This window comes from Adiantum capillus-veneris, chromosome 14, assembly GCF_014529385.1.
Source record: "Adiantum capillus-veneris isolate H3 chromosome 14, ASM1452938v2, whole genome shotgun sequence".
Classification (NCBI taxonomy): domain Eukaryota; kingdom Viridiplantae; phylum Streptophyta; class Polypodiopsida; order Polypodiales; family Pteridaceae; genus Adiantum; species Adiantum capillus-veneris.
Genome location: NC_140944.1, coordinates 96,868,704 through 96,929,651, shown reverse-complemented (window position 1 = coordinate 96,929,651; position 60,948 = coordinate 96,868,704). Strand labels below are relative to the sequence as shown.

General features: G+C 41.1%; 1 protein-coding gene across 1 annotated transcript; it reads right to left on the bottom strand.

Annotated features, from left to right (window-relative positions):
* Window positions 1-4,937: 4,937 nt before the first annotated feature.
* On the bottom strand, window positions 4,938-11,850 carry LOC147442797 (uncharacterized). Its single transcript, XM_086529436.1, has 3 exons — window positions 11,659-11,850; window positions 6,157-6,323; window positions 4,938-6,070 (listed from the first exon to the last, which is right to left on the bottom strand). Exons 1-3 carry the CDS (start codon window positions 11,848-11,850, stop codon window positions 5,794-5,796), a joined length of 636 nt encoding a protein of 211 aa, XP_086385562.1. The 3' UTR covers window positions 4,938-5,793.
* Between the last annotated feature and the right edge of the window lie 49,098 nt (window positions 11,851-60,948).

Here is a 60,948-nt window from a genome sequence, read left to right as displayed (position 1 = left end):
GCATCTCGCAGATGGGATATAGGGCACTCTTCAAATCATTAGCTAAAAAGTCTCAAAATAAACTACAGAGAGGATCATTGCTGCCTAAGCCATCACATGTAAAGTCTGATCGCCGGCATGTAAACAATGACGTGTTTGAAAAACTTGGGTCACCATTCCATATTGAAGCAATGTTCTTAGGCAAGGACGGAAGCGAGGTACAGCTCAACGAGCACAACAACCTCTTTGTTGATCTTGAAGCATTGCAAAGGTAGGCAGTTCACTTCTTTGACATCAGTCGAGAGGAGTGCGGTGGGGTTCTCAAGTTTTCTTTGAAGCTCAACGAGTGCGAGGTCCTGAAGAACAAGAAGCTGGAGAGAGTCACTATTACCTCATGAATAGAGCTCTGGATCCATCAATAACGAAAGAGGATCCACGATACTTCAGCTTGCAATCCAAAAACAACATTCTAACTCTAGGATCATTTCAGGAATACTTAGTTCACTCTATAGTAACAAAAATATTGATCATTTGGTTGTTGATTTTGTGTTTTTGTTTTTCACTGCAGGTTGATAAGGAAATTTCTGAAATCCTCGATTGGGTTTTTAGTCAAACCCAAATTCCTTCTATCATCAGTGAACAAAGAAACAAAGTCGTTCTTTCAGTGGAAGGATTTGGTGACTATACAATGGAATGGCGCATGGCAGGTGACTTAAAGACTCTTAAGTATATGTACAACATAACACACGGAGCAGCTATGGCAAATCCATGCTTATATTGCATGGCTGATGCACAATCTCTTGAGAGTGTACAATGGAATAGAGCTCCCAACACACATCTTCAAGATAAAACTTTTAGGCTAATGCTTGATATTCCTATGAGTAGAGTTCATGTCTGTACACTTCATGCACTTTGTCAAATAATTGAAAAGGTGGTTCAATTGTACATATGTTTTGCATGGACATTAAAGCCAGAAAGTGAGTCGAAAAGAGTGATCAAAGCATTAGAGGGAGTGCTCTCACACATTGGTTTGCATGGAGACAATGTCAAAATCGAAGAGGACCCTAAGATGTCTCAAAGTCATTACAAGGTACCTAGGAAAGCATTGATAGGCAGCGTGAAGGACAAAAGGTTTCTTGGGTTTAGCCTCAAAGATTCAAATGGGTAAGAAAGGAGAAACCTGTTCAACAAATGGAAACAATTACATAAAGTGGTTAAAGACAATGCTGGTGGTGGGGCAATCCAAAATCATAAGGTGAACGTGTGGAAATCACTAGATAAACTTTTCCACTACATTGAGCAGCATTCTTGGGACCAAAGTAAGCTCACATCATTTCAAGCAGCCTTGCTGGATTGGAAGAAGGCTTACCTTACAGGGTGGGGTGGGCAACATATCACACATTACATAGTGGGTTAGCATTCTACGTATACAAAACAAAATTTTAAATTGTACTCTACTGACCATTTTGTTTTATTTCAATGCAGCACATACTGTTCAGCCGTGGTCCATATTTTTCCAAGACATATGGCTCACTATCAATATGGTCCACACAAGGCATGGAAAAAACCCACTACATGACAAGGACAGGTTATTTTAAGCACACTAGAATTGGGGGAGGAAAGGATAATGCCAATAGCCTATTAGAGTTATACCAATGGACACGATCTTTACAACATATCCGCAAAGAGAAGAAACAGATGGCTTGGGGAAACTCAAATGCGGGGGAGCGCCATGCGAGGTGGTGACAGTCACGAGTCAGGAGCGGGAGAAGATGGACATGAGGGAGAAGATGGACCTGAGCCCGTTGCTTTTATCCTCTTCGATGAACCTCCTTCTTCCTCACTTTATACCTCTATGATGTGCAAGCTCTGTAGACGAGCTCGTTTCTATGTTGATGGAAATATCCCCACGGGCATCAAGCGTCTTCTTTCACTAAAAAACAGCCGCTTATTGTATGGATCTAAGCTCTTCGGGTCTTCAACCCCTGCAGACAAAGCCTGAGTTGTTGTGTAGGACATCAAATAAGAGACTCTGAGTGCTTGGCACCCATACCCAATGCCAAATACGTGTAGAGAAAATTGTTTCTCAATCAGAATTAGTCTTTTTGCGCTTAGTGGGAGGGGGTGCCCACCACACAATCTTGTAATAACTTTGATTGCAAACAGTGGGAACTTTGCATTATCCTCGGAGTATTCCTTGTGGTATATTATGATCTACAAAAAAAGAGTAAAGCATTTATGAGTTGTAAGTGAGATGAGTACAATTTCCAAGTACAATTTTTTCTACAAAACTTTTTGTGGTTGAGACGCACGATGTAGTGAGACAACACCGCATCCTTGCCTTGTACTCCAATGACAAGCCCTTGCCGTGAGACTCCCGCTCTTCCAAGGAAATTATCGTCATACACTAGCACGTGTCACAACAAAAAGATTGATCATGATATTTTATCATTAAGACATCTCCAACACCATGTGGATGCCTTTGAAAATTACCATCTGATTCTCGTCCATTTCCAGCATCAACCTTCCCCACAAGTGAATAGACTGACTATTCATTACCTGAGCTCTTGCCCGAGGCGGTCACTTTTTAGAATGTGTACGCTATCACATGAGTTAACCGGAGAGAATTATTAAACAATAAAAATGTATCAAAATGTATACATACAGAGGGGGGTGGGGTTTTTTTAAATAGGCACGTAGTGTATATATAGTATGTATATTGAGGTATTATTAATAACCTCTTGAACGCACGTGATATAGGAAGCTTTTGATAAGTGACTGCCCCAAGAGCTCTTGGTGCCAGGGGCCTACCCATGTTTTCCAAGCCAAGTTGTTTTGTTGTCGATTGAAACTGCTCATCTGTTGGCAAATTGACCTCTCTGGACTTCGCTTCATTGAATGTATCTTTGATCAGTTGCCACCCTAAAGTAAACTGTGAGTTGTGGACAGCTGTGTCAGCACTCCATCATCATCCACAAATCCCATGTCTGCCTCACAAAAATTCACAATTGCAGCTAGGCAATAGTCCTCCCGTATATTCAGCTCATGCATGATATTTGTTGCTACACATGAGAGCGCGGAGAGCCCTTCAAAATACCAAAACTAGATACTATAGACGATGAGACACACAAATCTGCATACCTGGCAACCATCCTTGCACATAATCAAGCTACACACGAGCAAAGAGAGACAGAGAGGGAGATAGAGCAAGAGAGCACGTGCAGGCGCACCTCCTAGAGCGGAGTGCTACGCCGGCACGACGAGAGAGAAGAGGGAAGAGGAGAGAAGAACAATGCAAGCACTGGGTGCAATCTCCCCCCGTGCAAGAGTGACCATTTCCCTCTTGTGCGTATTTAATTTATAGATTCTTGAATGGTCAAAGTGAGCACAAACTCGCCGGCCGGACATAATTGGCCAAAGCTCACAAAGAGCACTTGAATAATCAAATATACATAAAATATAACATCCTTCTGCATAATCCGTTATCTGTTGATGATCTTGCCACCTGTCAACTACAATAGATAATAAAATATCAATTCGATAACATACCTCTCCATTGGAAAGCAACTGTCCTCAGTTGCGAAGATAAAAATTTGCAAACAATACTTGTCAAAACAGTGATTAGTATGTTGTGTCAAAAAAATCACATAATAAAAGAAAAATTTATCAAACTAAACAACATTAGCTTATGCCTGCTGTCATCCACATACTACCTATTCTAGTGTCCCATACCACTATAATAAGCAGTATATGTCATACCTTGATGAATCAAGATATCAGTTGTCACACTCATCATCAATCTCATAATGTCAAGTCTCATCACATAAACACTGCCATAATAATCACCAGATATCAAATCCCAATCCAATTCCAATTCCACAATATAAGTCCAATCCAATTCAATTTCATTATGTACCCGGGTAACAAAATCATACCAGTTACAGTGGTGGCCAGTCACTGTAGTATGATTTTGTGATCGGTGTTGCCTAAATCGGCGAATCTACACGTGATGTGCTGCCTAAATCGGCGAATCTGCATTTGGATATTGTCTAAAAATAATAAATCTGAAGTTGATCAATGTGCTGCCTAAATCGGAAATCAGCGGATCTGCACCAAGATGAGTATTTACACACTACCTAAATCGGCAAATCTGTGTGTTGGTGACCAATGGACTAGGCTAGACATTAGAAATAAATAAAACAATTTCTACCTGTGTCACACCACATTGGAGTATAGTTGAGTAGCAGAGTACTTACAAACTTTTGTTCACTAACTCAAAACACCGCAACGCATATGAGTAGCTGCATAGCTTAATGCAAAATGCTCTCAATAGAAATTACATGCAGTGCAAGCACAAGCCAGAACTTTAGGGATTCTTAATTTCATATGCTATAAGAAAATGTAAATAAGTAAAAGACCTTTTTGCTTTCAAATTGTCCAATGGTATTATCCCTATTGCAAACTGCTTGACGTTGTGTCCATAAATATATGCACCAACAAAATAAACTTCCAAGCAAGTAGAGAAAGTGAATATTATTGTAGGAGTATGTTAGGGGATGTCATTGCAGTATAGGCAGACGAGATATGTTGCGTAATTGATGAGATCTTAAGAATATGATAGTCGTAGATATACATAGGAATGGATTCATTAAGGAGAATTAAAATACCGTGGAAAAACAACGATAAATTACATACCTAGACGTATTTTGAGAAGTGACTAGTATCCAAATCGGCAAATGCTAAACAATTTCTTGAAAACAAATGTCAACAAATGTCAACAAATGTCAACAATTTCTTGAAAACAAATGTCAACAAAAAAATTCGTCATTTGAGTAATGTTATGCTAGTTGGAACAAACCAAAGTTCAAGTCATATGGATGGGTGTCAGATATCGGTGATGTGGACTGTATATGTGAGTAAGTGTTTAAACCATTGATTGTTGTCGCAAGAAAATTAGAAGCCAGTAAAATTTCACCAGTGTTATTGAAAGTAGTTAAAGTAGCAAAACAACGGCTACATTCCATGACCATCGACAATGCCCAACAACGCGTTGTCGGAGAAAGTATTACAGAGATTACTGAAGAACTTCATCAATGTCCGGCTCTTTAAGTAGTGGGGGGAGAAACAGAGAGAGCGAAATGAAAGGCTATATTACTCATCAAAAGGCCCTATGAGACCTCGCTGATACAATCTTTATGGATCTAATACAATGTCTGGGTACAAATTAAAAGAAAGTTCAATATTTAAAAGACTGATTTTTTTTAAAATGATTTTTTAAATCATCATCAATAGCATCGTGAATCACTAAAAAAAAGAAGAAAAAAAACTAAAACAAAAAAAGTCGAACTGACAGAGTACCGAGGCTGCCCGACAGCGGCCGTTGTCTTCCAAACTAATGCAGTTGTCCGGGTTAATGTCTGCATCTATAGGTAGTGGCACTGGGAGGGGGGGAAAGGAGAGAGGGAGAGTTGGGCACAGTGATGGCCGGCCGCGCTCTTGTAAGCAAAGCAAGAGAGAGTGAGTGAAAGAGTCTAACGGGGTGCCTCAGAGTACAAGAGAGAGAGTTGATGGGCTGCTGCAGCTTACGAGCTGAGAGAGAGAGAGAGAGAGAGCCACTCCTTCATGCCGCATGCTTGCACTTGCATGTAGTGAGGTACCATGCATCGTCTTCAGTCACGTCATGGCCAGCTCCTCTAGTGTCTTCGTAGTCGTACTCTATCTTAAGCCTGCTTCTCCATCCCCGCAACCCTTCCTCTCACTCTTGCCCTGCGACCTTATGTGGGACGATTACACATACAACAAAAGGCTGATCTTCTACAAGCACTCACTCTCTGCACATGTTGACAGCTTGTCGAAGTGGCAGGTCTTCAAATCCAAAAACGACATAGTACCATGAATGCATGCTTCCACCAGCTCGGCACCCTCGTCGTTGCACGTTGCAGCTAGCTGTGCTTTGTCACCATCGTTGATTGCACCAGCTAGACGCTCTGGGTACTCATCATCTCCACTAGAGAGAAATGCAACTGTAGAGAGAGAGCGGTTGTGGTTCGTGTGAGGGAGTTGAGCAAGGTGCAGAGCCGAAGAGCTGTCTCTGTAAGTCGTAGAGGTGAGGCAAACAAATCAAATTGTGATTGCAGCCTTCCTAGCATCATGCATCATCAATGAAAGGAGCATTACATTGTAAAGAGTTGAAGGGGTGCATCCTTCCAAGGCCGCACGCCAGGAAGAGGAATATCAAGGGAAGGAAGCCTTGGCGAGTAGCACAGGAACTGTGGAGGAGAATTAGAAGGGGACGGAGGGTGTTGCTGCTGCTGCAGAACGCAGGGGGGAGAGAGAGAGATTGACTAAACTGACTCTAGCATGTGTGGAGCAGGCGGAGATGAGGGGATTGGGTCGGTGGGTGGTAGGCCATCAGAAACGACATGCAAACAGCAGAGAGCTGCACGTATTGATGGGGTTGGTTGATAAAGACGTGTTGCAGACAAGGCAGATGTGTACCATTGTAAAGCACTGGCTGCATGTGATAGAAGAGGTGTCGTACACACTAGCTGGCCACATGGTTGGTGAGTGAGGGAGTGAGAAGGGGTTCAAGGGTGGTTAACTCACGAGAGGACGATGGACAGAGAACTATGGACGGTTATTGTCAAAAGAGAGAGACGCCAGCAGCTGCATGCGAGTGGGGCGGGTAGTTCGATTGGTCACAGTTGATAGCCATGCAAACTTTCTGGGTGTGTGAGAAAGTGGACGTCTACTAAAGCCGCACATGCAGTGGTGGTTGGAAACGAACGCCACAAGCCGCTGTTGTAATCGCGAATGGTATAAAAAATAAAATTAGGAAAAAAAAAAAACAAGTTCCACAAGATGAGGGTGCCATGCGGCGGTGGGAGAGTTTCCACGATTGGGTTTGGTGAAAAGCGTCATAATTGTTGACCCTCAAGACATCGTCTTTGCATGCAAATTTCTATGGTTGGCTGATGGCCGCTAGCTGTGTCCTCTGTACGATGACGCCATGCATAGAGAAACAATTCCATGCATAGAGAAGCTACAGGCTGGCAAGGGGGAGTGGTCGGTAATGCTCCGTGTTGTGGCCAGTCGCTAGCTAGTACTGTAGTGGATTACACAACTACGGGTGGTTGTTGTACATGAGGTCATGGAGGAAGGCATTCCATTTGAATACAGTGCTTGGATGATGTTGGTTCTAAAAATGATCATTTACGAGCGTCCAATGATCCCATACTAGAAACAAATCACTCTTTCTGTGAGCTGCGTTAGGGATCGGTTAATATGGATATTTTGTAATGCGGTAAAAAGCAACTGAAGGTCTCATGCTTCTTCATTGAAAGTTAAAGGTCCCCTTCTCCTATCTAAGCTTCTTTCCTTTCTCAAGAGATGATCCCTTATTCTATATCGATAATCAACCAATCTCTTATTATAGCTTGCACTTGCTAATTCCCAACATATCTGAAGATCTCTTATAAATGCATATTCATATCACCAATGAGCTTTTTCTATAACTATATGGAGCGAAACTTCTCATTTCCTCATGCATAATTAGCTACATAATTAACTTCATATAATTAATTATAATCAGTAAATACATTTTTATTTACTCATGAAAATTCACAATTCTAAAGAATCAAAACAAACTTGAAATTTCATGAGATTAATAATAATAAGCTTCTATGTATTTTTTTTTCAAACAAGATAAGTTAAGTTCCAGTAAACATGACTTATCTTTACTCCTGCTAAACTCCATAAGCGTGATTATCGTAGACTAGAGAATGTAGCACCTCGCTCTGATACCACTGCTACACACGAGAGCGCGGAGAGCCCTGCAAAATACCAAAACTAGATACTATAGACGATGAGACACACAAATCTGCATACCTGGCAACCATCCTTGCACATAATCAAGCTACACACGAACAGAGAGAGACAAAGAGGGAGATAGAGCGAGAGAGCACGTGCAGGCGCACCTCCTAGAGCGGAGTGCTACGCCGGCACGGCGAGAGAGAAGAGGGAAGAGGAGAGAAGAACAATGCAAGCACTGGGTGCAATCTCCCCCCATGCAAGAGTGACCATTTCCCTATTGCACGTATTTAATTTATAGATTCTTGAATGGTCAAAGTGAGTACAAACTGGCCAGTCAGACATAATTGGCCAAAGCTCACAAAGAGCACTTGAATAATCAAATATACATAAAATATAACATCCTTCTGCATAATCCATTATCTGTTGATGCTCTTGCCACCTGTCAGTTGCAATAGATAATAAAATAAAAATTCGATAACATTTGTGAGCAGAACGTAGTGGGTGTCGCCCACCATAGCAAATCTGGGAGCGCAATTCAGAGGCAAAGTCACTTCCTTATTTGGGATTTCTTGCACCTAATGATGCATCCGCAAGAGAATCAAGAGTTAAGCCCGCATCTAATGTTTCCTTTAATACCTCTACCTGCTCTTCTTCTAGGCAAACTGCACCTCCACATCCTCTACCTCTTCCTCCTGCACCAATGTACAACTATCAAAAGTTGTTGAGACTGGGAAGTCTCTGACTCACCATCAGTTTGCAAGTACAAGTAACAGACAAACCCGTGGTAGAATTTCACTAAGGGACACTTTTGATAGTACTTCATACACCTGTCTTGTACAACCAATGCATTGGAGGAACACTTTTCTAGACAGCGATTTAGTCTCCTTGAAGCACTCCTGTCAGGGTCAAGGTTGATTGGGTGCACATATCTCATGCCATCAATTGTCATGGAATTGTCACAAATGACTATCTCATACTGTTGCAAATGGGTTTGTAGGTACTCAAATAAGAAATCTATAATCCTCTGTATAGAAAACTCCGCATTAAACATTCCTGATAGTTCTGGTGCATGGTGATGAGCCTGGGTGTTGTATAAGAACGTGAATAGTTTTTCTTCACATGTATCCTCGCCCACATCATATGTCTCCAGGACCACGATCCCCATGAGTGAAAGAAAAATCAAGCCAAAACTAGTATTCAAAATTGGTCTGTATTTGGGGTTATAACCAAGCGAATATTGAGCCTTGAGCATCCCTCAAGGTCTCTATTCGCTTGGTTTTGTCCCGTGCGCTAATGTCAAAATAGGTGACGTCACTTGAGTTAGAACCAGACGAAATAGGGGCCCCAAGAATTTCCAAAGGGCCCTATTCGCTTGGTTCTGACCCAAGTTGAATTTACGTTGTACCCACAACGTCTATCTCCAGGACTATGATCCCCATGATTGAAAGAAAAAGCAAGCCAAAACTACTATTCAAAACTGGTTATTTGGTGTCATAACGAAGCGAATATTGAGCCTCAAGTATCCCTCAAGGTCTCTATTCGCTTGGTTATGTCCCGTGTGTTAATGTCATAATAGGTGATGTCACTTGAGTCAGAACCAGGCAAATAGGGGCCCCAAGAATTTTCGAAGGGCCCTATTTGCTTGTTTCTGACCCAAGTTGAATTTCCACTGTACCCACGTCCTTTCAAAACAAGTGGATTAGAATAACGCATTTAATGTTATCTGTAATAGATATATAGGCCTACTCACTCACTGTGCCCAAACATAGCATTGAATAACAACTCAGGCACGGTCACATAAGGAGTAATTTATTCCAACCATGCGGTGTGAGACTTCTAATTTTACCCTAACGACCACTCTTGGCCCTTGGAGTGTTGTTTCCATTGTGCTCTAACCCCGTAATGCAGTGGCTTCGGTGCGCACACAGTTAACATCACATAGGAAGGTGAGAGAGAGAGAGAGAGAGAGAGAGAGAGAGAGAGATAACCTATCTCTACAATATCCAATGGCACTGAGCTGTATGGTGATGTCGTAGGTTGCTGAGAGCAAGAACCAGAAGATGGCCAGGAGGAAGAGGAACAAATGGCAAAGGCAAGGGTGATGGCGATGCGGCAGCAAAGGACTCAAACTAGTGGAGGTCGCTCAACGCAAGATCATGAGAGGTGGCCAAGGGAAAGAGCGCAGAAAAGGTGAAGGCAAGGGAAATCATTTGTTCTACTTGGAGATGGAGATAGCGACTACAAGGGTGATCGAGGTCTCACTCTAAATGGTCACTCAAAAAAGGCACGTGGGTTGTGCTCACAAGGACAACAAGTAGTAAATGGGCTTAGATTCCCATGCAGTACGATCTACCAACCACAATCTTGGGTGTAAACATGCGCATAAGTGAAGTTGTCACCCTCGTCGAGGTAAGCATTCTAAGTTTAGAGGCAGTACCCCCGCCAAACATTCAAACTATACTTTCACCCAAGATGAGCGCTCTTCTGCCTCTTTTCAGATCCTCTACTGCCCATCATTTTAACTCTGCCCCTGTCGACGCTACGCGGTAAGAAAACCATCTCTTTTGTGCTCCCAACCCTTTTTGCGCATCTCCTCTTACTCTCTAGAGCTCCTCCTTTTTGCGCATCCTCCTCTTACTCCTGTTCTACAGTGCTTTAGTGACACAGAACTCTACACATAGTGAAGAGGTATGCTACTACAATTTTTTCACTTGTATTTTTTTTGGTCAGTAACAAGAAAATAAGGAAGGGTAAACCCTGTTTGTTGCACTTTTTTGCTTCGTATTGACCATCGTCTTTATTAATGATGTTTGCTATTACACTTTTCTGAGGTCAGTACCAAGAGAATAAGGAAAGGAAAACTCTATTCGATGCACCTCTTTGCTTGGTACTGACCTCAAAAAATATAAATGATGTTTGCTATTACACTTTTTGGGGCCAGTACCAAGCGAATAAGGGAAGGTAAACCCTATTTGTTGCACCTATTTGCTTGGTACTGACCATCGTCCTTAATAATAATGTTTTCTATTACACTTTTGGAGTTCAGTACCAAATGAATAAGAAAAGGAAAACTTTGTTCGATGCACATGTTCGCTTGGTATTGACCTCAGAAAATATAAATGATGTTTGCTATTACACTTTTCTGAGGTCGATACCAAGGGAATAAGGGAAGGTAAACCCTATTTGTTTCACCTGTTCGCTTGGTACTGACCTCAAAAAGTATTAATGATGTTCTCTATTACACTTTTCTGAGGTCAATACCAAGCGAATAAGGGAAGGTAAACTCTATTTGATGCACCTGTTTTCTTGGTACTGACCTCAGAAAATATAAATGATGTTTGCTATTACACTTTTTTGAGGTCAGTACCAAGTGAATAAGGGAAGGTGATCCTGTTTGTTGCACCTGTTTGCTTGGCATTAACCTCAGAATGTATTCATGATGTTTGCTATTACACTTTTCTGAGGTGAGTACCAAGCAAATAAGGGAAGGTAAACCCTGTTTATTGCACCTGTTTGCTTGGTACTCACCTCAGAAAATATAAATGATGTTTGCTATTACACTTTTTTGAGGTCAGTACCAAGCGAATAAGGGAAGGTAAACTCTGTTTGTTGCACCTGTTTTCTTGGTACTGACCTTTTTTGAGGTTATTACCAAGCGAGTAGACGCAATACAATCTTATTTGGTGCACTTCTTCGCTCTGTGCTGACCCTAGAAATCTTAAGTCCCTTGTGCAACAAATGATATGTCTTTTTTCTTTATGCTATTTGTAGAGATGGCTCGTGCAAAGAAAATGCCTAGAAGGGCAACAGGTGACTCTTTGAATGCTCAAGCAAGAAGACGCCGATATGAGGTGCACAAAGGTGTACTGCAAGAGCTGCGAAGGATCGAACGTGCAACTGGCCATTCCGCATCTTCCTTTCCAGTAAGTAGTGTGAGAGATTTGCGAGCAGTGGAGAGTCGGCATGCGATGGGCCAGCAATGCACTTCTCTGCCTGCAAGAAATTGCAGAAGACTACCTCGTTGAATTCTTCAGTATTGGATATATCCTTGCTGCCCATGCACACCTTGTTACTATCATGCCACGTGATTTTGACACTCTTCAAAGGCTGTGCTTACGCTACGATTGGATGCTTCAGTTAGTACCTATCCGGGATAGTAGAACCATGGATATTCTTAACACCCCCCTTCTCCATCCTCGCACATGATAGATAGAGCTTTCTAGGGCTCGATTAAATAGCAAAAGGATACGATCACAGGTCGAGAGGAATGACACAGATGGGCAGGCTGAGCGAGCCGATGAGGGACACGAATAGGCCTGGATGGACCCTGAGGCTATCATTGAAGAAACAAAGACATTTATGGAGGAACCAGTTATGAAGGAAAATGAGCAAGGCATGGAGGATCCGGAGCCTGTGCTGCCTTAAGGGAGGATCATGTGCCTGTAAGGAAGGAGACCATGCCTGTTGAGGAGGACCTTATGTCTGTTAGAGAGGAGCCTATGCCATTAAGGAGGAGAATGAGGTAGCCACAAATAAGGCTCAAGAAAGTCAAGGAAAAGGCTCTGCTTCACAAGGGACATCCAATGACGAGCCTTTATCAGAGGAGTCGATTATTTTAGAGCAAATCAACGAAGAGAATGAAGAGGAGTTGTAAGTTCTGATCAGGTCAGCGCCTCTGCATGCACAGATACTGCTGCCTGGAAGGTTAGAGGAGGCTTGCTTATTGAACCTTGATCAACAAGACTTCCTGTGCATGTGCAGTTTCTCCAACTCCAATGCAACGGATGCTATCATCAACACTGCTTTGTGGTACTTCACAAGCTCTTTATAAGTCAGGCTTGGTTCATTAAATGGCTCACTTTCTCTAAGACATGGGTCAATACCAAGCGAGTCACTGGCTTATGGAATTGGATAGTGATACCACTCGCTCAGTATTGACCCATGTCTTCGTGGCAGTCGTGAATGTTGTTGTGTTACGTCTCAAGTTTTTCTTTATAAGTCACGCTTGGTTCATCAGATGGCTCACTACCTCTAAGACATGGGTCAATACCAAGCGAGTCAATGGCTTATGGAATTCGATAGTTTCCCCAATCACTCGGTATTGACTCATGGGTTTGTGGCAGTGACAACCCGCTGAAATATCTTAAGTCTAATCTTTGTCATTGATTCATGTTAGACATGCTATCTTGCTTCTGCTTGCTAAGGTTCAAAACAAAATATACGTAATAGATCCGCTGATCTTGCCCGTGCTGCAGAACAACAGAGTTTCTTTTTTGGCTCTGATGGGATAGTTTAGTAGAGTCAATTTTGATCTAGCGTGTTCTCTGGTCATTGCATACAATCAATCGTGAGTTTCTTCTTGCCTTGTAAAAACCATGTTGGATTTAGGATCTTTCTCCTCATCTTTGATGGTTTTGGTGTAGTGATCATTGGAGTCTGTTGATATTTGACATTGAAGATAAAATTGTCTACTATGCAAACTCCAGGCAAAGCAGGTTGTTTTATGGTCGTGTAAAAACATAAGGCACATCTGGGTACATTTGGAAGTAGTGTCTCTTTGTAATGTGTTAGTGACTCAAGTGGTTATGTATGTAGTACCGCGAAAAAACTTGTATGCTGTGTAAAGCATGTTTTGTTATAACATGATCTAGGGAATACTATCCGGCAATCGTGCCCATGCAGGTTGATGACTATAGCTATGGCTGGCGAACTTGTTTGAATGCCTTGTTTCTCCTCAGTCAAATTTTGGATGTACCAAACGTAAGTAATCGTGATGTTTTATTGTTTGTTTGTTGCAATGTTTGTATTAAAAGAAGTAACATCTTTGCTTACTTTCCTATTATCACGCTTCTACAGGAACTTCAATTACATAACTACACCCCCAACGATCTGCGACATTTTCCTGTAATGGACATCCAACATATTATAATCTCGATAAACAGACATACAAGAGAGGAAGGGGCGAGAGTTGAGGAGTTCGAACAGGCTCGCATTGACGAAATGATGCAGCACTACAATCAGACTCAAGAAGAGGTTTGAAATATGCAAGAAGCAATAAATAAATATTATGTGGATGCCACAAAAGTAGAGGAATGGGCTACATGTCATCGGCAAGAGTAAGAACAGAGGGAGGCTTCATAGGTGCAAGATGCATGGGAATCCATGGAAGAGACCCATGATTTTGAACGACACAAAAGGATGCCCGAGACCAGCATCCCCCGAGGCAGAAGTAGCAGCAACTGAGAAAGAGGACAGGGGAGCAGTGCTAGCAACCGGGGGAGAGGGCATGGGACCTATTAGAGCAAACGGAGGAGAGGACAGGGGACCGGTGGCACAAACCGGGGGAGAGGATAGGGGAGCAGTAGTAGCAGGGAAAGGGAGCAATAACTTGTATACATCTTGATAGAAACAACACAATTTGTAAAGTTTAAAGACAATAAAAAGTGTACAATTTTAAAACATTGTTTGAGTGGCACAAAATGTCTCTGTATTAGTCATTTTGAAGAGTACATCACGGTTTGCATGGCATCAAAGCTCATTGCACGCACAAGGTATGTGACCTAGCCTCCGATGGAAGCAATTAAGTGAAGCGTATTTGAGAGTGAATCCTTGCACAATGTTGTTTTCTCCTTGCATCTTGGAATCTAAGAAGAAGAAAGAGTTAGATTATATGTCTTAATGTATTAAAGACAATCAAAATTCATCCATTTACTAAGCACCTTGCATACAATCCCGGCAAAAGTGGAAGTTCTTCACATGTAAGACCTACCCTAACCTGTGCAAGAGTTGTACTTGACATTGTCTCCATCAGAGTAAGTAGGTTGTCTTGAAAGTAGAGCTCCATTGATAAAGGTTTGCTCTCGAGGCTAGACTCTGTATCTTGGTCGTGTGGAATAAGCTACCCACTAAGAAGATGATATCTAAAATAGTAAAACAATATCGTGCCTCTCTGCTCCCATGACAAGAAAATCAGCAAAGGGATGCCAATTAGGTGTATTTGAATCCTACATGATTAATCAACAGTTATAAGGGCTTGCTAACAAGCCAATTTTAAGCTAAAAGTGTACCAGATGCGGCTCTAAGGGCCAAAAGATGTCTTGGTAATGCTAAACAGTGTGTATTCTTGAAGTGTTCATAGCTAGGATTTTATTAATCACAGCTGAATTAATTAAAGTGCTCTACATGCCTGTCTTTACAGCTCGTAAATCGGAGCTACGGATAAGAAGTTATTACAGTTTAAATAAGCTAAGTTAGTAGCAGAACCGTGCCAAATTGGGCAGCTGCTGCAGCTTGGAAATGAAATGAGTACATGGGCCTGAAGTGCTCACTTCGTGGAGAGTGTCGGTCTTCTGAGATCATTGATTGGAGTCACGGTTTCCAAGTTATTGGCCGTTATAGATTCATTGGGGGCCGGTTCTGTGCCAGTCAAGTCGACTCAACCGGAGTGCCATCTAGGAGGTTTTGGCTGTCGCTCGGGTTTTGAAGTGCAACAAAGTAAGTGCTCGAGGAGAATCTTGTCCAAAATATTATCTCCTATAGTGCATTGATAGCAGCTACATGTACGTCAAATGTGGTGTATGTCTCATTCAGTACAAAATGTGCTTGAAGAGCTTCGTGTTTCGAATGTGATCTCATGGAAAGCATTGATTGCGGGATTTACCCCAAGGGGAGAGAATCCTTGATGAGATTGTTGGCAAAGACTGCGCGAAAGAGATGTTGTGCTTGGCATTGCATGGCCGGCGTGTATGCTCAAATGTGATGCCCTTACTATGGCCGCCCACTAAGCCAAAGACCGCCCACCCAATAAAGAAGTTCAATGGCTGCTTGTTCAATAAAATTGGAAGCTTTAGTGTGTAAGCAAGAAAAGGAAAGCAAGGAGATGGCGTGCAACAGCGAGGACGAATGTAGGGAGGTAAAAGAAATGCTCGCGCTTCCTAGTACAATGCTCGAATGAGCTCGTCCAAGAGACGAGAGTTTCTCAACACGGCGGCGTGATGCTACTCGGCGCAAATTTGCCTCATTTGGCGCCAGTCAAAAGTCGCCACTGCTAGGTCATAGGGTGGCTACCCATTAGCGACATCGCTAATGGGCTGGCCAATTTTAGAAGGTGCATGCAACCTATAAAAATAAGGAGATGGGTCTCTTTTGGGGAACTCTCTCATTTTCTTGGAATTGTCTTCCCTTCTCATTGAGCTCTCAGGCTCTAGGAGCAAGCCAATGCTCTTAATCCCTCAAGCCAAGCATAAGCTCCGATTTCATTAAGCTCATTACCCAAGCTAGCCTAATCTGGATCACCTTAAGATCGCCTAAGCCAAGCCAGGCTAAGCTCGATTCATTAAGCTCATTACCCTAGCCTAAGATGAATCATCTTAAGCTTTCTTAAGCCAAGCCAAGCCTAATCCCGGATTGTCACAGCTTTAAGCCAATTTTCCTAAGCTCTCTACGCCTAATCTCATAAGCCAAGCATAAGCTCGGATCTCTAATCTCTCTTTAAGCCAAGATTTCCTAAAATTTCTTAAGCTCTCAAGAAAAGCCTAAGCTTGAATCTCTCAATCCAAGCCTTATCCTAATCTCATTAGCCTAGCTTAAACTCGGATTACCATAAACTCCAAGCTAGGCTTTCATACGAGTCCTACGCCAAAACCCCAATCTCATTAATCCAAAATTAGCCTTGATAACCATAATCTTAAGCTCTCTAAACCATAAACTCCAAGCCCGTTCAAACCCGGAATTAAGCCGGTAACCTTAAACTGAATCGGACCACCCAAGGCCATTGGAAGTCGAAGTTCTTAAACCATAGCAGGAAGAGGCAGTCCAAGGCAGTTCATTATCTGTTGTCTTGATTAGCACCTGGATTAAGATAGGTTAAACTTTGTAAGGCGCATAACCATTTCCATTAACATTTGATTAAGCAGGGATATTGTTGTTTATTTGGTTTAAGCTAAACTGTCTGTTTTAAGCTCTGTTCTCGTTAATTGTGTCTGCTGCAACTCTTTTCCTCACACCTCTCACAGCCAGAGGCCCGGTGCCTTTCCAGCTCACCTTTCGAATACAAGTACCCTGACATTCTTGGTGAACCCGATGCAAAACGAGCCGAGGTGGGAGGTCAAGATGGAAATTCCAGAAGAGTGGAAGCAGTTTATTGAAGATGTCAACTTCAATAGATTTGACAACAAATCTAGCAATTTGGAGATGGCACTTCATGCCGTACATGAACACTATGGAATTTTTCAAGGACATGATCCAGATGGACTCCTTGCATGTTATAAATCACAGATGAAGAGCCGAGGAATTCCAGAATATCGGATGATTTCGACCTTTGAGGAAGTGGTAGCCTCTGAGTTTAAAGATAAGGTCCGAGAACTGGCAGAAACATACCTGACACAGTGGGACTATAAATTGCAGATGGATTTGTTCATCATGAAAGCTCAAGGATTATCGAGTTAACAATGAAGAGATTAATGAACAAAGCCAGATTGTTTTCTATAAAGAAGAAGGGGATCAGATGCAGTTCCTTAATTATGATCAATTTTGGGACCATATTTCTGCAAGAAGTAAGGCCAAGGAAAATACAGCTTCGGGAGTAGCAGATTCAACTTCAAAGGACCATATTTTGAGTAACCTAGTGAAGGTACATAATGAAAATAATTCTGAAACACAAATATATGATTTTTTTTCGAAGATTGCTCGCATGGAAGTTACCTCGAATAATGGTTCTATTGAAGAGCTAGATTGTACAACAAATTTTTGTCAAGCTATTGACCTTGGCATGAAATGCTCTCAACAAGTCTATCAAGAAGATGAGCCACTACAGTCTTCTAATGGATCTATCGACACTATAGCTGAGCAGGGCAACAAATTTACTACAGATGATTGCATAAACAAATCTATTATATATACAACAGCTGATGAAGTGCCGAGATTGTAAACCGAACACAGGATGAACCTGATAATGTCAATGAACCTATGGTTGCTCCTAGCAATATGCTTGCTGATTTTATTATCACAGAAGAAGAATCCATAATTGAAGGTTTTTTGGCCCAATCCGAAGGAGAAGGTTATAGCAGTATTACAAGAGAGCTTTGTGATGCATGTACCCCTACAGAGGGGGTGCCCAATGGACCTTTTCAAAGTTATAATGGCTTGCTAAGTAGCAGGGATGCAGATGAGGAAGCAAAGGATGATATTGAAGATTGCCTAGATCATGCTGATTGTGAACATGATATTGATATGGATTGTACATCTATGCTTATATACAGGCTGCAAGAGGAGCCAACTTCTATAGTTTTGATGAATGTTGAAACTTCCAAGGGTGATTTTCCCAAGGATATTATTCATGAAGATCTTCAGGATAAAGCTATTTTCCATTATCATACTCAAAAACCAGGTAAAAATCTCTCCGATGATACAAGTCCAAAAAGTCCTAAGGTTTTTCGTAATGGCTATGAAGCTAGAAGGGGTGATGATGCTAAATCATCCTTGATACTGCATAAAGTGCAGAGGGTTTTCCATTTTCTTGGACAATGTACCAAATGTGACTAGATTTGGATACTATTCCTAGTAATTCTTATGTCAGTGATGACCTGGCTACCAGTAAAAGGGAGTCAGAATTCTATATTTTTTGCCGGTAACGACCTTAAGTTCCCAAAAGGTTATGAGATGTGGGTGTTGCACTATGATTCAGGTGAAGCTTTAGTATATTGCGGAGCCCATCAATGCTATGCGGGTGATTCGACAGACCTTCAAAAGCAGGGTTCACTATGGATGGGTATATATTGTGGGTTTTTTCTGCTAGATCAAGGAATAGCATATTTGGATCAGAAATGCTTGAAGTTGATTGATACAGGATATGTATGCTCATGTGGATATTATGCTGCGCCACGGAAATTTCTTCTTATCCCATTTGATCCTGGGAGCTATTGAAGAGCAACTTGTAGATTCAAAGATATCATTTATTTTCCTGTAGAAGCAGGTTACTTGGTGGTAGATTTGTTTTTGGATGTATGCTAAGACATAAGTGTTTTTGGTTATATGATCAATAATCTTACATAGCTAGCTTCCAGTTGATATCTTTGGACAATTGTTATAGTATCTTCACATCTTTTGAGATGGTTATGCTACAAGAACTTGAAGTAAAGGACTTGATGACCATTCCGTGTGCAGATAGAGTAAGGCATACTTGAACTTGGCAAGGTTCCCTAAAGTGAGCTGATGGTCAAGCTGTGTGCATAATAGCTGAAGCACTTGAGTTTCGCAGGGTTCACTAAACAGATTTTTCATAATTGAATGCTTTGGAGATACGACCACTACAGTTCAAAGATTTGTGATGGGACAGCTACCAGATAATTGAGCTAGACTATTGATGCTATGATTTAAACCTTCTTTTGTTTTACATGTATTTACCAACTACGTGAGATTGATGAAAAGTAGCTTAAGGTGTTTATAGCAGATGCAGCTTGAAGACCAGTTGGCACAGACCGGAGGCACAAACCGGTGGCTGTGCAGGTGCAGAGGGGGTGGATGTCGTGCCACTCAGCCCCTATGACAAGAAAATGAGCAAAGGGATTCCAATCGGGTGTATTTGAATCCTACATGATTAATTAGCAGTTATAAGGGCTTGCTAACAAGCCAATTTTAAGCTAAAAGTGTGCCAGATGCGGCTCTAAGGGCCAAAAGATGTCTTGGTAATGCTAAACAGTGAGTATGCTTGAAGTTTTCATAGGTGGGATTTTGTTAATCAAAGTCGAAGTAGTCAAAGTGCTCTACATGACTGTCTATACGGCTCATAAATAGGAGCTACAGATAAGAAGTTATGACAGTTTAAATAAGCTAAGCTAGTAGCAGATCCGTGCCGAATTGGGCAGCTGCTTCTGCAGTTGAGGGGACGGAAATGAAGTGAGTACATGGGCTTGAAGTGCTCACTTCGTGACTTCGTGGAGAGCGTCAATCTTTTCAGATCATTGATTGGAGTCACGGTTGCCAAGTTATTGGCCATTATAGATTCACCGAGGGCCGGTTCTGTGCAAGTCAAGTCGACTCGACCGGAGTGCCATCTAGGAGATTTTGGCTCTCGCTCGGTTTTGGAGTGCAAAAAAGTAAGTGCTCAAGGAGAATCTTGTCAAAAATATTATCTCCTGCAGTGCATTGATCATAGCAGCCTCATGTACGTCAAATGTGGTGTACGTCTCATTAAGTACAAAAAGTGCTTGAAGAGCTTTGAGTTCGGGATGTGATCTCATTGAAAGCATTGATTACGGGACTTACCCCAAGGGGAGAGAATCCCTGATGAGATTGCTGGCAAGGAGTGCTCAAAAGAGATGTCGTGCTTGGCATTGCATGGCCAGCATGTATGCTCAAATGTGATGCCCTTACTATGGCCGCCCACTAAGCCAAAGGCCGCCCGTTCAATAAAATTGGAAGCTTTACTGTTGAAGCAAGAAAAGGAAAGCAAGGAGATGGCATTGGCAACAGCGAGGACAAACACAAACGCAGGCAGGTGAAAGAAATGCTCGTGCTTCCCAGTACAATGCTCGAATGAGCTTTCCCAAGAGACGAGAGTTTCTCAACATGACGGCGCAATGCTATTCGGTGCAAATTCCACCTCATTTGGTGCCAGTTAAAAGTCGCCACTTCCACATCATAGGGTGGCTACCCATTAGTGACATCGCTAATGGGTTGGCCAATTGTAGAAGGTGCATGCAACCTATAAAAAGAAGGAGACGGCTCTCTTTTGGGGGACTCTCTCATGTTTTTGGAATTGTCTTCCCTTCTCATTGAGCTCTCAGGCTCTAGGAGCAAGCCAAATCTCTTAATCCCTCAAGCCAAGCATAAGCTCGGATTTCCTTAAGCTCATTACCCAAGCCTAAGTTGGATCACCTTAAGATCGCCTAAGCCAAGCCAAGCTAAGCTCGATTTCATTGAGCTCATTACCCAAGCCTAAGCCGGATCATCTTAAGCTTTCTTAAGCCAAGCCAAGCCTAAGCCAGGATTATCACAACTTTAAACCGATTTTCCTAATCTCTCTACGCCTAATCGAGTCACAAGCCAAGCATAAGCTCGGATCTCTAATCTCTCTTTAAGCTAAGCTTTCCTAATATTTCTTAAGCTCTCAAGCAAAGCCTAAGCTTGAATCTCTTAATCCAAGACTAATCCTAATCTCATTAGCCAAGCTTAAGCTTGGATTAGCATAAACTCTAAGCTAAGCTTTTATACGAGACCTAAGCCAAAGCCCCAATCTCATTAAGAAAAAATTAGCCTTGATAACCATAATCTTAAGCTCTCTAAGCCATAATATCCAAGCCCGTTCAAACCCGGAATTAAGCCGGTAACCTTAAACCGAATCGGACCACCCAAGGCCATTGGAAGTCAAAGTTCCTAAACCATAGCAGGGAGAGGCAGAAGGCAGTCCAATGCAGTTCATTAGTTATTGTCTTGATTAGAACATGGATTAAGACAGGTTAAACTTTGTAAGGAGCATAAATGTTTCCATTAACATTTGATTAAGCAGGGATACTGTTGTTTATTTGATTTAAGTTAAACTGTCTGTTTTAAGCTCTGTTCCCGTTAATTGTGTCTGATGCAACTCTTTTCCTTGCACCTCTCACAGCCAGGGTCCCGGTGCCTTCCTAGCTCACCTTTGAAATACAAATCCCCCGATAACGACACTATGAAATTTTGAGAGCTTTTAATGAACTTGGAAATTATGGAATTCTTTTGCAAAATACAGACTTTGCCCTGTGACTGTTTACTATCTTAATTAGCATCTAAAAAGTCCAAACAGCTCTTAGACTTGCAAATGATCATTGCTGAGGTAGTTCTTATTATCTCATCAAAGAAGAAACCTACAAACACTTCAAGAGGCATAAATAGTGTGAGACAAACTATTTTTGTGGCAATTGAATACTTGAGGGACTTTTGTATATCCTAAAACAACCTATTCCTAAAGCTTTCACTAGTTTGTGAAGCTGGCAGAGACCAATCCTTGCTGTCAAAGGATGGAAGTGACAAAGGAGCTACACAACCCCAACCAAAGGAAGTTCTCGGTTCCAAATATGACATATCATAAAAGAACATTCCATTATCTTTGCAAGTTCCTTGTGTTGTCTTCCTCTATACATTTGCTCACCAATAAATGCATGGAAAGCATAAAAAATCCCAACTCTGCTCTCAACTGGTTGCCAATCCATCCCATTCGATGGTTAAATATCTGAAACATACCAAAGATGATATCCACCACTTAACCTTTGAATATAATCATGCACTAAGTGAGGTGCTCAAAATAACTTACAGTTGGGTCGATGCCGTGTAAAACCTGGAGGAGATGTTTGCAACCTTAAGTATGCATCATACTGGAAAGCATGTTGTATGAGGACCTCTTTCACCCGCTTGCCTTGTGCACACACTTTAAACTCTTTAACTTGTCCCTTGAAAGCCTCCACAAAATCATTGTGTTGCCTCCTCTTCCTACTCCTAGTTTGCAGTAGAACCCAACTTCCGATAGTTATTCAAGATGGTATCCATGCATGATCATTTGTAGTATAACTATTAAAAAAGCTAACAGAGTCAATGGTAGTGCTAGGCCTTCAAGAATTAGTCATGGTGTGCTCTAGAATACACAAAAAGGCTAGCGTAAATATGAAAAAGGGAAGAAGTTTTCAGGACAATGGTAGGACCGGGTAGCAGGCCAAGAGCCAGAAACTGAATGGCTCAGTACGGCTAGGAGCCGAGATCCAAGCATGAGTTAAGGGGACCTACTTGAAAGGGCCAAGGGCTATAAGTACGGAGGTTGGGAGGAGAACCACATGCCAATATACCCTTTCTCCTTTCATTGGTATTAAAGCTCAAGCAGGAGGAGCCGAGGGCCACGCATGCATTAAGGGGACCTACTTGCAAGGGCCAAGGGCTATAAGTAGGGAGGTTGGGAGGACAACCACATGCCAGTCTACCCTTTGTCCTTTCACTGGTATGAAAGCTCAGGGAGGAGGAGCCATGGAGGATGGGGGAAGGAGATCGATTGTGAGAAGATGGATTGCATGATCTGTCTTTTGTCTCTTGTTCCTCTCTCTCTCTCTCTCTCTCTCTCTCTCTCTCTCTCTCTATGGAGGGCGTGGATCTCACGTTTGGGGGGCTTTTTGCATGTCTGAATGTGGAGGAGCAAGGATGATGCATGGCCGTGGGCAATGTCCCCTGCAAAGCCGAAAGGAGAAGGCTGAGGGAACGCCTGCTTGCTAGGAGGAGGGAAGATCGAGGCCGACCGCGTGCAGGACCGCTTATACATGGTGGTGGCGAGGCCGACCTGCACCAAAATTGCCATATCCTCTGCTCAATACACGCACGCTGCGAGACGAGGGAGATTTCTCCACACATGGGCAAACACCCTCGCGGTCTGCAGACCCGCATCGACCATCGTTGCTTGCTTCCTTGCGCTGCAGACCCGCCATCGCGTTTCTCTTGTTTTTTTAACAAAAAAAGTGGGTTCCCTAATTTTGGGCAACCCCCCAATTAAGGGCTTGGGCCCGCGGCTTCAGTCGACAAAGTTTAGCAGTTTGACACGGTTGCAAGCATGAATAGGTTCAAAGAACCCAACCATGCACAGCAGCACCAGCCAAGTCGGAGTCGGGATTAAGCAGAAGTCGCATTATGCATGCACATCATGCGAGGGGCTATGTGCCCATGGCCGAAGTAAAAACTCCAAGGTGATCAACGTAGAAGCATGGCCACGATTCAGATCGGGCAAGTCCTTTGACAAGGAAGTAGGACATCTCTTCACACACAAAAGAGGTTTCACTATGACGACAAGGCTGCAAATCGGCAATGATACAACATGGCAGTTCCCAGGCCCTTTCAAAAAGGGAGTCTAAAAATTTGCAGACTTTACAGCATGGTATTTCGAATTTTTTCATAGCTTGTGGCCAGGTAGCAAAGATGCTCATCATGGCTGACTCAAAGCAGAAACCTTCAAAATGTTGATGTTGAGGATTATTTAGCCTATTAGAGAGGCTTTAGCGTGCATCCAAAAACATTCAAGGTACGTCTAAGTTTTTAGTTTATTTGGAAAATGTTTCAAAATATTTCGCATGGATTTATCTTGGAATGGAGATGAGAAAACTTTAGGCACTCCAAGCACAAGCAAGGCTTATGACATTTATCTTCAGGAATCAGCATTAAAATTTTGTTGCATATACTATTGGAAAGAGGTCAATGATTAGTTGCAAACCCATATCAAGCATGGCTTGAATACACAAAAACCTCGTCAACACACGCTTGTTGCAAGTTAAATGGAGTGATGTCAGGCGAAGGGCCAGGCAAGACTAATCCGACCTCATGAAGATCAGCATGGCTTGTACCTCGACTTGATCAATGGTACAAAATTATTCGGCATGGCCGACGCTTTGCAGGAAGACAACACTCTTTTTCCCATGACTAAGACAACCGACAGCCGCACACATGATCGGCATGGCCGACTAATTGTCACTGTTTCTTAAAATCGGCGGCAAGATACAGGATTACTTAATGAGATCTACAAGTAGACAAGGTCTATTGTTTGTAAATGATCGACAAGGTCGACTTTCTTTGCATATGAGCTTTCAGGTGCTCCATAAGTACTTATGTGAAGCAAGGCTTCAATTTACGCATCTTGCATTGAGAATTCCCACATTTGACATATGCTATGAGCATACAAACTTGGGAAGGATATGGCGATATGCTTGCAGGTTATTTCATTACATGCCAAGAAGGTGTATATGTTACACACGAAAATTCTCTCTCATGCAACAAATATGAGCTACATTTGAGTGAGCTTTTCCTTGACATCTCAAGACAACTGGTTACAGTAGGATGACTAGGTTAGACAATTTTAAGTTTTGCTTGTTTTTCATGTTTTCACATTTATTTTGGACAATATTGTATGTTGTGCAAAGCAAAGTGCTTTGATAGTTTTACATGAAGCCAGCAAGGAACTTTTTGTTTCTCATGTTTGCGGCCATCACTCTCCACGAGGGCTTACAATTTTGCATGCAAGGCATACTAGTTGGGTGGATTACGCTTCCGCTATCACACTCAAAATCAAGGACATGGTTTTTGGTTGCTGCAAACACACAAAAACACTAAAAGGAACCTAAAAATAGGACTTATTTCACAGGCAAAGTGACCTATTTAAGTCATCCTCTTCTCGTCACGACCGCTACAAGATCAATGGGTCAAGATGTGACTTGTGTTTTAGGTTACCTCTCTCGAAGAAAGTGTTATACAACCAAAATTTTCAATGCTTATAGGATAAGCTGCACGCTATGCATGAGATGCACATGAGCATGAGCACAGTATATACAAGGTAATAATTTAAGGAAAGTTCCTCAGCTTCGCATGCTCTCTTTCTCTCTCTTTCTTATTTCTCTCATAGAATAATGAAAACTTTCTACAATGCTTTTGAACATATTTGTTCGGAAGTCAGCCTGAGCCAAGGTTCTCTAACTCTCAACTAGACATAGGGCAAGATGCCACTAAATTAGTCTTCATCGGTTCATTGATTGAACACTAATTGCCATCAGGGCTATGGGCCACACACGTGGCTAAGAGTCATTGTCAGATCTTGGGTACGACCAAACTGTTGACATTCCTTGGGTGATTGTTCTTCAGATCGAACAGATCTTCCCAGTGGAATACACATCAAACACCTTGACGTTAATAGACAAGCAAGCATCTTGTCATTACGGATGTTTAGGGTGTCATTTTTACACTACATGTTTTTAGTGCGACTCTCAAGTTGAGATTTTGATAATCTTAAACTCACATCAGCTGATCTATGCAACAGAGTCTAGAGGCAGCAAACCGCATAGCTGTTCATACGAGCTAGGCATCTCACTTGTGTGGATCTCTTGCTCTCTCTATAGCACTACGAGTGTCTATGGTACCACAGTTTTGGGGTAAGACCCAGCGGGTGTTTACTAAATCACTTCATAGGCATTGAGGATCACAATTTGATCTATCCTAGTTGTACTTTCAAGGAAAGAAGTCCGCAATCTACCAAGGGATACTTGACAACTTCAACCTTTCAAGTTGATTCTCATCATTTTGTACACGGTTGGCTATGTTGGTTACCATTACCTGCTAGCTGAGCAGTTTCTACAAAGGGTCTTACCAAGGGGTTACCAAGGGATTGACTACGTGGATTCTACCCAACGCATTTGGATTGTGAAGGCAACACCCAAGGTTTCCAGTGCAATGTTGCTTAGTTTTTCATAGGTGGGAGACGTACTCCTGTGCATTTGAATACGGGTAACTGAACTTTCAGTTCAATCCCCAGGGCCATGCCAAGGGCATGCCAAAACGAGTATTTTGGGCCGTAGTGTCCAATGTACATTATGTTGTTATGGATCCACTTGTAGGATTTGATTTGGCACATGTTGTCACATGGGATACAACATGGTCTACGGACTCAAGGAGTTCGGTTTAGCTAGTGTGGAGCAATGAATGAGGGTCCCTCTCACTCTTGTCGTGGAGTGTTTAAAGTTACCTCCATACACAAGTACATTTGTTCTTGAAGGATGCTCTTTTTTAAACATCCTTACATGAGACATATTCCACATGCTGAGAATATGAGTCTCTGGACTAACACTGGCACCCATTATTTCAAGCTTGTGTCACCACAAAGTCCCAGGTGTTGGTCAAATCTTTTTTCTAGACCATTTTCAGTACGACGTATAAGGAGCAATTTCAGTGGCCAAAATTTTTCGGATACTTAGAATGACTTGTTCAAGTACAAGTACTGCTACACAACATTACAGATGGTTTTTTATACATATAGCAAGGCTCTAAGTTGTTAATGAAAAAGTTTCATTGTTTGTACCTAGAAGTGATCCCTATTTCACCTTCTATTATGGTTTAGACGTTTCAGCAAGTCTTTCAAAAGATTGCAACTGAAAGTATTTAATTTCTTTCTAAAACTACTTACATTCCTCTTTAATGTGTGCTAGGCACATCACATTCGCCATAAGTATTGGCAAGGATGATCATACAGGTTCGGGTCTGTTTTTTGCTAAATGCATGCACACTAGGTGTTATGGGCCCTAGTGTTTAGCAAAGACTAATTTGGAACGGCATGCATATTCATCAAGTTTTTGCTTATGAAGTATTTTGAACTCTATGTGCAGTCTCTCTCTGAGCTTACTTTTGGATCTACCAATCACCAATAGAGGTCATGGCTCGGTTTTGGTGCTTGTGGATTTTTCACATTAACCAAGATGGTTATTCATCATGACATTTTTGTTTGCTCAATACTATCAGTTATCCAAGGGGATAAGCAGATTACAAAGTGTAATCTTGGGCTAAAGGATATGAAAAGTGCGTACATTAGCACCAAGCACTCCAATTAATAAGCATTTATTGCTCTTCTTGGAGTTTACTTACTATTAGTTAACGCATGTTTGCGATTGGGTTTAGTCTCTTCATGTATCAGTCAGGTTCTCAACCTTGAACACTCGTTAGGGTGGGGTTGTTTACTAATGATGAAATTTGGGAACAAGTCAAGGACTTAAACTTGGATGATGAGTTATGTCAGCAAGTTACTTTCATGGAAAGTGACAAGAGGTACTCTTTTTGGTACATATTTGTTGTGATAAACTCGTTTACCATGCTCATGAGCGTTCTAAATAGAGTCTACACACTAGGTTTGGATAGGAACCAATACCATCAGATGGTTGCAAATGGACAACACTGTAGAAAATCAAGATGTTACTCTTGGTTTCATTGAACCTTTTACTGAATTGGGTTCCGCTCAAATGAACCGTTGGATCCATGAGGGATGTCACGGTGGAAAACATTAGTGTTCTTATGAAGATACCTTCACTTGTGTTTTCATGGACAAAAACGCTTCGTCAAGGGGGGAGTAATGTCAGGACAATGGTAGGACCGGGCAGTAGGCCAAGGGCCAGGGACGGAATGGCTCAGTACGGCTAGGAGCTGAGGGCCACGCATAGGGAGGTTGGGAGGAGAACCACATGCCAGTATACCCTTTGTCCTTTCGAAAGTAGAGCTACTCAAAGTCATATTTGGGTAGGGACATAGGTACTAGATAGAGTCTTCAATGAAAGTTCTAAAATTCATCGGTACAGAGTTAGTACGACTTATGGCATTTATGCCTTGAAAACGTGAAATTGTGCAATTTGATGAACAAAAATAATATTTTCTCTCTTTTTTCTAAAAGAGCTTGGCTCCAAAGTGTTGATTCTAAACGTAACGTTAGCCTCTTCCTCATTGGTCGAGCGCCACTCTCTCTAGAATTGAGAGGCCCAAAAGTGAGTCCAACTTTCTTCTAATGCTATGACAAGAACCTCACCCAAGGTAAATTCCATGCACCTTACTATTCAAATCCTCTCTTCCAAAACCTTTTTTGAGATCTATCGCTGCCTCTAATCGTATTGGAGTTTGTAGGTTGGACCCTTTTATTTGTCTTTCATTGCTTCCTTCTTCTTCTCTTTAGAGGCTTGTTGCATAGGCACTTGAAGGATATGTATTTGTTGTGGAGAACTTGATCTAGGCGAAACTGTATCATTTTCACCTCCACTATTTGTGGCCCTTTTTGAAGGCCCTCCATCCCCATTATCACCCTTGTATTTCTCTTCAATGATGGCCTTGTTGGCTTGAAATTTGGGATTGCATGCATGCACTGACTAAGAATTTATAAAGTCGTTCCAACCTTTTTCTAGCCAAATGCAGTCTCTAACTTCATGCAAAACTTTTGTAGTCATCTTACCCTTCATAGCAGATTCTATTGCACATGGTTGTACCTCTTTAATCCCATTAGGTTCCTCTTCTCTAGCCTTAAATGCTACTTTTTTCTTAACAGGATCCACCTTCAACCCATAGACGGCTGCCTCAACCGTCGAAATGGCGTGGCTAGTAACCGTGTCCTCAACTTCTTCATCCCGCCTTTTCCAAAGTTTGTCCCCAAGAGCTTTTTTTCACTTAAGTGAATCTTATCATCTTTTAAGAAAAATAGCTCCTTCATCAAGGTATCTTTGAAACTTTAACAATCCCTCCTTGCATGGTCAGTACTATCACGCCATATGCATATATTTACAAAGCCTTTTCTATTCTGAGGTTTCCCTATAGATTGATCTGATGATTGCCCCTTTTCTTCTAGCCTTGTAAGCTTTAACTTTAGCTCTTGCATTTCTTTAACAATATCATCTAGGATGGACTTGTCACTCTTAGAAACCACAATTACAGGCTTATTGGGGCTTGAGTAGGGTTAACTATCATCTTGTCTCTCCGTCGTTGTCACTTGGCTCTAACAGTGAAATTGCATTTTTGACCTCATTCCAATCAGTCTTCAAGCCATGTTCCGCATCCTTATCCTCAAGTAGAATTTCTAACTTCTCTTGAATCTCTTTACCTATAGCTTGCAAAAAGAGCTATGTCTTTTTTGAGTTTTAGGGTAGCCTTTTTAGTCCTTGACAATTGATCATATTGGCGTTCAAATTCCCTTAGCAGTTTGGTAGGCGAAAGACCCTATTTTGGCCTAACTACCCACTCTAAAAAGTCCTCTTTGTCACCCTTTTGAAGTCTTCCATGAAATAATAATATTTTAAGACTAATTTGAATGCCTCGCAAGTTGCCCCATGCTCATTTTTAATTCGACTTACATGCTCTTTGATCTCCAAAACCACAGCTAGCTCAAAACTTTGTACCATCTCTACTTCGGGCACTTGATGCAGCTCCATCTACTTTACATACACCCACAAAGATATTTTATTACATCTTTAACATTGAATTGGTCCATTTCATTTAGCATTGATTGGAGATCTTTGGTTGAGGAAAGATCCCTCCTTTCAGTAGCTTGATGTTGCTGCATAAACATCGCAAAGGCTTGAGCCATTTGCATTGTGAGAGGATCAAGCAACACCCCCACTTGCTCTTGTTGCTCCATTCTTTTAAAGATTTTTTTTGATATCTTCAAGGAAGATTTTTAACCATCACCCTAGCCTACTTTGAGTCGGGTTCACAAAAAATGTGTCAAGAAGTGCGCAGTGTGACTGAGAAATTGTCGGGCCTTTGACTTTGAATTGGTCCATTTCATTTAGCATTGATTGGAGATCTTTGGTTGAGGAAAGATCCCTCCTTTCAGTAGCTTGATGTTGCTGCATAAACATCGCAAAGGCTTGAGCCATTTACATTGTGACACGATCAAGCAACACCCCCAGTTGCTCTTGTTGCTCCATTATTTTAAAGATTTTTTTTTGATATCTTCAAGGAAGATTTTTAACCATCACCCTAGCCTACTTTGAGTCGGGTTCACCAAAAATGTGTCAAGAAGTGCGCAGTGTGACCGAGAAATTGTCGGGCCTTTGACTGTGAGGATTCATAGAAAATCCAACAAGTCGTAGGAGATTTGAAGTTTAAAACACAATAAGACATTAAAAAAATCCAGCCATGAAAGCTTCACTTTGAAAAAGAACCAAGCTTAACTCAAAACTCTTGTGTGTGTGAAGATTAGGTGTAGCCTCACTCCCAATTGCATAGATGCAGTGCTCTTTTGCCCTATTTAAAACCCTGAATTAACGCTTCAATTCTTTGTGGTGACCATTTCATGGAAGATTCAGAACTTCATTGGAGAATCCCAAGTGATTATTTGAGGAGGAGAAACCCTAACGGTGGGACACGGCCTCAAATACGTAGTGGAAATAGCACAGGAGTGCAATAGCACCCTGGATTGGAATGCATGTATTTCCTTGCTTATATGCCCAAATGAGATCATTCTTGGCTCTATAAGTTCCTTCTCAGCTTGAAAAACAATGGATGTCATTGATGTGGCATTTTTAGTAATTTTTTCTACTTTCAAGCTATTTTTGACCATTTTTAGTCTTTTGTTTTCCCAAAAATGCCCCTCTTGTCCGTAAAATACCCAAACGAGCTGGAAAAATCCTTCAGTTTGTGGAAAAATACCATAAGGCTCAAATTTCATATTGAACCTCATTTTCCCACTTGGAAAGCACTTTCGACATGTCTTTTATGGCCGTGTATAAAACCTGCTATTTTTGGTTGAGATCTCCCACATTGAACTTTCTAGGCAAAACGAGCGTGCCACTTCAGAACGCTTGAAATTTGTATATCTGTAAAGAAAATTAGGAATGTATTAATGTGGTAAAACATTTAATAGTGTCATGTCTCGAGCCTCACCTGCCTGGCAAGATATTGTTGGTATACTTGCAATGCTCACCTCTCTCAGTTTTGCCACCACAATATATGCTCCACGGTTTTTAAGGCTCCCAAATGAGGAGAAGCCAATGGTGCACAGATATTGTTGGTATACTTGCAATGCTCACATCTCTCAGTTTTGCCACCACAATATATGCTCCACGGTTTTTAAGGCCCCCAAATGAGGAGAAGGCAATGGTGCACATATACTTAGTGGATTCCACTTTTGCACGCTGATGAGATTTCTATTTGTGATCGTGGATGGTATGCAAAAAATTCAGGGCTAACTTTGGGTTCCTTTTACTGGAATATTCCTTTTTGTAGGAATATCTTGGCCGATTGACGGTCGCGAAACACAATTAGAAAATGCCCGTCCGATGGCCGGTTCTCCATGGTCTTTGTCCAGTGGCCGGATTCCTTGTCCAGTGGCTGAGTTCTAGGAGGACGTATCTAACCAAAGGCGGCATAGGGAGAGTCCCACTTGGACTTGGCTATCTAAGGGAGGCTACACATGGGCGTTTAGAGGCTCCCTTACATCTATATAATGAGGCCTTCTCATGAGTAATTTGGTAGAATGGTGTGCATACTTGATGCACACAACACATCCTTGTTGAAGGGTTGTTAGTCCCTTGTATTCCTACTTCCTCTAGTTGTCTAAATTGCCATTCAAGATCTACCTTGCGAGCGCATGGTTGGATGACTCCATCACTTTGTAATAGTGTGCTAATGTAAAGTTTCTGATTTTCAATGATCTACTTTGCATCGTATCTCTCTCTAATCTCCTTGCTACTAGATCTTTATTGTATTTCACATTTCTTTCATGTATGCACACACATGCATTCATGGCATCCGCTCTTGCATATATCACACTATGTACATTGTAGTGTTTGGTCAAACTCATCAAAGAATTAAGAGTGAGGTATATATTTTTAGTTTCACATTATGCACGTGCAAGAAAACTTGTTTTGAAAAGAAAAAAAGCATTGGTATGTGCATTCGGCATCGTAGCATCAATATGCATGCCCATTTGCGGCTCCGTCTGAATAACTGCTCCTATTAGTAATGGTATGCATGCCTAAACGTATGCTGGAATTGCATGTAGATTTTTGGTGCTTGTTTAGATGCCTATACCGAGGCACATTTTGACGCATATATACAAGCACCTTCACCAATGCTCTAACCTGAAATGCGTTTTTGGACAGAGAGGGTTGGAAACTGCTGTCGAGTAAACCTATCAGGAGGCCTTGAAACCCTGGTAGACCTTTTAATAATTGGTTGATCCTATTACCCCTCATCAACATCTTGTACTACAGGGGGATTTTGGCTTTTTTGTCTAACATTAGGCACTCCAGCTCTATTGCGAACAACACCATCTTCTTGGAAGATAACTCTCTTGACCTCCATTGTATGCACATGCTTCTTATGCATCTTATCTTCATTGAAGCATACATCATTTCTACAAACAATCTATTAGCTTTAGGATTCCATAACCAAAATCCTATCCTGCTAGGGTTGCCATAGCCAAGAAATCTGCATTTCTTTGGCTTAAGAGCCAACTTGCTTCGAAACTCCTTTGGAACATGGAAATACGCTTCACAACCAAAGACTCAAGATGCTTGTAAGAAGACAACTTCTTAGATTCAAATCTCTTCAGGTACCTTCTCATATAAAGCCTTGTTAGGAGGTTTATTAATAAGGTGGATAGCAGTTGCTAACGGTTCTGTCCAAAATCCATTAGGCGACTTTGTAAAAGACAACATGCTAGGAAACTTCTCTTGTATGGTATTGTTCATCCTCTCAGCAAGACCATTTTGTGGAGGCTTATATGGAGCAATAAACTCTCTTTTGATACCTTTGGAATCACAAAAAAATTGAAAGGCTTTAGTGACATACTCACCACCATTGTCTAACCTTAAGCACTTGACTTTATTTCCAGACTGATTCTCCATTAATGCCACAAAATTCTAAAATTTTGAAAGAACTTTATCCTTCTTCCTGAGAAGATATACCCACAATTTCCTTGAGAAGTCATTAATGAACGTAACAAAGTACAATGAACCTCCCATGGATACATTAAGCATAGACCCACACACGTCACTATGCACTAACTCTAACGGCTCACTTTGAGTCCAGTGCTTCCCCTTTGGTGTGGTGATTATGTTTGTTTACCATAAAGATAATGCTCACAAAATAAAAATTCTGATAAATTGAAGCCAGGAATATAACCAAAAAGAGAAAATATTTTCATTCCCTTTTGAGACATGTCCTAAGCAACGATGCCACAAAGAAACACTTGGCTACTCGGTCACACAAATTACATGGTTTTGAACATTGGATACATGGAGCATGTACACAGTCCTAGACTTTGCACCATGTGCTACCACTAAAGAACCTTTGGTGATCTTCCATGAACTATCACCAAATGTGTAATAATATCCTACATCATCCAATTTTCCTGTACTAATCAAGATTTTGGTAAGCTTTGGCACATGTCTCACATTCTTGAGCATGAATGAAGAACCATTCTAAAATTTCAGCTGCACATCGCCAACACCAACTATGTCAGAAGCAAATTCATTTCCAAGACGAACACAGCCTTTACAAACTGTTTCATAGGTATTGAACCACTCCCTATGAGGAGTCACATGAAACAACGAACCTGCGTCAAGAACCCAATCCTATAAAGCATAGTCATCAATGGCAATCAAAAATGTTGAATCCATGACAGATGCAAGATAAATGTCTCCATGTAAAACTTAACCAAATTGTTGATCTTTCAATCTTTATACTTTTGTCAATGATAACACTCAATGTATTTTTAGCCATGTGATTTTCTACGATATTCCTCTTTGTTTTTTCTTGCCCTTTTACTATGATCGACCACGAACAAGAAGAGCATTGCTAGCACCACAAGAAGCATCAAGATTCTTCCTGCTAACCTCTTCACTAAGAAAACTTTCCTCAACATCAACACATGTTAAACCATTAGGAGGTGCCGCGTTACTTATGGCTATGCAAAAAGTATCCCAACTTTCTGGCAACGTAACTAGTTGGAACATTGCTTTGACTGAATTGTCAAAATTGTCTCCCTACGCAGAAAGCTGACTGAAAATTGTGTTGAACTCATTGAGATGGTTGCACATGGGTGTACCCTCATTGCTTCGATTGAATTGTCAGAATTGAATCCCTGTGCATGCGCAAAAGATTGATTGAAAATTGTGTTGAAATCATAGAGATGGTTACAGATGGGTGTCTCCTCATCCATCTTTAAATCAGCTAACTTTTTTAGTTAATAAACCTGTGACATTGCACTTTTCTTCTCATACATGTCACATAACTTCTTCCACAACCCCTAGCTAGTCTTTTATATGTTCACATTGAAGTGCACATTCTTTGACAAAGTCAGCATAATAGTGGACCTGGCAAGCTCATCCAACTCCTACCAATCATATCATCCATATCGTTAGGCTTTATCCCCTTCATTTTTATGGGCCGGATTTTCTTCTTACTAAGACATTGTAAATTTGTTCCTTCCAAATGGGAATTAGTGCCATCTAACTCTCAATGTTGAACAAAGAGTTCTTTGATGATGAAGCCATCACTCGACCTCGGGGAGGTCACCTAATAAAAATGTAACCTATCACATGAGTTGAACATAAGAGAATTTATAAAACAATATATACAATAGGATACTATTTTTTCAAATTTGAAAAAAACTTACATATTGTAAAACAAAAGAGTACATTATATTTCTAAAAAAATTCACAAATAAGGATTTTTACAAACATGTCTTGAACACACGTGATATGGTAGTTTCACACATAGTGTACCCGCGGATCGAGCACTCGCCAAGGAAGAAAAATGGTAGATCCACTGAACTAAACAAGATGATAGAGAACCTGAAACATTTTGGCAGAGTCTCCCTTGAAAAACTGACTTCTGAACCCAAAACAAATGTGTACAATGATTGAAACGGTGATCCAAGTGGCTAAACTGGCAAGATAGAATCTAAAAAAAACTATCATTGCCAGTGTCTCCAACTCTAGAAAAGTGTCTTTGACCAAATGAACACTCATAAATGCATGCGCATAAAGATGGTAGAAATGCCAACAATGGTGGGTCAGCAGATGACACCAATATTGTACTAACCGCATAAACATACATCCTATATCAATGCCAAAACTATGGGGATGTTGGGGCTTTCTCCAAATCCTAAGATCACCAAAAGGATCTCAACATTTGAGAATCCCCCCACTCAATAAAACCTTACCATGACCCTCAACAATAGGCTTTGCATATTTCCATCACAATACATAAACTGCATAAGATCTTACATCAACCACAAAAATCTTTTTCTGTAACCGCTGCATTGGTTTCTTTGATCTAACAGACCCTCAAGTTCTTACCTCAGGTATGCATGTGACAGAGATTGCAAGAGATTCTGCAACAAAAACTTGTATGGAAAAGAACCTGCAAAAGTAGACCACCCTACTGTCTAAAGTAGATATCTCCCAATCCATGCAAAATTTGTAGAAATTTCCTTTCACAAAGTTATAGAGCATTGGAAAACAACTAAGAAGGATGGGAATTAACCTGAAATGCTGATTCTAACCAAGAAAAATTTGATCTATAAAATGTGCAGCCTGTCCTACATGACCTGCAGGTAGTCTGAGTGACGTATCTCAAAATCGATTAAACTTTTTAAGAAAGCTTTCTTCTGCAAAGTTGAAGAGCATGGAAAATTGATCAAGAATTATGAGAATTGGATTGAAAAAAATCCTTTTGACAAACCAAAATAGATCTCCAAAAATTTGTTGCAGATTTTGCTACTTCCCTACTTGCTTCCCTACCAAGCTCCAATGGTGCTCTCTGATCCCCATGCTCTGACACTAGTTGAATTACATGAGCGATAGTATGTGTGGGTGTGTGCATGTAGCAATGGAGAAGAGAGAAGAATAGAGAAGACACAGGTTTAGGTGGACTCCAAACACAATAGTGTTTTAGGGTTATCAGTCCTTATTTTTTTTATGTAGAATTAATGATTAGTGTTAGTTTCCGATTAGTCTCCAGCCACCCAAGACTTAGGTGTGGCACATTGGGCTTTACCACCCCAATAGTATGTTCCATCTTCTTTGCATGCATCTCAAAAATTTGTAATTGTAATGTGGAAATAGAAACTTGTTTGTGATGCATGGAGGTTGTGTCTTAAGTTATAAGTAAAGCACATAAAATTTCTTGCATACAAAGAGTTTTCTACATGAGTGATGCGACATCTATGTTGTAAGTGCAACATTATCAAGGTCTTACTCAGTTGTGGGCTAGGTGAGGAAGACTCTTTCCCTCACTCAACAATCATGATGCTGCTAATTATTCTATTGAAATATTTAAAAACCTTTGTAAAGCGCATGAGTGATGCGACATCTATGTTGTAAGTGCAACATTATCAAGGTCTTACTCAATTGTGGCCTAGGTGAGGAAGACTCTTTCCATCAGTAAACAATCATGATGCTGCTAATTATTCTACTGAAGTATTTAGAAACCTTTGTAAAGCGCATCACAAAATTATTATATAACCTTCACAAATTAACATCTAGCTTACAATGTGAAAGTCTAATTTCACATGACTGAAAAACTTGTAGCATTGTAGTTGATATAGACAAGAAAGGCTCATGTGGGAAAGATTACATGGCTAGACTTGGGAATTTTCTTATCTTGCACTGCCCAAAATTAAAGACCTAAAAGAGAACATATTTTTTAACATCGTACTGTTGTAACTTCAAAAGAGGGAAGCTGTGTGTAAGTAACAAAAGCACATCGCATTGGGAAGGCTAAGGAAACAAAAAATTTGGCTTGTGAAAAAGTAAACTTGTTTACACAATGGTGTTCAAGAAAGAAGTATGATTGGATTGCCTAGATCTTCTTAGCTTTCTTAAGTATGGTATGGTTGGTCAATGTGCAATGGCCTTAAGTACAAACCTTTGAGTGAGCCCTTCTCTAGGTAAAGCTTTCTTGCCATGGCATGGTATGGTTTGTTGATGTGTAGTGGCCTTAAGTAAAAACCTTCGAGTGATCCCTTCTCCCAAAGAACTGAGTGCAATTTGGATTTAAAAAATAATTGTTGTGCCTCCTAATATTTCCTAGAAAGTTTTGCTTGGCAGGTGTCAGCTCTTCGTTGTTTTGCAACCTCCTTCTCTGCTAAGGATTTTTGGCATTTATTTTCTTTATCTATTCTCTTTTCATCCTTTGCTTTGTCTATCTCTTCCTTCTTTGCATTTTTGCCTTCATGCTCTCAATGTATTGAATGGATGTGAGAATCAAATTGTTTGTGTATATAATCGACAAAAGCCTCTCTATTTTCTTGTCTTGCACATAATTCTGACATTGGGGCATGTAGAAGATCAATAATCCGATTATTCTCTTCAAAATCTCTCTTTGTATCCATTGAAAGAATATTGCTATTTTCATTTGAAAGCTACCTTTCCTAGTGTTGACCTTCAGGTTGTACTGGAGTTGGTCGGTGCCTTGACAAAGATGTTTGGTGATTTGCACAATCTTTATTTCTAATTTCATTTCCATTAGTGGCTCTTGTAACCATTTGAGGTTCTAACAATGCTTCATTGGTCCTGCCAAAATGTCCATGTGATATGAAACTTCATCAGTTTCCATGAAGTTTGCGAAGCTAATCCCACGTGTTGTTGGATTATGTTGAGATTGAAATTTCTCTTCTTCTTGAAGTTGATCTACCATGCTAATTAGAGCTAGAGCTATTCCATCCTCATTGGCTTTATCCACCAGTGTATTTGGCACTTGGAAAATATCTTCATCATTTGTAATTGCTGCCTCCTCCAAAAGTTTTACTACTATTGGGTCGAGAGGCCATTTCGGCATTGCTCTGAATGTCACCTTGATGTTGGTTTTGGTGAAAGAGGAACATATAGCCTTTTCAACAATACCTGCTAGCTCGAATTTTGTAGCTTGCCTAGATGTTGTCTTATGTTGCCATATATCTCTCTCTTTTTGAAATTGAAGTTTGAGAGATTTTAACACAGACACATCATGTGGTTGAAGCTTGTGTGAAGTATGGGCAAGTAAAGTGATGATGTCAATACCTTTCTCATGGGCCTTAAATACCACCTCTGAGGAAACATGACTCCCATGGCCATCAAGTATGAGAAGATGCCTACATTCTTTGCCTAGTGTCCACTCAATTGATTTCTTGTAGTGCTCAATCCATGCTTGTAAAATCTCCCGGGTCATCCATGCTTTTCTCTGTACATCCATCACTACTCCCTCTTGCAATTTTGGATGTAATTGCCTCCAAGTCGGTTGCCTTCAAAATGTAGTACCCTAGAATGGCTTGCACGATTGTGTTGACACGACCTGGACACAACATAATACCGTCATCCACTCTCTAGAGTCACATGTAATACCATAGATAGAATTTGTTCCTTTTCTTCCTAATATCTTCATGCCTTTCTCTCTTGAACCTTGGAAGACTGTTTCATCTGCATTCCAAATATTTGATGGTGGATAATTGTGTTCTACATATATTTTGAAAATGTTGTTGTGAAGTGGTTTGATGATGTCGGGCCTGTATTTGCTTGCTCTAGATTGATCTAGGACCTCTGAGACTCTAAAAACTAGGTTTCGGTGCCGTTTTCAAAAGGCATCCACCAACTCTTGCTTGGAATTCCATTGGACAAGAGTGTGTGTCTTGTTCAACACATTTTGGCCACTTTAAGCTTCACATATGTAATAGAGATTTGGCTACATAACAATTTAGCAAAATCCACTTGATCTTATTTTGTTGCCGGTCCTTTCTTTTTAAAAGCCCCTTCATGTATGATGATATCTTTGAGGTTCTTTGAGATACCAACCCGGATAACCTCACGGTAAGAGAGAGGAAAGGGAAAAAAGGAGGAGGACAATAGGAAAGAGGGTAGGAAAGAAGAATTCTTGGAAGTGAAGTAATTTGTACCTCTTTCTTAGTAATGGAAGAGTTTATTCTCTAAACTTGGAATGTGAAAGGGATCAAATCCCCAAAGAAGAGCTCCCTCTTTTGGGAAGAAGCCAAGAAAAACAAGGAAATTCAACTTCTAGGCTATTTAGGAGCATCACCTTGATGTTGCCAGCAAGAAAAAACAAGAGGTTGGAAAGAAGCCCGTCTTTTATGAAAAGGGTGTTGAGGGGTATAGTGGCATCCTCTCTATTATGGACAAGGAACTTGAGACAAAGGTGGTCTCCAATCATCCCTCTAGGAGAGCTATTGGGAAAAAGTTTAAGTGGGTTGATCAACTTGTTACTGTAATCAATATTTATGGACCATGCTTGGCAAAGTAAAGAGCAAAAGTATGGGAACAACTGAAAGATATCCAAGTTGAAGGGGATTGGTTCTTGGTACAAGATTTTAATATGGTGGAGAAAAGCAATGATAGAACAGGATCATCAAACATGTTAGTTGGTTTTGGAAGATCCAAACGGCTAGGCGTGTGCAAGAAGTGGCCATCAATTGACATGTGGGAAGTGGGCCCTTGGAATAGCACCCTAGGGTTCACATACACCAATTTGCTATATTCTAACATGGCATCTCAGCTAGATCGATGCTATTGTTCTCATCAAGCCGACTGGTTTCTTTTGTGGTTTGATTTGAAGGTAGTAGCCTCACAGTGCCTATAAGATCAAAAGCCACTAAGCGTGAAATAAAAAAACGCATAGGAGAAATTCATTTCCTCCAAGGGTCTCAAAACCTACTCACAATAATGGATACCCTTTTTAAAGACCCTCTATTGAAAATCCTAGCCTTGAAAGCTATGAGAAAGCTTCATAAAGATCTGGATTTGGCTAGCCCTAGGGCCTCGGATACCTTTGCCAAGAAATTTCAAGAAGCAGTTAAGATTGCAAGCCCTAGAAGGAAGAAATACCATGAAGAATGCTTGAAAGGGCTCTGCTAATGAGCAAGATTTCAGTCCCACTAAGGTTAACCTGATTGGCTCGTTGATATGTTCCTTTCTAGCTATAACTGTTGTAGTCCAAAGGTTGGCCAATATGTTTGATACCTTTGTTATTAATTTGTCTGGAAATTTTCCTATAAAAAGGGGTCATAGATATGCTTTTAGACTTAGAGAGCCAAGGAGACCAATGAGTCATGGAATTGTGGAAGTACCTTGTCATCTCTCCCCACTCCAAAGACTCGGTTGCCTTGTTGCATTTTTGAATGATCTCACATGTCGATCCCCCAAGTTTGATGACAGTCCTGTTGGAATTAGGGTTGCAGAAAAACGTACACAGCTTGGAGAAGATGAAGGAAGCTCAAGGCACATGATAGAGAGTGTATTACTTAGTGTGTAGTGGAAAGATAGATAGCCCTAGCGTGATGGGCGTATATACAATGCACGGGGAAAAAACCTCCTAAAAAGGGAAAAAATGCCCCGGCGCTCCTAGTGTGTTCACACACATCACTACCACATGTGTATGGTAACAAATCCCCCCTAGAGTGATGCGGTGAACGAGAGCTGGCACATGAGTAAAGGGAAGTGCCATGCCCTGAGGATATGAGCAGTCCACAAAGGGGAGTAAGCCCAAAGATTTGCAGAAAGCTTCAAGCTTCTCACGAGACAATGACTTTGTGAAAAGATCTGCAAGGTTGTCCTATGTTGGCACATAAGCCAAGCTGATCTCTCGTGCTGAGAGCCTCTCCCTGACATAGTGGTAATGCACCTCAATGTGCTTTGTGAGAGCATGAAAAACTGGGTTCCTCGCAATTGCCAATGTGCTCTGATTGTCTGTGTAGATAGTGTTGGCAGTGTCTTGTCCAACACCCAAATCAGCCATAAGGCATATGAGCCATACAAACTCAACCGTAGTTGTGAAGACTGCCCTTTACTCAACCTCACAACTCGAAGTGTCCACATTAGGTTTCTTCTTGCTCAACCATTGATATACATGAACTGCCAAACATGACACAAAAACCACTTGTGGACACTCGCCTGTCAAAACAACCAGCCCAATCTGAGTCCGAAAAATCGTGTAAGTCTGGCGGCAATGATTCCCCCTTGGGATAAAACAAGCCAAGATATAAAGTGCCACTAAGGTAGCAGAATATCCTCTTGACAGCCTACCAATGCTTAGACCATGCGCTATGCATAAATCTGCTGACCTGTGAGACTGCAAACTGAATATCTGGCCTCATGTTGCATACATAAATGAGGCATGCAACGGTAAAGAGTTACATCAGCAAGATCACAAACGTCATGAAGACTTAATTTCTAACATGTTCCCATGCGAGTGGCAATAGGTTTGCAATCCTCAAGTCCAAACTTACATAGCAATGTCTCTATGTAGCTTTTCTAACACAAGGCAATACCACCATCACACTGCTTAAACTGTATACCCAAAGTAATGATGCAACAGTCCCAAATATTTCATCTTGAAAGTAGCATTCAAATCTGCCTTAAATTCAGCAATATTTCTCTCATTTGGTCCAGTGATCATCAAATCATCTACATAAAGAACCACAATGAGAAATACATCACCCTCACGCTTTACATACAATGTGCTTTCTGTTGGACTGTTACGAAAGCCTTGTTTGACCAAATGAGTGTCAGCTTTCTCATACCAAGCAGGAGGAGATTGCTTCAACCCATACAGAGCCTTGTTACATTTGCACACTTTGTCCTCTTGTCCTTTCTTGACAAAATCGTGAGGCTGCATTACATAAACTTCCTCAAAGATGTCACCATTCAAGAAAGCAGTAACAATGTCTGATTGATGTACATCCCAACCAAAATGAGCTGCCAATGCACATAGAAAATGCACAATAGTCATACGACAAGTGGGAGCAAAAGTCTCTTTATAATCTATGCCTTTTTGATGTGCATAACCCTTTGCAACAAGTCGAGCCTTATGGTGATCAATCTCACCATCCAGCTTGCGTTTCAACTTGTACACCCACTTCGTACCAATGGCCTTTTTTCCAGGAGGCAAATCACATAAAGTCCATGTGTCATTTTCTATAAGTGCATCATATTCTGATTGCATGGAAATCATCCAATTCTCTAAGTTTTGTGCTTCATCAAAAGATAGAGGCTCCTCAACATCATGTAAATTAGACACAGCCAAAGCATAACAATCTGATGCATAAGATGCATGGCGAGAGCCTGAACGAGTATGACTAGACAAAGGTGCATCCAATTTACTGTCACGCGATGTATGCACTAGTCATTTTGGCATACCTCTAGCTTGCTCATTTTCAGCCCTTTCCTCATCAAGTACATCATGTACATCTGCATCAGTAATAGGCTGATCTATAACATTTTTAGAAACCCCCATAGGCTGTACATTTGCCTCAATTGGAACTTACATTCCTACTTCCACCACTGAAAAGAGGCAACAAAGTGTCATAAATGTCCTGGGAGCTTACATTACTATCTCTAGTACATGACGGGCAAGGGCTGAACAGAATCTTCCACAAACACTAGATCCCGTGAAACCAAAATAATCTTTGTTTGCGGATGATACAACCTGTAACCTTTGCTTTCAACACTATAACCAACAAAAATACTTTTGACAGCCTTATCATCCAATTTTTTGTGCTGTGTTTGTGGCACCAAAGCATATGCCAAATAGCCAAAAACACGCTTGTGCTCAATATAAGGCTTTCTATAATGCCATGCTTCATATGGAGTAATACACTGCAAAGATTTCATAGGACACCTATTTAGTACATAAGTGGCACACATTATGGCCTCAAGCCAAAAAGAATGAGGCAAAGCTTGACTTTTGACCATACATTGTGCCATTTTTGTAAGTGATCGATTTTTCCTCTCAGCAACACCATTTTGCTGAGGTGTATAAGGCACTGTACATTGGTGTTTTATCCCATGACTACCCAAAAATGCATTAAATGCATGAGACATATACTTTCGGCCTCGATCGGAGCGGAGGGTGCCCATAGTACATTTTGAGACATTTTTAGCCATAGCCAGAAATTTTTTGAAGCGCATAAATACTTTGGACTTCTCTTTAAGCGGAAATACCCATGCATGCTTGGAGTAATCATCAATGAAAGTCACAAAGTAAATGTAATTGCCCAAGGACGGAGTTTGCATGAGCCCACAAACATCACTATGCACAAGCTGCAACCTGCTTGTGGCCCAAACGGAACCATCCTTTGGAAACTTAGAATGCCGCATCTTACCCTAAATACAGTCTTCACAAACATATTTGACAGGTGCTTCAAGAGGCGGAAAAGAAGCAATCATATCATATTTCTACAAACGCTGTCAAGAGTTTTTTGGAGCAAGGGATTGCGCATATGTACATACACATGCATGGTGCATCAAATAAGGAATTGCCCATTTTCCAAAGCCTGGTGGTTACGTGGGGCCCACATGTGTATAGGTAGGACAACATGTACATAGTGCATCCATTTTCACTATCACCAGTGTTAGTGTGTTTTTAATAATGAGGAGTTGGTAGTGCATAAAACTTGTCGAGGAAGCTATCCGCGGGCCGATGACAGATGGCATCTAGTGGCGTCACGAGGTTGAATGGGGTCAATACTTTCACGTGGGTAAGCAAGGACACAACGTGGGTGTTTTCTTGTGATAATTAGGTGCGTCAGATGGCATCTAGTGGCGTCACGAGGTCTAATGGGGTCAATACTTGCAGGTGGGTAAGGAAGGACACAACGTGGGTGTTTTCTTGTGATAATTATTATGCAAAAAGGTCATCACGAGGAACATATTTTGGGGCCACTTCATGTGGTGGAGGGATGCATTATTGAAAAAAGTTGAGTGCCAGGTGTGCGGATGGATGCAAAAAGGTGACAACTATGCACTGTGAGGCTAGTTTTTTGCCTGTTCGAGGTCCGTTTGAGGTCAAGTAAAAGGCAAAGGGTGCCCAAGTAATAAAGCTAAGTGTGGGAACTGAAAAAACAGAGAGAAGACCAGAAAAAATGTGGAGAGAAGAGGAGGAACATCCGCAACTGTGTTTTTGCTATTTTTTGAGCCTGTTTTGCCGTAAATTGCTCATCCGAGGTCGGATTTGAGCACTTTGACATTGTAGACTGGGAATGTGGGCTGTTCCGGACGCAATGGCACTGTCCATTTTTCCAAATTCTTCACTATTTTTCTATTGTTTTGGTTGTGTAAGTTTCTCCTATAAGCGAAGCTTCTTCTCGAATTTGTGATTGTATCTGGCATATTTTACCCATATTGTGTGAGTTGTTTGTCCCATTAGTGTTGACCCAAAGTCAATTGTATCTAAACATCAGAAATTCTCCTCTTTTGAGCAGAGTTTCTTGGTTGTGTGTGTGTCTCTCTGTGTGGAGTGGGTAAATGGGTAGTCTCTCTCCTCTCACTCCATAGGTGTGTTTCCTGTCTCGGCCAGGTGGGTTGTGTAAGCCGACTGGTGCCCCATAGTGTGTGTTTGTATTATCCCAAGAGTGCATGTAGGGTCATTAAAGATGCGTTCTATGTGTTTTCATCCCGCTCACATTCTTTTGATGCCCCCACGGAGGATCTTCTTCGAGTACCTTCTGCTTCGAGCTTCAAGCTTCGAGATTCGGGATTACAGGTTATAGGTTACAGGTTATAGGGACATGTACAAGTGATTCACACAGGTATAGGTAGATGCAGTACAATGATATACTAGCAATGGTGTCAGTTGCAGGCGTTGTGGGTATGCATCATTTGGCCCCTGTTTGATCGCATTGTCTACTGGATTGTATGTTACTTGTGGAAACTTCCATTGTACACCTTTGTGGAGCCATATTTGGTTTTATTTGGCAGTCCCAGCCATTTCTGAGACTTGGTCTGGAAGATAGTAATTTCTGAGACTTGACTATACGAGACTTGCATAAGCCTTCGTGTGAGGTTCGATAGCGTGAGGTTTTATTGAGCTGGGGGATTCTCAAATGTGGGCATCCATTCGGTGATACAAGTAGCTGGAGCACCCTTTTCATGACCTCACCATAGGCTATGTACTAGTGATTCCTACTTGATGCTCGGGTTCTATTGTTGGCATTTTATGCATACATATACAGTCTATATTTTGGGTTCACACTGCTCTACTTCTAGGGAAACTCTGCCAAAAATTTCCAAGTTATGATGGCTGGTTTTTTGGTCTTTTGAGCCATTTATGCTTTTATGCTGCTGAAATTTTGGCAAAATCAGAGAATAAGACAGGTGTGCTTTCTTGGGAGCTGCATGGTTGACTTTAATGGATGATCAAAATGGCCCTCTATTCACTCCTTTTTATTTAACTCAGAGAATCCAGGTAAATGTTCATGTGTCCAAGAATATTTTTTCCAGCAGCGCATAGTCTTTATGTTTGGGCCAAGAAGATTAAGAGAGATCCTGGAATGTCCTTTGCCTGTTGTAATTTTGATGATTAACTAGAAAACTCATTTGATGTGCATGTGTTTGTCCTTATCTAAAATTGAGCTCCATTGAAGTTTCTGGGAATTGAGTCAGTCAAAAGTTTTGGGTTCTTGCACATGTGTTTGAAGGGGTTCTCAAAGCATCGTAACTTGGGTAGCCATGGCTTTTTCTTATCCGGAGTTTCATGGAAGAAGTGATGAAGATGTGGAAGAATTTTCGGAAAAGATGGAGGTTGCATGCATTAGCAACCAGATCCATGACCCAGCGCAGATGTTATGCCTTCTCCAAATTTGTTTGAAGAGTGATGCACGAGTTTGGTCCAAAGCATTTGAAGAGGAGTTGCGTGTGGATGATCCACTTGTAAGATTGTGTTGGGACAATCTACGGCATGGATTGGAAGTGGAGTTTGTGAAGATAGAAGATCCTGACAAAGTGTGGCAAGAAGTACAGACTTTAGTGCGAAAGGAAGGTGAGCCAGTAGATGCGTACATAAGAAAGTTCTCATTGGCATGGGAGAGGATGTGCAAAGCCTTAGCACCACAGGTACCCCCGCCATACATGATGAAGAAGGACAGGTTCTTGGCTGGTCTTTGGGAGAATATACGTTGGAGAGTGGTGCTAAAGAAGCCTAGGACATATGAAGATGCACTAGAGGTGGCAAGGAAAAAGAGTGGAAGCTAAGAAAAATGAGCCAGCTAGGAGTAGAGTCTTTGCCCATGAGGTCTGAATTTCAGCCTATGGATTCTATGCAAGGTCGCATGCCAGGGTTTCATCATGAACTAGTGGTTGTTGTTACTCCTCAGATTATGCCAGCAGTGGTCACTATAGCAGTGCAAGATGATGGGTTAAGGCAAGGTACGAGCCAAGTGGTAGATTTAATGAAGAATCTCAGCCTAAACATGCTTGTTCAAGTGGGAAATAATCGAGGTCGAGGGAGATTTGCAAATCAGCCAGGAGGTGAAGAAAGACCCAAGAATGGTGTTGGACAAAGCAATGGTAGGTTTTGGAGGCAGACGCCCACATGTTATAATTGTGGAGAGTTGGGCCACATCAGCCCGCAATGTGATAAGCCACCAAGGATGGGGGGAGACATGTATCCATTGCCAAGACATGTGCTAACTAGGTCAAATGATTATGGCATTGAAATTAAGGGAGAAGAAGGAACCAGTGGGTTAACCCGGGAGGAAAAGCGAAAGACAAAAGTGATAAGTGTAGTCATGTTGGAGAAGGCATCAAAGCTAGAGGATACATTAGTGATGACTATTGGGAAGAGGACCACAGAGGACAAGGAAGGAAGAAGTGCCCCAGGTCCTAGTAAGAAGAAGGGAAAGAGCCATGAAGGTGAGGATGTCAAGGCCAAGAGGAAAAGAAGGGCTCGTCTCGCAAGTTTCATGTTTCAGATTTTCCACTAGGGGATGGCAATTAAGCTATGACTTGAAGAAGGATCTGAGGAGCAAGAAAGCCGATGTTACTTTTGGGCATCTTATAAGGATGGTTCCTAAGCTAAAGAGACAGTGGAAGAGGATGGTTAACCCAATGCAGAAAGAGCCAAAGAGAGGTTCAATAAAGGTGTTGGCAATGGACAAGCTACCAGACATTTGTCCAATAGTAGATGTGTGGAATAAAAAAAAAAATATGGGACAAGGTTATGTGGATGGTGGAGCCCAAATATGTGTCATAACACACTCATGCGTTGAGAAGATGGGCCTTACAGTGACTGGGGTGTCAGGCTTCCGGATCAAATTGGCAAACCATCAAAAAGTAAAATGTTTGGGTGTTGTAAAGAGCTTAGAAGTGGAGGCATATGATGCAAAGGCAATGGTTTATTTTCATGTGATGCCAACGGGGTTGGGAGCATATCCTATTATACTGGGCAGACCATGGTTACGTGCAGTGGGAGTTGTTCAATATTGGAGACGTGGTACGATTAGCCTCTATGGAAAGACAGGTTCCAAGAAGCTACATAATATGGAAACAAGGAAACGATTGGAGGAGCTTTATGAAGATGAGTATCAGTCTAGTGATGAAGACTATTCCACAATGACTGACGAGGACAGTGATAGTACTACCAATAGTGATGAGGTTGCTGATGTTGCATTTCTTTTGATGGACAAAGAAATCAAGGAGTCTGGTTTAGTTGCATTTACGAATGAGGTTGAAGATGAAAGTGAAGGGCCGTATGAAGTGATTGAAGGGCTGATGCAAACCTAGGCTGAATTGTCAAAGAAGCAGGAATTGATGACACAAATGATCAGTGGAGACCTCTCAGCTATGGAGAAGGAGATATATTTGAACATGCTAGCTAGTTTTCCTTATTTTTTCATTACTTCATATTGATAGCCGTTTTTCGGCTTTCCATAATTGCCATAGTAAGCTACCTCACCCTATCAAATCACTCAATCATTTTGGTTATCCCTACCATTTCACTGTACATAGGCGTGTGGAGTTAGGGGACTTTCTCCATATTTTTTTAAAAAACCCTCAATTAGCTAGTCACTAGGCTAGTTGACCCAAAAAAATAAAAAAAATAAAAAAAATTATATGTATATTATGGCCCATTTGTGTGTAAATATTTCATTGTATATAGGGTCTAAATAAAAGGATTTTTCATAATTATTTTGGTATTTATTTAAATATTTCTACCTATGGTGTGTTATTTATTCTATGTACATTGACTCACCATTACCATATTTTTTCTTACCATTTTGCATACTCTTTATTCCATATAAAAATAATTTCATGCAAGCTTCTCTTAGTTTTGGTGTAACTCCATCCCAACAAAAATCCAAAAAAACTAGTTCTATTTATGTGTATATTTTTTCACTATTGTGATTTTTTCCTTCCTACATCTATTCTCTATTACTCTCATAAATTAGACCACCAAAAATATTCATTTTTTTATGGTAGACTTATAATGAGAGAGATTTATTTTGACCCCTTTATATTTTTTCCACCTATATTATTTATATTTGACATGTACATATTTTTTTAGACCCCTCAATATTTGATTTTCTTGTTGGAGCTATATATGGCTCACTCTACTGAACTTGGGTTTCACCTATATATTTGTATCTTGTCCTCAATATGAATCGGTCTTTGGGAGCATATATGGTGTGTCTCTTGTCTCGTCTCTCTCTCTTTCTCTCTACATCTCAACATGGTATCAGAGCGGTAACGATCACGCGCCGATTCAATTCATGGTGACAACAGTATGTGTATGCGATTCGCATGTAAGATTCAAAATTGTTACAAATTTTATTTTTGAGCGTTGATTCTTGTTAACTGTGGTTGTTTTGTGTTAAGAAGAATATGATTAGTGTTTTATGTGGCGTTTATTTATAATCAATCTAATCGTTGATTACGTTTCCTTGTTAATGACACCCTGAACTTCATCTCAATTTTTCTTGCTGTTCTGCTCAAAATTTGTAGAAACGGGAAAAGCGCTATGGAGCATAGCGCAATGGCACTTTTCATCCAAAACTTGTTCGTCTCCTCGATCTCTTCGATTTGAGTTCTAGGTTTGCGTCAATCGGAGTTCACAGCAGAAAGTTATGCTATTTTTACTGCAATAGAGCTTGACGCAGCTTTCTTCGTCCTACTTCTTCGTGAAGCGTCCGCGATCGTTTTTCTTATTTTGGCGTTAACTTTTTCGAGAAGATTTAGCTTTTTGCTATTCGTATTGTGGCCGTCAATCTTGCGTCTCACGCCACTCTATTTTGAGGACTCGTTTATTATTAACGTCTCCTTTACTCTCTCTTTTTTGGGTGACGTCTCTCACATCTTTGGACGTTCCTTGAGCATCCTTCTTACGTTTATCGTTGGCAGAACGCAGTACTCATATCTCTCTCATTCTCAATTGCGGCCTTCACCATAGATGGTGTGCAGATTCTGCGATCTTATCTTATACGTCTTCTCGCAACAAGATATGGCTATGAATATTCTCGTCAACGGCTTTCCTTCTGGCCAACGTTCTGTTCCTCCTTTCCAAGGTCAAGGATTTCCAGGCTGGAAAGCAAAGATGTTGTTAATTCTTGAAGGCGATGAACTCTCCGATGTTGTTCTTGGAAATCGTGTTTGTCCGCCTCAGCCTGTTGATACGGATAATGATAACGTGCTTATCACTGAAGGACCTATATTTGAAGATTGGAATGTTGCCTATACGGATTGGCAATGACGAGATAAAGCAGCTCGTCGGTATATTCTTTCTGCTCTTACTGATTCCCTTTTGCTTGATATGTATGAACTGCCTACTTCCCATGATGTATGGAAGTACCTTATTGCAAACTTTCAGAAGAAATCTGTTACAGAAATACTTTATTTGAGAGGGTTGCTTAACAAGTTACAATATGAAGTTGGTACTGCCATGACGGGACATATTGAGTCTTTCAAATCTATTATTAATCAACTTGCTGCTGCCGGTGATCCTGTTCCACAAAAGCAACTGATTACACTTCTCCTTGATACGGTGAAGGACTCTTCTTATGATAACATTGTTACTATTCTCTCTAATAAAGATGGTCTTGATTTCGACCAAGCTTGCATGTCTTTAATTGAATACTCTCAACGTCAAGAACGTCGGAATGCTGGTCACGATACAGCTATGATTTCACAAGAGGAGACTGAGTCACAACAGATGGAACGTGCTTTTTATGCTCGAAGGCGTCCATTTCAATGAGGAAACCGCAGAGGTGGCCGTCGCGGTAATATTTTCTCTCGTCTCAAATTTCCTAATAAGCAATGTTCTTACTGCAACACAAATGGCCATACTGAAGATGATTGTTGGGCACGTCAATATGATGAAGAACACAATATTACCACAAAACAACCATGTTTATCTAGAGACTCTTCTTCTTCTTCTTGTGAATATTGTGGACGATCTGATCATCCCACTCATATGTGCTATAAGCGTCGATTCGACACAATCGGAATAGAGCATATGCTATTGAGCATCGAAACAACATTGTACCTGAAACAAGCTGCGTCCTATGTTCAGTTGCTCCAGACAGAATACTTCATGTACGTGATGGATCACTTTTTATTGTCGATTCTGGTGCTACAGGAAATATGACATATCAGTCTAAGTGGCTCCATAACTATCATCCACTGCCAGTTCAACGTGTTGTTTACCTTGCTGATGATACTACTTGTCAAGTAAAGGGTATTGGAGACTTATATCTTGGTACCTTATCTTCTTCCACTCGAATTTTGCGAGGAGTATTACATGTACCAGATCTTCAACGTAATCTTCTTTCAGTTGCTAGACTTGTTGATCTTGGTCTGTTGTTGGATTTGATTATACCAAATGCCGAATTGAGAAAGATGGACAGACTATAGCCACTGCTCCTCGAAATGGTAATTTATTTGAACTCTCTCGCAACGATGCTGTAGCAAATATTGTCACTGCTCCAGGTGATCATGATTGCAAAGTATGGCATCACCATTTTGCTCATGCTGAATACTCAAAACTCCTTGATCTTCAACGTCGTGATCTTGTTCATGGCATGGATCTTAAAGCCCATCCCCATATGGGAATTTGTGAATTTTGTGCTCTTGGGAAACACAATCGTAAACCCTTTCCTCTTTCAAATACAACTCATTCTCATGACATCTTGGATCTTGTTCATACTGATATATGTGGACCTCTACCTTCTTCGAGATCACAATATCGCTACTTCATTACTTTCATTGATGATTTCTCAAGGTATACGACTGTATTTCTACTTAGAAAAAAATCTGAAGCCTTATCTGTTTTCAAACAATTCCACAAGGCTGCGGAACTTCAAACTGGTCGTCGCCTTAAGAAGCTTCGTAGTGACAATGGAGGCGAATATGTTTCTCGAGAGTTTGTGAGTTACTGTGCTGACAGTGGAATTCATCATGAACACACTATTCCATATTCGCCTGAACAGAATGGTGTTGCTGAACGAAAGAATCACACTATTCTCAATGCTGTAAGATGTATGCTGATTCATTCAGGCTTATCTCGTGTTTTCTAGGTTGAAGCTACTTTGACAGCAACATTTATTCAGAATCATCTTCCTACTACTGCACCCTCTGGTAAGATACCCATTACAGCATGGACAGGTGACATTCCTTCTGTATCTCATTTTCGAACCTTTGGATGTATTGCTTATATTCATGTTCCCAAAGAAACCCGAACAAAGCTTGATGCTCCTGGTCTTAAAGTTATTTTTATTGGATATTCTGACACTTCCAAAGGCTACAAATTCTATGATCCTTCCTCCAAGAAAGTAATTGTGAATCGTGATGCTACTTTTAACGAACAGCTTATGGGAGGCCCATGGTCCATGGATGATTCTGATGATACTAAATCATTGCTTCAGGCTTTTCCATTTCTTTCAGAAGATGAAACTCTTCCTATAGAGCAACTTTCCTCCTCACAACCATCCATTCCAAATGTTGCCAATGATGATATTGATATTTTTGTTGATCTGCCTATTGATTTTGAACATGGCTCATGTCATGTTTATGATGACGATATTGCTGATAATGCTTTTTCTACTTCTGAAGATCCCGTTACTTATGATGAAGCTATCTCTTCACCACAAAAGGATCAATGGCAAGAGGCTATGGAAGCAGAGTACGATTCTCTTATCTCTAAAGGTACATGGATACTAACTGAATTACCTCCTGGTCGTACAGCTATTAAATGTAAGTGGGTGTATAAAACAAAAGTAAAAGCACATGGATCTTTTGACAAGTTCAAGGCGCGTTTAGTTGCAAAAGGTTACTCCTAAGTAGCTGGTGTTGATTATCAAGAGACTTTTTCACCAGTTGTTCGCATTACAAGCGTTCGAGTTTTATTGGCATTTGCTGTTCAATTTGATTTAGAAGCTCATCAAATGGATGTGCGAACTGCTTTTCTTAATGGTGACTTGGAAGAGGAAATTTATATGGAACAACCAGAAGGGTTTGTTATTCCAGGTAAAGAAGACCTTGTTGCTCAACTCCATAAGGCACTATATGGTCTCAAACAAGCTTCGCGAGCCTGGTATACAAAATTTGATCTTTTTCTCACCTCTAAAGGATTCATCTCTTGCTCGTCAGACCCCAACTTATACATAAAATGCCAAGGTAGCAGTTTTGTGATTCTTGCTCTTTATGTGGATGATACCATCCTTGTTTCCAATGATTTGGGATTTCTTCAGCAAGTGAAAAAGTTATTGTCTTCTGCATTCGATATGGTGGATCTTGGAGAGATTCACTCTTGTCTTGGCATTCAAATCCAACGGAACCGTACAAAAGGTATTTTATTCCTTCGACAGTCAAAGTTTATTGCAGATACTATTCAAAAATTTGGTATGGAATCTGCACATTCAGCCAACACACCTTGTCTTGCGAGCTCTACGAAGAATACTTCTGACAATGGCGGTCAACTTGTCACAAATCAACCTTATGCTAACTTGATTGGATGTCTTCAGTTTGTTGACATGAACACTCGTCCTGATATTCTGTTTGCTGCTAACTATCTTGGAAAACATCTTGCATGTCCTTCTCTTAAGCATTGGTCTGCTGCAAAGCGTGTATTGAAATACTTGAAAGGCACTACAGATTTTGGTTTAGTCTATCGACGACAACTCACATCGGATTCTATGCAATCTCTTTCTCTTTTGGGTTACACAGATGCAGACTGGGCAAGCTCACATTTATCTATGCGATCTACTAGTGGAAATTGCTTCTTTATAAATGGTTATCTTGTTTCTTGGACTAGCAAGAAACAACGTTGTGTTGGAGTTTCTACGACTGAGTCAGAATATGTTGTGGCATCACTTGCAGCTCGTGAGTTGATTTGGCTTCGACAAATGCTGGTTGATATTGGTCACTCTCCTCTTTCTAGCACACCCTTGCGGTGTGACAACCAAAGTGCTATTAGTCTTGCAAAAGACTATGTTCCACATAATAAGTCAAAGCACATTGCTGTCCATTATCATTATGTCAGGTATGAAGTACGCAAGGGAACCATTATGGTTGAACACTGTCCAAGTGACCAGATAATTGCAGACATTTTGACCAAAGGCCTCAATGAGTCACGTTTCATCCTCTTGCGCTCGGAGCTTGGAGTTGCTTCGGTCTCACTCTTTCTAGATTAGCTTCTTTTCTATTATAATAGCTTTGTACATATGACATTGTAATCTTTTAGGTACCATGCACTATGCACACTCCACATTTGCACCTTGTGATATCTAAGTCACTTGAATATTTGTACATCGATGCACAATTCACTTTCACATCATCACCGCTGGTTCATATTTCACATTGTATAGGGGCTTGGGTTTTTCCCTTGAACTCCCCAAGGGTTTTTTCATCCAAAGCTAGAGACCTTTGTTTGAGTGGTGGTGTTGGAGCTATATATGGCTCACTCTACTGAACTTGGTCTCACCTATATATTTGTATCTTGTCCTCAATATGAATCGGTCTTTGGGAGCATATATGGTGTGTCTCTTGTCTCTCTCTCTCTCTTTCTCTCTACATTTCAACATTTCTTAGTTGTACTATTCACTTATATCATGATCTCAACAATATCTTCAATTATAGACCTACCAAATAAGGTCAAGGGTATGTGGCATGCATGCATGCACCATGGGGAGCTCACTCGTGGCGGTATGTATCATCCAAAGAAGGATCTCACAAGGACTTTGTTCAGTGGAAAACACAACCGGTTTTGCTGAATTTTTAAAGATCAAATGCTCCCCGAATTTGAAAAGGTGATACAAACAAACGTTGTAGCTCGTGAGCTGAACTTTTACCTCAAATTTTTTCATATTTTTTTGAGCTGTGAGCTATGATTTTATTGGTGGACCCCAGTTTGCCCATGCTATGCAGCCACACTCCCTCTTCCACTTTATCATTTTCCTCTTTCACACACACTTCTTCACTCATCATCCCTACCTCTCTCACCACTCCTCTCTGCACCCTACTCACCTTCTTCTCAACCTTGAAGAATAAGAGAAACCATGGTGAACTCATGTCTCCTACACACACTTCCATTCCAAAATTGACCACCTAGTCTCATTTTTCCTCATCCATATTACCCATATCTATCAATAAAAACCACAAAATTCAGCCTCTTCTGTTGAAAGACAGCATCATGGTGATTGATTACTCATGTTCACTTACCTTGGCTCTCAAGGAAGGTCAAGAGTGGAGAAAAAACGTACCGTCAAAGCTAGTGGACCATCAACAAGCGTCAAAATTGACCCTACTCAAGACACTTGGAGCATCAACAATGTAAGAAATCCATATTTTCTTACCTATTAAGAGTTTTTTCTTCCTTATTTGTATCCTATATGGATACTTCCATTGTAAATATCCAATTCCATTTGTAAATTAATAAAAATACGAACTCTACTAATTTACTAACACTAACCTACTATGAAAAGGTCCTATCACCTCCACTTCTCTCCTCTCTCTTTTCTTCATCTATCCCCACCAACTTCTTGATAATTCCAAGAAAAAGAAATTAGATAAGTGCTGAAAATCTAACCCAACCATGGTTAGAGGAGTAACCCTAGCCCTCAAAATTGCTATAAAAGGAGGGTGTAGCTAGCACAAAAATGGGGGGAGCCATAAGCAAGAGCACTATGCTATAGCTTGAGAAGCCAAGCTCAACCTCTCTAGACGGAGCTCTTGAGTGGAAGCTCATTTGCTTATGCATATGCATGTGTGGTATCAGGGGTGATTAGAAAGGGAACTCTATGCCATTGTAAGAGAGAGTGATCATTCAATTGAGAGTAGGAAATCTATCATTTCTCCTACTAGTGTAAGCCCAACATTTGCTGAATCAAGGAGGGTGGATTTGGAGTAAGCTTGGATACTTTGTCTCTCTTCCAACGTGAAGTAATGGACAACAATGATGTGTAAGTGTCTTGGTGTTTTTTTTTTTAAGTTCTTGATAGCTTGTCTCTGGGTGTTGTCATCAATTTAGCCATAAATCCCAATACTGTAAGAGTGCGACAGGGTGGAGAGGACTCCCCTGGATTTAAGACAGTGATTGGGGTGGCTTTTCTTGTGATGTGTTGTGGTGTAATTTACTCAAGCTATGTTGAACATATACTAATCTCACTTTCATTGGTCATGACAGATTTGTAAGAAGGTATTAGTGCAACAATCACCCCCTCCCACTTCCCTCTTTTTCTTACATATATAATTGTGTTTGCAGCCCGAGCTCTCTCTCTCTCTCTCTCTCTCTCTCTCTCTCTCTCTTTACGCGTCCTAGTTCGCATCCAAAACTAGGTGGTGCCCCAAATTTGTGTAGGGTTAGGTTGTGGGTTTGTGTGTGTGTTTGTTGTTTTTTCCAACCCCAACCCAATTGAGCAGTATGGGAGCCTAGAAGGGTGCTTAGAGGCCACTCTTCTTGTTGCCCACCTCGGACCGCCTCAATATGAAGAGATCAGAGGGTTCAAGGGCGAAGAGATGCATATAGAGATGAAAGAAGGTGCTAAGCTAGTGCACCAAAGTCTAAGAAGGATGGGTCAAGAGAAAATGGAAGCCTTGAAGGAAGAGGTGGACAAGCTATTGAAGGCAGAGTTCATAGTCCCTGTGGAGACCACAGAATGGGTGAACCCAGTAGTAGTCAACCCAAAGAAGGATGGAAAGTGGAGGATTTGTGTAGATTTTAAGCCCTTAAATGAAGCCACTAAGAAGAACCCATATCCTCTTCCATTCATTGATTAGATCTTGGATTTAGTGGCAGGTTATGAGAGGTACAGTGTGTGTGATGGTTTTTCAGGCTATTTTCAATTGAAGATTGCTCTTAAAGACCACACAAAGACAACTTTTATTACGCCATGGGGCTACTATTTCTACACAGTATTGCCATTTGGGTTGTCAAATGGACCTTCCTTCTATCAAGAGAGAGCAAATTGGGTATTGGAACCATTCATTAGTAGTTGTGTTAAAGCTTTTATGGACGACTTCTGTGTCTACAGCAGTAGGGCTAAGCACCATGAGAAGCTGCAGATGGTATTGGCTCGATATGATAAATGTGAAGGACAACTAAATTCCAAGAAATTTCATCTAGCATAGCCAAGGGTGAGGTTATTGGGCCATATGGTGTCAAAAAATGGCATTGAGGCTGATCCAGATAAGGTTAACTCTATTATTCTTCTTCCATCACCTACGAGTACGAAGCAATTGGCAACCTTTATACACAAAGTGAAGTACATGGCACGATTTATTCCATTCTCTTCACAGCTCCTTTATCCATTACAACAAGTGGAAAAGCATGATCCATTGCAATGGGATGACAAGTGTGAAGAAGTGTTTCAAGAGGTAAAAGAGGTGTTAGGGGGGTTGTCAGCCATGCAGGCTCCTAATTGGGAGCAAGTGTTTTATGTAAATCCATCAGTAGGGGATGATTCCATTGGAGCCATGCTATTGCAAAAGGGGAAGGGAAGCCAATATATGAGGCCAGTGTATTATGCAAGATGAGTGAAGTTGATAGAGCAGAGAGAAAATTCTCGGAAGTAGAGCTAGTGATGGCTAGTGTAATATTTGTTTGTCTCTACGACTTCGTCATTACTTGCTACCACGACCTTTTGTTTTCTTGATGAGTTATGCCTTTTTTCCACATTTGATTAATGGCACTAACATGTCAAATGTGGTGAAGAAATGGGTAATTGAGCTGCAAGAGTTTGACTTCTCTTTTCTAGTGGAAGACAATATAAGGGCTATCCTAGCTGATTTGTTGACTTACAAGGAGAATCCCCTTCTTGTTAAGAAAGAGGTGGTGAGAAAGGTAGTTGAAGAAGTGCCAGAGATCAGCAATGAACATGTGTTGTTCTTTGATGGCTCAAACAGAAAGAGCCATGATGCGGCTTCAGGGGGTATAACACTTTATGATCCAGTGGGGAAGCTAGTATGCAAGAGAGGGTTCAAATTGGATGCTCATAGTAACAATGAGGCTGAATATGCTACTTTGGAAGCCGGATTACACATTTTTTTGAAGCATCGGGTTAGAAGGTTGAGCATAAAAGGTGATGCCTTGTTAGTTGTGAAGCAAGTGTTGGGTGTGTGGAAGAGCAAGAACAGCTCATTGAAGGAAATGTGTTTCAAAATTAAAGGCCTGTTAAAAAATTTTGAGGCATGGAGCATTAGACACATTGAACGTGCTCTAAATGGAGAGGCACACGAGGCAGCTCAAAGCATGATTGGGGAGCTATTTGTGTTGAGGACCAATTTACCCCTTTATCATGGCCGGTTTGGCATTAGGGCCAATTTGGATGAAATAAGGGCTATTTAGGGTTTCTCTTTTCTTGATCTAAGGGTCAAGGAGGAGCCACATTTCCAAAAGTATGGCACTTTTGTACACGTGTCAAGATCTCCTTCACTTGCTTTTTGAATATTTTGCACTATTTTAGCCATAACTTTTGCATACAAACTCCAAATTTAGCGCTCAAATGGTCCATAGGTGGCACTTGATGAGCTCTATCCAATGAGTACCCATGTTGAATAGTTTTGGTAAGATCTTCATGGTCTTTTTCAGGTTTCCCCTTCTTAGATCCTTACACAGCCCTTTTTCCATCTAAATTGGCCCTAATGGCTCAAGAAGAGGAGTTTTTGCTAACAGGAATCATTCCGAAGGACATTGAGAAGTCTAAGAAGTATGGCTTTGTGCATAGAGCATACAGGTACAAATTGATTGGTGATGTCTTATACATGAAAGGGGCTGATCTCGTGTTGAGATGTGTACCTTGGCGAGAGGAGCTTTATAGAGTGTTGGAAGAGAATCATGAAGGCGCATGTGGCGGCCATTTTTCTCTAAAGATCACCTTGCATAAGATCTTGCAAGAGAGGTATGTATGGACTAGTTTGCACAAGGATGTTCATCGTTGGTGTAGGTGTTGCAATAGGTGTCAAGAATTTGGGAAGAGAGTGTTGAAGCCAAAGCTACAAAAAACCATTTTGGCGTTTGATGTGCTTGAAAAGTGGGGGATTGATGCAATAGGCCCGGTACCTATCACAAGCAGGGGCAAAAGCTATATTTTGAATGCATTGGATTATCTCTCTAGATGGGCAAAAGCTATAGCAGTAAAGCAGATCACCACAAAGGATGTGGAAAAATTTGTTTATGATGAAATATGTTGCAAGTTTGGGGTGCCATTGGAGCTACTTCCAGATAAGGGGCCAGGATTTAGAGCTAAACTGCTAGAGTTTTTATGCGCGAAGATGAAGATTAGGCATCAGCATACCACTCCTTATTACCCGCAGTGTAATGGATTAAATGAAAGGTTCAACGGTGAGTTGGTACAAATCCTTTCGAAAGTGACAGAGCACCAAGGAAAAAATTGGGATTTGGAATTGCCTAGTGCATTATGGGCTTACCGTACTTCGGTGAAGACAGGTACAGGGTTTACTCCATTTCATTTTGGTATATGGAAAGGAAGCATTATTGCCTGTGGAAGTGGAGTTGCCTGCAGTCAAGAAGAGAAGTTGCTTGGGCCACCTAGCTGGATAGGATGAGTGCATTGCAACATTATGGACACATGCAGGATAAGGCGTTGGCAAAGATTAATGAAAAGGTCAAAAGTAAGGGTATCAAGAAGCATGACTTGGTTTTGTGCTACAACATTAAGCTGGACAACACCTTCCAAAAGAAGTTTCAAATTAAGTGGGAAGGCCCTTTCAAGGTACTGGAGTCTTTTCCGAATGGTACATATCAGCTAGCTAACCTGGATGGGATTCTACATAAGTCGAGGGTAAATGGATGGCATCTTAAATTGTATCATGCCAGGTTGATGATGGTGGAGCAAGATGAGCTGTATCTGGATCAAGTAATATCTGTGAGGGATGAGGAGACCTGTGATGCGGCGAGTCTCATATCTCTTTTTGCTACTGTTGATGATGAATGATCTAGCAGGCTAGGGGATGGGCAAATTATGTCAGGAGTTTTTTTGGAGCAAGTGATTGCGCATATGTACATACACATGCATGATGCATCAAATAAGGAATTTCCCATTTTCCAAAGCCAAGTGGTTACGTGGGGTCCACATGTGTACAGGTAGGACAGCAAGTACATAGTGCATCGATTTTCACTATCACCAGTACCAGGGTGTTTTTTATATAATAATGAAGAGTTGGTAGCACGTAAAAATTCTCAAGAAATCTATCCGTGGGCCGAAGACATGAGGTAAGCAGGTGCGTCAGATGGCATCTACTGGCGTCAGGAGGTTCAATGCGCTCAATACTTGCACGTGGGTAAGCAAGGACACAACGTGGGTGTCTTCTTGTGATAATTATGAAAAAAGGTCATCATGAGGACCATCTTTTGTGGACATTTCACGTGGTGGCGGGATGCATTATTGAAAAAAGTTGAGTGCTAGGTGTGTGGATGGCTGCAAAAAGGTGACAATTATGCACTGCGAAGCCAGTTTTTGGCCTATTCGGGGTCCGTTTGAGGTCAACTAAAAGGCCAAGCGTGCCCAAGTACTAAAGCTAATTTTGGGAACTGAAAAACAGAGAAGAGACCAGAAAAAACGTGGAGAGAACGGGAGGAACAGCCGCAACAGTGTTTTTGCTGTTTTTGGAGCTTGTTTTTTGTCGTAAACTGCTCATCCGAGGTTGGATTTGAGCACTTTGACATTGTAGACTAGGGTTTTGGACCGTTCCAGGCGCGATGGCACTGTCTACTTTGCCAAATTCCTCACTGTTTTTCTATTGTTTGGCTGTGTAAGTTTCTCCTATGAGCGAAGCTTCTGCTCCAATTTGTGATTGTATCTGGCATATTTTACCCATATTGTGTGAATTGTTTGACCCATTGGTGTTGGCCCAAGCTCAATTGTATCTAAACATCATAAATTCTCCTGTTTTGAGCTGAGCTTTTTGGGTGTGTGTGTGTGTGTGTGTCTCTCTCTCTCTGTGTGTGGAGTGGGTAAATGGGTAGTCTCTCTCCTCTCACTCCATAGGTGTGTTTCTTGTCTCGGCCAGGTGGGTTGTGTAAGTTGAGTGGTGCCCCATAGTGTGTATGTGTATCATCCCAAGAGTGTGTGTCAGGTCATTATAGAGGCGTTTTGTGTGTTTCCATCCCGCTCACAACGTAGTAAACTGACAAAATTTGGATGACCAAAACATGCATGCCAAAGTTTTGCATCTGAAATAGCCCTTGCATCTGTAACTGCATTTGCAAAATTTTTTCCACACTTTCCATACAAAGTGAGCTTACACAGACCATGACACAAAAGCCTTGATGCATCAATTTCATCACCAAAACTAAGATCATGAATTGTCTATCATCTACAAATTTGACTACAAGTCCAAGTCTAGCAAGTGCGGATATAGACAAAAGATTCTTCTTGATCCCAGGTACCTAAAGTGCATCAACAAGTGTGAAAGAACTGCCATTAGCAGCAGTGAGCACTATCTTCCAACTCCCTAAACCGGATAAGAGGCATTGTTGGCAAAACTGATTGAATTCGCATGAGGGACAGACTCAAGAGAGGTGAACAATCCACAATGTGAGGTAATGTGCTTTGTAGCACCACTGTTGAAATGCCATACATGTGAATCTACAGCAGCAACTAATAGCATGCATCATGGACAACAGGATTGTAAGTGCACTCTGCGC

What these genes read in the sequence shown, in the direction of transcription:
- LOC147442797 (XM_086529436.1), bottom strand. Translation starts at nt 11,850, where the DNA reads ATGGGCAGCAAGGATATATCCAATACTGAAGAATTCAACGAGGTAGTC. An exon ending in GATCCTTCGCAGCTCTTGCA is followed by an intron (nt 6,324 to 11,658) that starts GTACACCTTTGT and finishes GAGTCAGTTTAG; the next exon opens with TCAATCTCTCTCTCTCCCCC. An exon ending in CCCCTTCAACTCTTTACAAT is followed by an intron (nt 6,071 to 6,156) that starts GTAATGCTCCTT and finishes TACGACTTACAG; the next exon opens with AGACAGCTCTTCGGCTCTGC.